The 61,396-nt window shown below is 39.4% G+C and overlaps 1 protein-coding gene across 2 annotated transcripts; it reads right to left on the bottom strand.

Moving 5' to 3' along the window:
* Positions 1-13,596: 13,596 nt before the first annotated feature.
* On the bottom strand, positions 13,597-41,658 carry minar1 (membrane integral NOTCH2 associated receptor 1). Of its 2 annotated transcripts, XM_053635048.1 has the most exons (4): positions 41,618-41,658; positions 38,872-41,149; positions 25,929-26,183; positions 13,597-13,973 (listed from the first exon to the last, which is right to left on the bottom strand). In XM_053635048.1, exons 2-4 carry the CDS (start codon positions 41,104-41,106, stop codon positions 13,776-13,778), a joined length of 2,688 nt encoding a protein of 895 aa, XP_053491023.1. In that variant the 5' UTR covers positions 41,107-41,149; positions 41,618-41,658; the 3' UTR covers positions 13,597-13,775. The 2 variants fall into 2 exon arrangements, with proteins under 2 accessions (XP_053491023.1, XP_053491024.1); XM_053635049.1 differs by lacking the exon at positions 41,618-41,658 and having other exon boundaries at positions 38,872-41,217.
* Positions 41,659-61,396: the final 19,738 nt, after the last annotated feature.

Consider the following 61,396-nt stretch of genomic DNA (forward strand, 5'->3'; position numbering starts at 1 on the left):
GGAAAAGGAGAAAATTGCATTCAAAAATAATAAAAACCTTTAAATGTGAACAAAGGCAACACTGCATTTACTGTTTAAAATCAACTTGTCTTATCAACTGAAGTAAAAGTTACTCATGAACATCATTGTTCTACATCGGTGGTAAAGTAATCACTGATTAATTTAATCAATATTGTTCTGTTGCGTAAAATTACCATAGGTCATTTTAATACATTGTCCTCTGTCACTTGCACAGAGTATGTACAGTTATTTACATTCATGATATTTGGCAGACACTCAAATCAGAGCAATTTACTTATTATCTCTTAAGACATGCTCTGCTGATGTACCAGAAGATTATGGACTTTGGGTGAGATTTTCCATTACTTGTTAGGTTCACGTCCTGGCCGTTTAACTACGTTTAAGTAGAAAAGTGTGTCCATTTTATTTTTATTGCTCAACCATACCTATTAAGGTTAGGTGACTACGTAGATCATTTCATTAGACACAGCCTTGTCTCCTTTCTGTCTAAATATCACTCACACAAGTTTGGGATTACTGGAAATTTAAAAAAAAAAAAAAATGTGTCCCTATACTTTTGGTTGGCAGTGTAATGAGCTGATTTGCATGCTGATATTACTGAGGCTGTACTGAAGCTGATCAGCTCTTCCTGCTGAACATGCTGTAGCATGTCGTTATAATTGGGTGGCCATTATAATGCAACACATAATGGTAATTAAGGTAATTAACTCCTGAATAATAAATATTTATGGGAGTTAAAAATGGTGAAGCATATTTACTGAGTCTGTTTAACAATGAACATTCAAAAATTGTTACTGTGATCCACAGCTAGAGTCAAAGCACATGCAGATATTTTGAAACTGAAGAGTTTCCATATCTGCGATGGACTGGCACCATGTCCAAGGTGTACCCCGCCTTGTGCCCGATGCTCCCTGGGATTGGCTCCAGGTTCCCCCGTGACCCTGAAGAAGGAGTAAGCGGTAGAAGATGGATGGATGGATGGAGTTTCCATATTTGTAATCTGGATGCACTATATACTGTATACAAACATTGCTTGATAGACGGAGTAATACTGGATTGGATAACAAACAGTATAAACAGGTCATGAATGAAATAAGGGTCAGGAACTCAGGTAGCGAGAGACTTCGCAAAACATGAGTGTATTTATGAAAGCGAGGCTTACCCTATGTTCACACTAGTAATCATCTGAGCAAATCCTTACGATTTGTCACTTGTCAATTATAATTTGTATAGAACTGAGCCTGCGAAATGTCACTTACGTTGCTGTCGCTTTGTTGCTTGTGCTATCGCTGAAATTGTGGCTCCCTGTCATACATATACAGTCCATTTTTGTCTGCCACTTTGTTGTTTGCTAGTGTGAACAAAGGGTCAAGGGTGATTAGGGGTGTATTCAAGGTTGGAGTTGGAACAGAAGAATATCAAGAATTAAACAGGAATTTTCTGTAACAATTCTAGACTTGTGCAGGTGTGGTAGGATGTAAGTGCTGAATCACAGTATGTGTATTATGTGAATTCCAATTATTTTAGTTATTTCAAGTGTGAGTCATGCAGTTGACTCGCAGACTGAGGGTCAATCCATACACATAAATCAGACTCACAAAAAGGAGCAGCAACCAGAAAAAACACAGGCAGTAAACCAGGCCACTAGAGGAAAACAGGACAAAAACCAGTGGCCTAGGATCAGGGAAAACACACAAGATATCACAAGAATTGATGGAAAACAAATAGCTTAAAGCTGCCTGATGTGGCTACTCAAGGCTGCAACTGGCTGAACACAGACACTCAGGAGGCAGTTTAGGTGCAAAAAGAAGGGGGGGGGGGGTTGTTATTTTAATATGTGAGGGAAGGGGAATGGTGAAGGTGTGAGGTCTCTGGGTGAAGGTGGCGAGTGGTGCAATCTTCCCAACATGGGGAGCGGTGATCTGGCTGGAGCTGGCTCGAGGCGGAACCCAGGGGGCATGGTGCTAGCAGGGGGTATTGGCCAAGAATGCAGCTGGGCCAGGGACCATCCTCATCAGCGCTGACATCTTCTCCATTGGCGTCTGCAAGGTAAATGGACAGAGGCATCAGTATTACCATACGCGGAGAAGTAGCTCACCTCTTTTTTATATCCTCCCGTCGTCTGCCGAACTGTGAGTTACTGCTGCTCCACTTATGGGCTGCCAGCCGTGTGTGTTCCTGCCTCCCCGCCCTGCAGCCATGTGTTTCCAAGCTGTACAAAACACTCACAGTGCTGAAGCGGAGCTGTCTGTTCAGCACCCAAGCGGCAGTCGTTCGAGGAGCGCGTTGGGTTTTGTTTTCGTGGGCTGTGACACGGCAGGTAGTACTTCCGCCTTAAGGCTCCAGGGTCCCCTATAAATTCCTGAGTTTGGGTTACTGTCTGTGCTATGTTTTGCATGTTCTCCCTGTGTCTGTTTGGGTTTCCTCTGGGTTCCTCCCACCTCCCAAAAATATGACAGTAAGTGAATTTGTCTACATTAAATTTCGCCTAGGTGTGAATGCTTGAGTGCATGGTGTATTCCCACCTCATGTCCATTTTCCTGGGATGGGCTCCAGATCACTACGACCCTAATCAAGATAAAGTGGTTACTGAAAGTGAATGATTGAAATAAATGCTAACAATCTAAGAATGTTGCTCTCTCTGGTAGAAAAAAATGATAATTGAAGCTGCTCATGGAAGAACATCTCATAATATGGGTTGTGCTATACCCTTCTCCATTATGAGTGAGTATTTAGTTGTTCATGAATACTTCGTCTCTACTAATAATGTACACTAGGAATGTGCATCACGGAACTCACATTCTTCAGCCTTCAGAAAACAAATGATTTTATTTTGGTCTCCACATGATTTTTTTTTTGTGTGTTCTTCTATTAAATTGAGGAATATTAAAATTTTGTCTATGTATTCGATGATGAATTTGCGTAGCATATCTCTATGGATGTCAATTAAACACAGAGGGCCTGAAACACAGAGGGGTTATTAAATATCTGTAGTGGCCAGAGGTACTGCTAAATGCCATTTTCCATTCCGTCTTATTTTGGGAATATGGTGGCTGAATTAATTTGCTCAAAGTTAAAGGAAACAAGGAACAATTGAAAACAATATTTACCAGTAATCTGACTGAGGCTGTGATACTCAGTACATGACTGAAGACCCCCTACCTTTTTCTGGACAAAAAAGATTCTGGCTGAAGCTGGTGATGCCGATGATCTAATATAGCCTTGTTTGAGAGACTCAGCTATATACTCCATATATGTTCTCACTGAAAATATGCTGGTTAATAACAGTCAACATTTACACTAAACACAACCTATTTTTTGAGGAAAAAAATCACTAGATCTGACACCTGCAGTACATTACCCACCTGACTAGAGAAGTGCAGTGTGTTACCAATTGGCTTGTTTTATGCTCCACTCATTCTGTTGGTGGAGTTTGTTTACAAACAAGTGGCTAGCTAAGCTTAACAAGCTACTTCAAGTGTTCGATAAGGTCATACAGTCAATAAACTGTTATGAAACTTAGCTAGTGTTAGCTACCTTGGTTTATGCCATCCCTTCTTTCACTCATGTTGGATTGATAGTTATAATATCAGTTCAACAATCTAGCTTAGACATCAAGAAAATGAGCAACCAACCAGAAAATCCCCCGGCTGAGATTCTGTTAGAAAAGTTTACAACAGAACAAGACATGGTTTTGCTACAGAATTATCAAGTGCATCAGGTGCATGTTGGAAATTGTTTGTGCATTCATGAAGCTTGCCTGTCATGTACAAACTTTTTATTTATCATCAAATAATTTCTATAAAACACATTTATCATAAGGAAAGTTATTGGGGGAGATATAGAGGTCAACTGAACTAGTAAAAATGAAAGAATGCTATTCTTGAAAATGAGTCCTATCTCACTGTATACAAGGGAATGGGCAGGGTTAAAGTTTGTACTGCAGCCAGTCACTAGAGGGGAATTAGAGAGGACACCTCACTATGCATGGCACTAGTGTATATGTGGTTGTGAACAGTTTGATGTGTAATGACCTCCCTCACCAACTGGCTTGCATGGATCGGCAGCTTCAGTGACTGAGTTGAAAATGGTGCGCTATATTCAGACAAATTTCCAGCCAGTGTAAGTAAGTGGTGAAAGATGAAACATAGTGTTCTAATGATGTATCATAACAAAACAGTGAGCACACTCACTGCACCAGAAGACCTTTTCTAGTAGCAGGTTGGACAGGGCACTACTGTATGTGATGCAGTATAACCTTTGCAGTAGAAACACAGACCCTTCTCCAGGTGTTTCTCAAGGGCTATTCAGATGGGACTGGTTTTATATGGGGAGATGGGGTAATGTAATAATTACCAGAGCTTCTCTGTAATTTTAATCCTGTGTGAAATGGTCATGTCAGTAATTTTTCTGGACTTTTCCAGACAGTGCGTTCCCAGTGAAGATTAAAGCATCTTTTACCTTCTATAAAACAGCCTGTAAAAATAAACCCAGGTTAAACTAATCCTGTGCGAATGCGCACTCTATATTTTTTTAGGTAGTCGATTGGTTCTCGACATTTAAGTCCAGTTGCCATTCTTCCTGAATGGTTCTCCCCAAACTGAAACTAAACATAAAGTTTCAGCTCTCGTCCAGTTGCGGCTTTTCTTTGCTTCGTCGCTGCCTTGTTGCATTATCAAACACTGAAGTGCAGCGCCATGATACGTATGACGCCCGGGACTGCTGTGATGGGCCGTCAGCACATAAACGATGAAGACATGCCCATCTCAGCAACTTCTACAGAAATCTCTATATCTCTTATATCACGAATTGGCAATAAATATCACAGCCGTCCATAGTAACAGTTACTTTAAAGTCATGTGTCCTAAAAACGAATCTTATCCGAATACGGCTTAAGATTCAACAGTTCTTAACTTGGAGTTTCTGATCTGTATGGGTTCAGGATTTGAATGTTTTATAGGAGCAAACTTTCTTCTCTCAGTGAGTATTTTATTGAGATGTATTGTTAAGTCAGTGACTGAATCCACAGGGAGATGACTCTCTTCAGGCTAATTTGGTAAAGAAACATACCGATTAAAGCCGGCTCATTCCAGCCACCACCTGCAGCCAGTGTTCTGAACTCCAAGGTGAAGGTGTCTGTTACTGTGTTGTCCTTATTTGAGAGTTAGTAAATGCTCTCCTGCTTCTTTGCCCTCTAATGAGGTGGTTGAAGATATTGTGAATTAAGTTCATGATCATGCAATCTCACTGCTAGTTGCCCATGAGCAATAAAAGATGCATGGATGTAGAATTATCATGCAGGAGATCGTTTGGCAAGAATTTCAGACACTGGAGCAAAAATCACTTGGGAATTGATGTATCTTGATTATAGTGTATATGTTGGCAGGGTGATGAGAGGTTCTCTATGTGAAGTAGATGTTAATCTACCTCAATCTGCTTCATCCATTGTTTCAGCAAAGTCAGCAAACAGGCATGAACAGGGCTAAACCAAACAGGCAAAGAACTTAACCAAGTTAAAGTCAAAACAATGGCTTAGTAAAGACACAGACAAACATGGTGGAGCAAGACTTCATAATGTCACTGTGAACTTGTATGTAAGAGGTATGTTATAATTTAAACTAGGTATGTGTGATTAGAAGTGGGGATAAGTTGTCTGTTAATCTTCTGATTGTTCACATGACTGGGTGTGGAGTTTGTCACCCTACACAGCTGTTGGTTGGGACTTGTGTGTAGTGTAGTTAAGTCTATGGAACTGGTATCATGAATGGGCAAAAGTGAGTGGTATCAAAATGGGTTATAAAAGGGGACAGTGAGAGGTCCAAATTTTAAGAAGCTCTCCAGGACTGTACACCTGTACATATTTAGCCAAATATGGCACAAACCTAGTGGATTATGAAACTAAAAGCTTTCTGAATGCTCTCACAATGGTTACTGGAGTAAAAGTACTCAGGTGGAATTCTTGTTTTTCTGTAAACCCTCTATGTGAAGGTTGAGATATGTCTGGCAGGGATGCATAACATATGCGCAACATTCAGCATTGCTTATGTAGCCTCTTCTAATCTGTCTGCCAGCTGCCTGCCAAACCGGTGCCTACTGCTTCTAAAGGTCACAGCATATAAAACAAAAATTTATGTCATGTATATTAAAAGGCCAGAAGTATATCTGAAATGTTAATTAAAAAATAAATAGCCCTGTCATGGAACTGTAAGTGTGTGCACACATCGTCATCCAAGGTGCACGATAAATCAGTCAGCAGTTTAGCATGCAATAAACCTGTCAGCAGCCAGTAGGGATTTATACAGTACAATACAAGTGAGGGAAGACATACATAATGCAGGCAGTCATTATGGGGTATGATAGCTCAGCAGTTACAATTCTGTGTTAGTAGCCAGAAGACTGTTAAAATCCTAGGACCACCAGAAATACTGTTGGGTCCATGAAAAAGCCCTTTAACCTCCAGTATCCAAAGATAATGGGTTCACATCAGCTTCCACCTACTTACAGGGGAGACTAGGGTGTTGTGGTCAGATGTGTGGGAATTTTAAATCTGAAATTTTAAATCATTCTCTTTTTTAAAATTAAATCTCAAAATAAGGGTTTATATTGTATTTCATTTCTCCATAATCAGGTTCCATCACTTATAATGTCAGGATGTCCCCTTGCGCAGAGTTCTGGAGCACACAGCTCTAAAGCCCGAGGATGTCCCCTTGCGCAGAGCTCTGGCGCACACAGCTCTGAAGCCCGCTTGCAGTTCCATGACAGTTCCACACAGCTCTGAAGCCCAAGGCACGACAGCGAAGCATATCCAGGTTCAGGGACATTGACTCTGTTTAACCTCTTACACGTGTATTTGTTATGGTTTATGTCCTGTCTCCACCCCTGTTATGTTATTGGATGTCTCCTTCACATGTTCTCATTAATCACAGCTGTTTTGTGTTTCACTCCGATTACGTTTGTTATTTAAAACAGACGTGTTTCTATGTTTAGGGCAAAGTATTACGTGCTTACCGTATGCCAAGCCGTGCGGTCCTTGTTCTGTGTTTTCATGGTTTTTGATCTGGTTCTCTTACTCATTGTTCTGTTCCTGTTCTAGCCTAGTTTATCCTGTCTGGTGTTCGCCTGACCTTTTGCCTGTTTTGACCATGGCAGTGTTTCACGTTTTGGATTTGTTTGCCTATCTCCTTTCAATAAAACCCTTAACTGTACTTACATCCATCCTGATGCGCATTACGTGACATATACAGTAAAATAATATATATTTACTCAATATCCCACTCATGTCGGTATAAGAGCAATCTTGATGGTTTTGGTTGTGATACACATCAATCATGTGGGCCCTTTTGTGCATTTGGATTTCATTGTTTAGTTAATTGTATAAAATGCACAGCATATGCCTTCACAATCTTTATTATACAGAGATAAACCACTTAGTAATGTGAAAAATGTGAAATAGTAAAATATGAACAATGAAATTTGTGCCAAAAGAACTGCAATAAAAATCTGCAATGCAGGCTCTTTGTTGTAGTGTTCATCATGTATGGTGCATTAGTTCAGAAAGAGCAGCTCCAGACGGAAGACTTGCTCGCGACTTTGCTCCCCAGCTGCTTTTTTTGACACTGCACTTTTCTAGTAGCCAAGAAAGTTCTCTCACAGTAACTAATTCCTGTGTTCTGGGGGGCAATAGAAAACAAAACACTAATTTTAATAGATGATGCATTTAATAACCCTAATGTATTTACTTATTTGTTTTTAGTGTTTGTAAATATAGTAGGTTTTATGCAATGGTATAAGAAAATCACATTTGTTTTTAACATATTCAGTTGTTCCTGAGTAATGCCAGCTCACTTTATACATTTTCTCATTTTATTGGCACTCCGTAACATAAGTTTAGCAAATAAAAAGAAATTAGAAGAAAAGAAATGAGAATTATTACACATTTTACATAACCAAATTATAACCACCAGGACTTTTACTGCATAAGTACACAAAAACAGCAAACCATAAGACAAGTATAGTACCATATCTATTTTATTTATTTAAAAAAAACAAAAACAACAACAACAACAACAACAACAACAAACACTGCTGCAGTGGTTTTATGGAAAGGAACATGGCTTGGGCTTTTTCAAAAATGTGCATTTATCTAATTACATACTTCTAATTAAATGTGCTTTATAAAACCAAAAATATCATCTTTGGAAGATATTAGAATTAAAATGTTCTTTTCACTGTGAACATTCTCTTCAAAGAAAGACGTTCTCATAACAGCTTGTCGGAATGTCATTTGTTCATTGTTTAATCAGGAAATTACCATTCACTGTTATAAAATAGTTCTTGTCATTTTTCAGTACAAAATATATTATAAATCCAACAGTCAACATTGTCCTCTTTAATAAGCTTCTAAATAGCAATAAGAATACACATCCATCCATCTATACATTTTCCATTTGGCTTATCCAACACAGGCTCTGTCGGGGGGGGGGTGTTCCATTTCCGCACTGCTTCACCTGCGGCCCCTGCGGGTGTGGAGCAACATACTCCTGTTAGACCCATTCCATCATGATTATTGGAGGATCATAGTGACTCACAGTTGTGTGTGGCCCTCCGACAGTGGACTTCACCAGCCTTTTTGACAGCAGGTGTTCCGTTGGGGATTGTTTCCTCTTGTTGGGAGGTGGTAACAACCAATGCATCCCTCAAGGGTTGGGGAGCAGTTTGGAATCACAGGGGTGTCAGTGGGGAATAGTGAAGGGGGTGGTCTATGGATCACATCAACCTACTGGAGATGCGTGCAGTTTTTCTGGTCCTGAGACAATTCTTCCCGGAGCTGACACACCGCCATGTGCTTGTGCACTTGAACAACACTTCAACGGTTTTCAATCTTAATCGACAAGGGGGCACGAGGTCAGAGAGCTTGCTATAGCTCACTCATGATTTCCTCACCTGGTCACTCCTGCAGTTTGCATCACTGAAGGCTGTTTATCTGCTGGGGATAGACAATCAGGCTGCAGATGCTCTGTCAGAAGTTGGCTTCATCTGGGTGAGTGGAGGCTCCACCTGGATGTAGTTCAGGACATTTGGCAGGAATTTGGTGTGGCCAAAGCGGATCTATTCACTTTGGAGAACACAACTCACTGCTCACTGTGGTTTGCCCAGATGGAAACATCCAGTCCACTTGTCCACATATGCTGTCATATGATTGCCTGAATTGTCTGCTGTATGCCTTTCCTCCAATTCCTCTGCTGTGGGAGACACTTCACAGAATTGCTCAAGATAGACACAGGGTGCTTCTGATTGCATCACGTTGGCTGTACAGACCATGGTTTCCATTGCTCCTAACCTTGCTGAGGGACAGACCGAGTCGGCTTCCCTTCAGGAGAGAACTATTGTCTCTACTGGACGGCGCATTTGGCATCTGAACCCGGCCCGCCTACAGTTATGGATCTGGCCTCTGGGGCCAACTCCCTCTTAGCAGACTGTGAGCCTTTGGTCATTCACACTGTTCTTGACACGAAGGCTGCTTCCACATGAGCACTTTACGCCTATCAATGGAAGTCTTTTTGTACGTGGTGCGATACTCGTGGGTTTGACCCTGTACGATGTGTGGTTTCAGTAGTTTTGGGTTTCCTACAAGGTCTTTTGGACAGTGGCAGGCCAGCCTCTACCTTAAAGGTTTATGTGGTGGCTATCTCTGTGTACCGTTCACCTGTGGACCACTCGATTTTGGGCTCACATAACCTGGCTTGCAGTTTCTTAAAGGGTGCGAGGTGCCTCAATCTGTCTCATACTCCTTGTTTTCCCTGTTCTCCGGTGTGGAGTTTACCTCTAGTTTTGGAATCCCTTTGCCAATCCCCCTTTGAACCATTGGAGGGGGCAGGTCTTAGGTGGAAGTCATTGAAGGTGGCTTTTCTTCTGGCTGTGGCATCTACGAAAAGGGTTGGTGAGCTTCACACGCTCTCCATGAGTCAGCATGAGAGGGAAACCGGAGATTACCAGTGATGTCCTCTGGCCCAATACAACTTTCCTTCCTAAGGTGCTCCTGCACCAATTCATTAATCAGTCCATTGAGCTGTGTTCCTTCCAGCCAATGGGCCTTAAGCAGCATTCTCTGCTCCTGTGCCGTGTACGGGCCTTGAGGTGCTATGTAGAGGCTACAGCACAGTTAAGACAGTCTGTTTATTTATTAAGGAAAGACACATCATACTTTTTTCCATTTATAGTTAATGAAAAACCACAACGCACAAATCTCTCTGTTCGGAAGACTTTCCCGTGGCAGAAAACTTAAAGTTATGATTTATGTCTGACAAATCCTGACATTGGAAGTTTTCTTCCAAAATGCTAAATAAATGTCCCTTTAGAGAAGAAAATTTTAGGTTTTAATTTTTTTATTTTAAATCAGCTTATGTGGAGGATCTGAAATTACAGGAAAATATTTTTGATTTTTTTTTTTAAACTAGCAAGGGGGTAGCATTGGAAATTTTATACTAGCAACTAACACCACTAAAGATAGTACTGCCCCACTATATTCACAGGTAGCTAGACATAAAGCGTTAACTTTATGTGGTATTAATTTTCAAGTTGATCCTGCAAGAATCCTGCATCTGGTTAGGCTTATACTGGGCTTGGTTTGATAGTCACAGCCATTTCAGTAAGCTTTTAAAGACCTTTTTTTGTTGTTGGGGGTGGGGGTGGGGGGGTGGGGGTTGGGGGGGCATTATACAATCTCCCCTGCTGTTGTGAAGTGTCGGCTGTCTTCAGTGACATCCTGGATTAGATCTGCTCTTGATCTCAGATTGGATTGGCCAATGCCAGTTCTAATTACGCATGCCTCCTGTAACTAAGCCAGTTGCACCAGTTTAAAGGCCAGAGTCCTTCCTGCTGAAGGAAGAACTAGACCTAATGTAGACTCACTTACAGCATTTGTCATAATTCATCACAGTTACGTTTTAAGGAATTGCTGGCAAGAGCAATTTGTAGAACAGAAACATTACCTTGTACTTTGTTGTGGACTTTTATATGCCTACTACCTTGTACTACTACCTATGCTACCTTCATTTGTGTGTTTCAAGCCATAAAGAACTTGAAAGTGATGTTCCACAAAATAAAGGAACCGTTAAAACCCTCATAAGTCAGCCATTTGAATGTCATTCAAGGGATCTGGGTCATTCCTTCAACAGTCAGAACAATAAGAGTTTTATTAGAATAATATTCCAGTTACAACTGTTTTACATTATGCACTTTGAACCTGAAGTTTATGTACAGGGTCTTACAGTGTACGAGGGCTCACAGTTCCTGTGGTGAAGGCAGAGTCACCCGACAGAGTATCTTCTATCAACTAAAAACCCACATTCAAACAACCGATTATTAAAGGAATGGTTTTGTGAAAAATCTACTTGATAGTTTTCAGTTAACTTCAGATGTAGTCAATCTGCCAACACGTTTAGTGTCTGGCATTGCCTTCTTTAGATTTCACTTTCAACTATGAGACTAACATAGCTAACAAGTAATGGTAATGGATCTCACTCAAAATAATTTCCATCAATACTTTTTCTTTGTAAATAATTGTACCTTTACCATGTAGTTGTATGTTGCAATGTTATGCAACAGCCATCCTGAATAATTATTTACTTCCGTAAAGGTGGTATTCTAAAGAAAAGCTGCATGCTATGTGGATTATAGTATAATTTGTAACAGCTAGGTCGACTGACTACATTTGATATGAGGGGAAAATTGTGTAAATTAACATTTCGCTGAACCAAACCTTTAATCAAGGTGTCTGGATATGGCACATTCAAATGACATTCAAAGAAAGAAAACCAAAAGCAGTTGGCCATGTGCAATTTCACAAGAAGGTTAAATTCCCATAAGTCTAGTTACATTAGTGAGAGATCATTTTTTATGAAACACTTCTCTCTCGCAGTGTCAACCCTACAGATATGTTACAAAGCAAACATGAATGAGCACAGCAAAACAACTCACTCTGTAATTTTTCATCTCAGCAGCAGTTGGATGTTTTCTTGATGACAATTTGATGAAAATCATAAATTGTCAAACTAAATTGGCCAAGCATGACTTGTTCCACTTGGGAAATTTAAAAGTAATATGTAGCTGGCAGTTTGCATTCAGTGGTCCTAAGGCCTCTATGAAGAGTAATAAATGGACTCTGCTACACCCCAGCAAAGACAGACATAGGGAACATCCCAAATGCTAGTTTCAAGTAGAATAATTATTGTAATTTCATTCTAATGGGTCAAAAATATGGATTGGGATATGAGTTGCAAGAAAAGAGGTCAACACTTTGTGCTATTGTAGCCTATCTACGTAGCTAGTTAAGGTAACCTGCTTTCTTATCTGCTAATTAGCAGTTGAGATAAGCCTTTAAGATGGCACAGATAGATGCACAGATGTAGACATACTGTACACATAACATTACCCTTGATTTCATTACATAATCATTTCAAGGGTAACCATCTTGCTGCTCACTGCCATTTCTCAGTAACAAAGCACTGATGTACATAATGCATTATGTGAATCCTATTACTATGGAGAGTACAACATATGAAAAATTAAAGTAATGACTTTTGGGACTTTTTAAAATAGATTCTATACATTTTAGCACTTAGGGCATTGCCTACAGTGTTTTACAAATGCTGCCCTCAAGGGCTATTAGAATTATCATGAGATTCATTTGGATACTGACATTTACTCTGGACTCAGAAGGTTTGAAGAACGTCAAGAAGATGCCAAATAACAATATCAATGCACTGGAATGTAAAAACATAATTATGAACTTGCAACTGGGAAAGAGAACATCCGATGAGTATGTGAAGGCAGCATAAGAACACTAATAAGATGAATCGTACAATTTGGGCCATAGATACAGATGAAGTTGACATTTCGTATATAGTCCAAATTCAAAAGTAAAACAATTGAACTGCTAAGCATGTAAAGAGAAGCTTCAAGTAAATCATTAGCATGAAATAACTAGGGGAATAATGCTTATCAAAAGTCATAGCATCGTTCCAGTATCCAATTGATTTCTGAATTAATTTTGAATTGTGTACTGAGTACTAAGAAATAACAAGTAAACATCAAGAGAGGAATCATTTTAGAATCCTCATACAATTAATACATACAATGACCATTCATACATTCACTTCTTCTGAAATGGTTTTCTTGAATATATAGTAATCTAGTCATCTATCATATCTAAATTGTCACTTAGGGAAAAGAAACATTGCACAAACCCAATAAAACATTCCTGATTTGTCAAAAAAGATAAACCTTGCTGTACAGCATCACATTCTGTCTGCAAATTTATTGAAAAATAATTCTCATAGAATCATAGTAAAATAAAAATATACTACGCTTCCTTCCTTGTAGTATCTATTGCAACAACATAAAGATTTCAGAATTGAAATATCTTAATTTAGTATGTTAAATACTAGCTATAAAACAAGAAAACATTATCTATGTTTCATAAAAGTCTATGTTAACAAATAATTTTTCTACTAGAAATAAAAAGGACAAACATCAAATGTTAATCCTCTGTAAGGAATTGTATTTGTAGTTAGACTCTAAAACCAGTTCTTTGTGCCTGGATTAAGCCAAAAACTGAACATAAGAGTTCTCTGAATGGATGTCTGCCATTAAAAGTTCTATCAAATTCACAATAAGGCTTAATCTAGGCACCAAAATTAACCCTACATCAGCAAAACAAGTTGTCTTGTGTTTATTGGCAAAACAAGAAGACCTCAAGACTTCATAGTGCAAATGGGCACAACGATGACCAATATCACAGTGCAGGCTGCTGCAGCGATCAGAGCACCAATCTTGCAAAATTTGGCCCTCCGAAACTCCGCCTCTTTGCGCTTGAGCAGTGAATCATAGCCCGGCGTGTAGATGTCCTCCATCCAGTACTCCAGATTATTGGGGTTGAGTGACTCCTGGGTCTGTTGGGAGATAAAGACACAGGATGAGTTGTTCTGACAGTTACAAATTGCTAGTATGGAGCTGACTTTAATATTATTGAGGGCCCTGGTGTGAAATGAAGCCTGGGGAAGACAAATGGGGCTTCTGTTTGCACATCAAACCAACAATATTCAATATTGCCTGTTTAATTGAATTAGGAATGATAGAGCAAGCACGAGGGAGGAACTGAAAGGTGGAACTGAGATGGAACAAAAGAGGACCAGAAGAGGAACAGAGGATATAGAGATGTGTCTAGAAGTGAAAAACAAATGATTGGTTTGGAAAGAATGACAGGAAAATGAAAAATTGCAAGGCTAAAACTGAGGTGGAGAGAGAAAGTACAGAGAAAGCTAAAGAAGTATGGATTCCCAAAACCCCGGAGTAAGTATAGATTCCCCAATGAGTAAAACATACAACTAAATGCATATACTTTTTTATTATTTCCTAAAATTTCAAACAGATAAAACTTTAAAACTCACTTTTTTATTTTATTTTATCGATTCCAGCACGTTTAGTCAGTTATCTACTTCCTAATATATAGCTAACAAAAATTAACAGTTATTTTTATCCTTTCAGTCAAATTGTGCACTGCAGACTATCAATGACAGCTTTAACTTGTCAATGCTGGATAATCCACAGCTAGGTGTGCATTACACGATTTTAATGCACTTCCCACAGGCAACCAGGTCCTCCACAACATGTACTAAAATTGTGTAACGCACACCTAGCCGTGGATTTTCCCTGACATATCTATTGTCTTCATGCAAAATCGGTAATGCAGCCAACTGGAATTGATTTTTGATTTGAATTAAAATAGGGTTTTTAAATTTTCAACCCACTCTATAATTAATATGTGTACTCTGTTATATTTGATACATTACATAGTCTAGGGTGTAGTGGTGGCCATGGTAGGTTGCTGTCTGTGCAGAGTTTCTGTGCATGTCTTCCCTGTCTCAGCATGGCTTTCCTTCCGGTTTTTCAGTTTCCTCCCACTTCCCAAAAACATGCCATTAAGTGTAATGACTAAGATATAATGCCCACAACATCCCAGCCACCTGAATCACAACCTGCTCACGCTACTTCCTTCTGGCAGACAACACTGCAGCATCATTACTCTCATGAACATATTCAGAGATGATACACAAGTGATAAGGCTGTTGAACAGCAGCACACTGTCATAGCCAGGCATTAAACTTCAACACACATACAGTACAGTATCTCTGAAATGAAATGCACATGCTGCATTTGAAACTTTACACAAAATTTACATGCACATACTTATTTTTCTACGCTATTCTCAGTGCAATAATTATATGTGTACTTTACTCAGACATTATATTCAGTGCAATACATGGTTAAAACTAGTTATATTTTATACTTTATACATTTATTTCACTCATCTTTTATACTTTTTATCCTGGATAAATGTTTAATCTGTGATGTGACAATAAAGTCTAAAGTCAAAGGGCCACCCCAATAGTCAGAGTTGTTGGATGTCTTTGATCAAAAGTGCTTGCAATTAGATTCCAATCATGCATCCACTTGCTAAACTTCACAGAAGAACATGTCAGTGGATAAATATGCATCTGAAACTTTGCAGCAAACCTACATCAGATCCCCCAATTCACTTACACCTGCAGGGTTCTACTGTAGCCTAAACCAAAACACAAAAAAATATATATACCCACCACTTACGGTACCATCAACAGGCCAGCCCAAAAAAGCCACCATCTTTTCCAAGGTCAGCCTTTAAAGTTCTTACAATCTAGTTCATATCATAGAGGGAGAGGAATGGAAGAAAGCCTTTAGTATGATGTCAGGACACTATGAGTATCTGCTATTGTCGGTCAATGCCTCCTCTATCTCCAGGCCTTTATCGATAATGTACTCAGAGTCATGCTCAGAAAATACATGATTGCACAGAAATTTGGCAAAATAACTATCTCAGCACATCCAACACATCACAACGCACACAAGAAAATCCCAATGGGCCATCATCTTCAGCAGATTCAATTTCATAATCTCATATTTTCCAGGCTCCAAAAATGACTTTTCAGAAGAAAACCAACCAACAAACTAAGGTTGGATCCTTCAAACTTTCAACAAAGAGTGGTCACGTTTTGCCTCATGGGCCGAATATCCAAAATACTCTCTGCATCATACAACCACACAGCTTACACCATTCCGGTGTATACTGGGCCAACAACCACCTCTTTACTTAGAACACTACACCCACAGATGCACAAGTTTGAAGAGTGGTTTCAAGAAAGCAAGGGAGCAGGAGAAGAGGCACATCGACAGTGAAGCTAAGCAATTCAACAACAAGAGGAATTTGTGGACACTGTTCTGAGACTCCCACCTATGAACCAGGTGACCTCATATGTGTGTTGACCACAGACTTCGGACCATTTACGAATGGTAAACTGTAAACTACATAATACAACTCCCACGACCTCATCACAAGACCACCATTCAAGCTCCTATCCCCATTCAGTCACTATTACTTATGACACTCACCCTTTGTACAGTCATACTACTCTCTTTATATAACTCAGACTGACAAACACACTATGCGAAGTCTTGCTAGAGCATTGTGTTTGTGGTGATTCCAAGGTTACTCTGTGGATGTTTGATTAGTGTTTTGACCTTCTTAATGTTTACCTCTTTAGCCTTGTCAAGTTTATGCTCTTTGCTAATCACATGGTCATTTGCCTGTCTCATGTTTCTGAATTTTGCCTAACCCTTTTGTTTGTCTGACATATTGGTTTTAATAAATCCAGAGAACCTGGACATGCTTCAGTGTGTCTGCTTCTTGACAAACTTAATTTCAGTGTAATACAACTTGTAATTTATGGGCTTTGGTAAGGACTTTGTTTACACTGTTTGCAACAAACATATTTAATCACTTTACACTATTAGGATATGTATACACACCAATGTAGGCCCACACGCATACAACGTATTCCCTCAGCTGGGCTTTGTGTCTTAAGAGTATCGTTACCCATTAAAAAAAACAGCAGTCTATTCCATCCAAACAAAGCAGAGTCATCGTTTTAGATGTGAAACCTATGTGTGATTAATTTACCAGTCTAATTTTATCAATTCTAATTCATATGCATGATTGAACATATTTTAAACATAATGGTATAGATTTACAGTGCAGATCATGATAGGTAGTTGCAAATAATATGTAATCCTTCTCATATTACTAATGTGAATCAAATTTTAGTATTCAGCCTAATTCTGTGCCACACTTGTGGCCGCCCCCAAAAGTGGTCTGAACATGTAATTGGTTTAACCTACACATACAAACTGCTCCTAGTGGCTGCTAAACTGTGGTGCAGCATTTCTTCAGGTAGGAGAACAAGAAACAATTCAGCAGTAGTAAAGTGCACAAAACAAAACCCATGCTATACATCCACAGTTCCCAATCTAAACCTCATGGGACCCCAAGCACAGGCAATTTAATTAGTTTTCAGCTTTCAATGCCACTGCAGCTACCTGCACCATTCTGATTACCTGGCTCTGGTCCACCAGGATTTGGAATGAATCCGTAACATTTAGGAGCCAGAGGCAGTAGGATGTGCCTGCAAATATTTTTTATTCAGGCTTCTTTAATAGGCATGGGCAGAACATGTATCCCTGTGTAATACACAGGCAGATTCATTAATCAAGCAAATCCATATCAGCAATGAGAGGTTGCTCAGATAGCACATAAATGTTGGCACAATATGCATTGTTCATTGTTAATGTCTCTGCAACATAAGTTATGGGAAAGATGCCCCAAGTTCACATTTTCATTATCTGCTCCCCCTAGCCAAGCTTACAGTGATGCACTCACTACTCCTGTTGATCTTCAGGCAGTTTATTAAATTTCCACACCACTGCCAGGTGATGCATGGATTTATCTTGGTGTACCTTCATCTAGATATATCCTATTGTTTTAGGGCAGTTTATAGTATTTGGTAACATGACTAACTAGAGCAACTTTAGCAATTTATACATTTTCTATCTATTTTCTAGTTATCTAATTAAGCAAAAACAAAATATTAAGGACATACCCCTGAACATGAAATGTTAAACTGTCTATATGCATAATCTATGTAGAACTGTTTAATTTGCTTAAAATGTGTACATTTTGTATGTCCAACATACACTATATGGCCAAAAGTATGTGGACACCTGACAATCACACCCATATGTGGGCCTCCCCAAAACCACTGCCCCAAGTTGGAAGTACACAATTGTCTTGAATGACTCTGTGTGTTGTGGGATGCTTTGGGATAAACTGGAATGCCGACTGTGCGCCAGACTTTCTCAACCGACTTCACTAATGCTCTTGTGGCTGAGTGGGCACAAATGCCCGTATTATTTATAACTAATATAAGCTAACTAACTGCTAAGAGTAAACTAGCTTGCCTTTAACAGTTAGACATGAATAGGATTTCAGTTTCTAAGTTTGATTTGCATTTCCATATTCAGATGTATTCAATAATAGCCATAATTACCATCAGCTAGCTTAACATGAGTATTGCAGCAATGGTTTCTGGGTGCTGTGTTATCATATACCATACAATACAATGTGATTGGTCCAAAGGTACTAGGCTTTTTAAAAATTATTAAGTTTACTCATACCTAATGCTCCTACACTCAAGGTTTACTAAGAAAGTCTCTGGTTTAATTAGAAAAAAAAAGACTTTTAGTTAACAATCTTGACCCAAATGCGAGTCTAATCAGAACCCTTCATCCAACAGGAGTTAACTATTTCAACTAGTTCCAGGGCATTTTAAAGGTAATTGGCAAGTTTGCATGTTTGTGAGACACAGAAAAAAACAATAAAAGAGAGACAATGATGAAAAAAGGTTCACCACTGACTTAAACATCATGAATTAAAAGGCATTAAAAGGTTTGTGAAATTTTTTTATCTTGTTTTGATTTTTTGTAGTAATTTTCACAATTTCAATTAACAAAAAAACAACAACAACAGACTCGTCACATGGAAAAATTAGTACACCCTTACAATTATCAAACCTTCAAATTTGACCTGCATGGGAGGCATGCCAGGAAAAGTCTTTGCAAGACTACAGTTTGGCAGTGGGCATATAGGCAAAGACCAGACCTTTTGGCTCTGGACAGACAAATCAAGGATAGAGTTGTTTGGCTGCAGTAACAGCAGACATTGTTGGCGTAGATCAAGGACAACTTTTCAGTAGAAGCACCTCATACCAACTGTGAAGCACGGTGCAAATGTTATGGTTTGGTGTTGCTTTGCTGCCTCAGGGACTCGACAGCTTTCATTCATTGATTCAACTATGAATTCTGCATTATATCAAAGAGTGCTTGAAGATAATGTGAAGCCATCTGTCCGAAAGTTGAAGCTGAATCGAAAGTGGACCTTTCAACAGGATAAGGATCCTAAGCACACTAGCAAATCCACCAAGGAATGGCTCAAAAAGAAGAATTGGAGGGTTATGGAATGGCCTAGTCAAAGCCTGGATTTCAATCTCATTGAAATGTTGTGGGGGGATTTGAAATGGGCAGTACATGCAAGAAAACCCTCAAACATCTTGCAACTCAAACAATATTGCATAGAAGAGTGGTCAATAATTCCAGCAAACCTGGTGGACAATTATACAAAATGCCTACATGAAGTTCTCTGCCAAAGGGGGCAATACTAGCTTCTGAGGGCAAGGGTATACTTACTTTTTTTTCTATTGATATATCTGTTGAATAAATGATTGAAAAAGCTAATTTTCCTTGTGGTTTTGTTCAAGTATATCAACTTTATTAATAGGCATTGTTTCAAATATGATCAAATGTTTGCTTGTCCAAATATGTCAAAAAAGCCAACAATCTCAATGGGGTGTACTTATTTTTTTTTTTTCCACATGACTGTATTTCAACATATTTGATAAACTAAGGCTCTTTTCTCCTCCTCAGTCTCAGACATAATTAAAATGTCATATGACACCGAAATTTATGCCTAATTGCAACATTTTCACTGTTTCAGACCATTTCATGTACTCATATTTATTCCACTAGTCAAACGGAAACAAAAAAAATGTGAAATGTGGTAATATTGTAAATATTACCAATTTCATCATCTACATGGGCAAACATTTCGAAGCCTTTTTGCACAAAATCGTTTGAAGGAAAACAAAGTCATATTACTCCTTTTGCCTTTAACTGTGAAAATACACAGCCACCTGCACTGCTGGCAACTTGCAGGAAGAAAATGTTCACACTTCTAATTTCCAATTCCTTTCTTATCTTCAATTTACTGATGTTTGACCCTTAGTTCAAGAAAACAGCACAGCTATTCATTTCAAATTACTACATTCAATAGCGTGTGGTTTTCCATCCACCACTTTTTTGTGAGTTCTTATAATGTGAATATAAGACAAATATAGAAAAACTAAATAGAATAGTCCACAGTTTTATATCACAACTAATATCACAAAAATGTTTTTACACTGTCTTGTCTGAGGTTGAAAAGTTGCTCTACTGTTAAAGACATGATGTGAAAGACTATGGTGGAAATGGGTTTTTTGAATAAATGATGGTGTCAATTATGTTTTTTTATTTTTTTATCATGTTTCAGTCCTATATCCAGATCTAAACATAAGCATGGCCACAGAGGACACTCAAATGGTGTTTGAGAAGGCCAAGAAATGAAGGTTTTCCTTGATTTAATTAATGAAAGCAACATCAAATCATTGTAAAAAACGAAAAGAAAAAAAAAAAAAAAACAACCCTGTACCCCAGACGATGATAAAGAGATTACTAAAGCTATATCGATGAATAAATATCTAACTTGAAACTTGTCTCTTACACTGCTGTTTTGGCACGCTTGTCTTTCCATACACAGGTGAAAAAACTGCCATGCACTTTGGGTATTGTAGGCTCTCCCTAATCATTTTTATGTCATTTACAATGACAGTAGTTGACGCACATTCATTTGCAATTTTTTTGTTAGTAATTCATTTTTAAATTGCAAAACATTAAAATGGAAACCCTGCTACTGAAGAAATTACCCAGCTTAATTTCAAATGCCTGAACTATGACTAAGTAAATTGTCTTGACAGTTCTATTCCAGGATGCTAATAATGTGGCCACTATCTGTTTTCTTGTTTGGTTTAAAATAATGTATCGCATCTAGCTGCTGCTACTATGAAGGCACTTGGGCTAATAATCCTTCTCTCCCATGCCTCCAGACACACAGAGGGTATTAGCCTATTTGTCTCTAGTAAGCTTAGAGTTGTATCAACAGTGCAGTGAATGATAAGGAATAATCAGATTTGTTTCTATTAGAAAAACCCACCACAATTAATAGTTTGGAAGGTAATCAGTTTTTTTTTTGTTGTTGTTTGTTTTTTTTTGCCACAATGCAACATCATGGTGAACTAACAATCTCCTGGCAACCATATGAATGCAATCACATTATGAAGTCAGTCAAATTATATGCAGGATTTGTTAGGCATTTTTATTCCAGGATGAAAATCTATTATTTTAATAATAATTTCTCAGCAGTATGTTCATTCTAAGGATTTAGAGAACAAACACAGATGTTAATTGGGAAATAATACAGCTACAGGGTGAAAGCATCAACAACTGATGCATGTCTCCAAGATGCTTTATGTTTTGGCAATTATCACTGTTATGAGTCACCTTGCAAAATGAATAACAATAATTTTAAATACATACAGCTATACATCATTGATTTTGACACAACTACATGGCCTGGATTTAAACTGATATATTTTGCACCTATTCAATGCAGTGATGTCTGGCAGTCATGTCAAATAGGAGGTCTAAAATCTAACATCTATATACAGAATTGAGCAATGTATTTTATCATTGATAGCATAATAAGAATTATATAGGACAAACTATTACACCCAAACACACTTTGGCAACTATGTGTATTGCTTTCTAATGCCACACTAGGTTCATGCTGTTTCCTCCAAGTACCAAACATGTCAAGCAGAAAAGCTGTATCCCATTCATTTATTCAAAAAAACACTAAACATACAGTTCTGGCATCTGTTCCTGTTTTTTTTCTTCTTTGTTTGTTTGTTTGTTTTTACTTTGATTGGACAATATGTGTGAAATCTAGGGGGTGTTTGTCTCTGTCTAAGCACTTTACACAACTGTCACTGACAAGCTGCATGATTTTACAGTCTGGGCTGGAAAGAATTTTGAATTTATCTTTCATTCACACCACACACTGTCCTTTTCCAGCCATTGGTGGTGCTGTATTTGGTGCCACATATATCCAAAATAATCTGCTTTAATAAATTTCTTAAGTGCAAATAATCTGTTGTGGATGCCAAATATGAAACCTTCCAGTTATGGGGGTTTAGCCATGTTAGACCATGCATACTAGCCAGCCCTTATTCAATAAGCAGCACTCATGAACAAACAATGAAAGAGTAGATTCAGCAAACTGTCCTTGGGGCATACACCAAATGAGTGTAGATATGTGCACCCATTCAAGGTGATCTGCCCTTTATCTTCATCACTTAATGCATTTTGAATGTAATCCTATTCTGTAGTGCAAAGCTTAAGGCGTGGTCTGAGTATGCTTTTTAATTTACTTAAGGATGCCATGGTGTGCTGAGCAGAGCTGTGCCTGGCAATTTTTGTACAGTATCTCTCACAGGACAGCGTCAGAAATAGCAGCCTCTAAAGTAAATCCTTGCAATCAAGTGCAATACACACCAACTATGATGTTAGCTCACTTTCCAGCCCCCTAACAAGAGCACAGTGTAGTGGCTGAGGATGCATTTTCATTTCTCTCAGAATGAACTGGGAATTACAAGATCAGCAAGTTACTCTCCTGATCGCACCATTTTCAGGCTTTTTTTCTTTTCCATTTAAGCAGGACAAGTGCAGTTAATTTGATCATTGAAAGCCTTCACTGTTCTCAAATATTGAGCAGCAGTCAATATAGATGAGTATTAGAGTTTTGTAGTTTTCCACATACGTTGCATATCTTGATACCTGACCAATTATCCAGTATATGAGGGATAAAATGGATTCATAGAGCTGTTTTTGATACAATATAATACACATTGCCTTCACTGGGATTGAAAGGCACAGAGGACACGGCCACTTAACTAGGACTGACACTCACAAATCTGATCAGAAACAAATTTGATCAGATTTCTAAATAACACTACACTAGTCATAAAAGAAGCTGAGTATGTGTGGTATTGGACTTTATCTGACTAATACAAAGGCATCCAGAGCCATTAAATTAGCCTTGATGCACACCTCGATATTCACTGTTTTGAATTATGCATAGAACAATTTGAGATAGTACACCAATCCTAATTCTGATTCTTTGCACCATTCAGATTGACACTTTGATTTAAAAGAATCAAGAGGACTATCATGTCCTCTCAAGAGACAACACTGGAGACAACATTAAAGACAACACAATCACATGTATAGTGTGTGTGTGTGTGTGTGTGTGTGTGTGTGTGTGTGTGTGTGTGTGTGTGTGTGTGTGTGATTAACAAAGACAAGATTTGGATGTGTCCCTGTACTAAAAAAAAAAAAACTTCAATCAGAACTCAATTATAATGGAAGTCTTAAGGCCATTGTAAAATTCTGTCAATAAACACTGATGTGAAACACATTTCAAACACATTTTTGTAGAAGTCTTTCATGAAGGCTTCAGTCAAAAGTAAATTTAGCTCTTAATCTGTAACATTCATCATTTTTTTTGTGAGTCTGATCTCACAACCACAAACAGTTTTGCACTGTTTGTACTGCATTTCAGTGTTGAATGTTGGATAAAGCTACCTAAGAGTACCTACCTACATTTTACATTTTATTAATTTAGCAGACACTTTTATCCAAACGCAAGTTACAAATGAGGAAAAACAAGCAAAGGGATATATCCAGTGGAGAACAATACAATTAGTGCTACCATGCAAGATTTTTAATTGAGTTCTAGAGAGGCAAAATGCACAGAGTACACTTGTAAGAGCAGGTGTAAATTCAGATTTTTTAATTTTTTTAAGTGGGTACAAGTTAGGGGTTAGTTAAATGTTCATGGAAGAGGTGGGTCTTTAGCCATTTTTTGAGGATAGTGATGGTATCTGCTGTCCAGATTGAGGTTGGAAATTCATTCCACCATTAAGGGACAATGAGTTTGAAGTTTCTGGGAAGGGACCTCATGCCCTGCTGAGTAGGCATTACCACGCATTGATCGTTAAATGATCGCAGGTTGTGTGAGGGAACATAAACCTCAAGGAGAGTGTTGAGGTAGGGGGTTGCTGTTCCAGACAATGTCTTGTATGTGTATATGTGTGTGTGTGTGTGTGTGTGTGTGTGTGTGTGTGTGTGTGTGTGTGTATGTCTTGTATGTGTACATCAAGGCCTTGAATTTGATACTGGCCACTACAGGAAGCCAGTGGAGGGAGATGAAGAGGGGTTCGACATGGGTTCTTTTGAGCTGGTTGAAAACAAGGCGTGCTGCTGCGTTCTGAATCATTGAAGGGGTTAGACAGAGCTGGGGGTTGGGGGGTAGTGCGTTGCAATAGTCCAGTTTTGAGATAACAAAAGCCTGGACTAGTAGCTGTGTAGCCTGTTCAGTGAGTTAGTGTCTGATTTTCTTGATGTTGCACAGAGTGAACCTACAGGATCATGCAGTTGTTGAAATGTGGTTTGTAAATAAAGTTGTCATTGAATCTAAAGACATTCATAGTTTTGAATTTGTGTTACATAGTTACATTTTAATTCTTTATTGATCGAATTCAACAATTTCCCTTAGTTTTGAGTTTTCCCTTACTTCCAGTTTTGAGTAAACAGGTTTTCAAATTCTTGTTAATCTAACATATGTGGCAGTTGGGGTTCTCAGACTTTTCTTATGCCAGGAACCTCTTTGACTACTGTTAAAAAAAGAAAAAAGAAATCCCTGAACTGCCTCAGCACACACTTATTTTACAAACATAATACAACAATATAGAAGAAGAAGCCTTTATTTGTCACATATACATTACACCACAGTGAAATTCCTTTCTTCACATAGCTTGTTAGGAAGTTGGTGTCAGAGTGCAGGGTCAGCTATGATAAAGCACCCCTGAGGCAGAGAGGGTTAAGGGCCTTGCTCAAGGGCCCAACAGTGGCAGCTTGGCAGTGCTGGGGCTTGAACCCCTGACCTTCCAGTCAGGGACCCAGCTCCTTAACCGTTGAGCCACCATGCCCACATATGTTCAATTCAAGTGACCAGTCAAACAGGCTAATAACTACAGGCACCTACTGTAATACTACATTGCTGTACATTTACATTACATTTATTCATTTCACAGACACTTTTATCCAAAGCGACATACAAATGAGGAAATACAAGCAAAATTATATTAGAGAACAATACAACTACTGCTACCATACAAGATTTTTAAAATTGACTGCTAGAGGAGCAAAATGCACAGAGTAGATTTGTAAGAGCATGTTAAATATAAACTTTGATAATGATGGTATGTGATTTAAAGCACTATAAAAAAAAAATCCAAGTACCATGGACTCCCTGGCTAACCGTCACAGACCTCTCTTTGAGAACCATGATACTACTGACACATTGGATCCAGATTAGGAAATCTACTGGACTATTTCATTAAAGCTCAAAATGTCTGTGCTCTGAACTGTAATTTGATGACACAAACCTGCCTACAGGATGACCTGTAATTCATATTTCAGATACAGATATTGATCAGCCCAACCTTCTATAGTAACCCCAGAAGGATCTCCAATGCCATTACAGTCTTCATCCTCCTGCGTCTTAACCTCTGAGGTCATTCCAATCATAGCAAAATGTAGCTAAACACCTACCACTGAGGACATATTGATTGGTTTAAACCAACCCGCCTGGCTAACAAGGTTTAAACAAAGTAGAAATGCCCCAAGGTCTGAATGGAAGGTCTCACCTGTAGGTCCAGCACACTGAGTTTGTTCTTGTCTCCTGAGTTGCGTTTGAATTCCTCTATGGTCCAGGAGGGTTGTGGACGTTTGCTGTCAGTCATACCAGTCAATCGCAGGTCTGTGTACAGAGGACTTCCCTTCATGTGTGACTTGACAGAGGGGGGGAAATGGTGGGGGCTGAACACTTGCTCCACCAGGTATGAGTCCTTTGGGACCTTGGATGACCGGTGTGCCTGGTGAGGGTCATACTGCCGATCTGTCTGTTGGGGATAAACAGGGAAAATATCAGAAAAAATGGACTTCAGCTGATCAGAAGTCATAATCCCATGAGAGAGAGATTGTAGTTTTTTTTTTTAACTGTGCCATTCTGAGTTAAAGGAATTAGGTTAGGGTGCCAGAATGATACTCTCTCTGAATTAATAATTGATCTTGCCCACATTACATTACACTTTGTAAAATAAGGATAATGAAGCAGTCTAAGGGTTTTCTTGACCTACAAGGTGTTCAATTAAGCAGTCTAATACAGCTGTTTCAGCTGTTCCTAAATTCCTTTTCTCACACGCACAGCAAGTGCTAAAGTCGCAGAATTTGGAATGGACAACAGCAACACAGCAAGATGGAAGAACAGCAGTGGTTGTAGGCAGTCTGCATCAGCTATAACACTAGCAAATGCAGCAAGAAAGTCTTTAGTTTTGTAGGTGTTCCACCTAGAGACATGACTCTAGTAATATCAGTGCTGTGTTTGCAGAAATTATTTATGTCCTGTTTATGGTGCAGAAATGATGTTTATTATCCCTTACAACCTCAACCATATATATTTTTAATATTTCTGCCACAATACATACGATACTGCAGCCCAGACTGGCTCCATGGCTTAATACCTTCAAGCCAAGATTAGCATTAAAGGTGACAATGACAATGCATAACATAATTACATCTTCTTTATTTATGGTTACTACCATGCCAGTAATTCAGAAATTGGATTGAATTGCACAGAAATTGGATTTCTGTGTGGCATGATGGCAAAACACTTACTTGTCAGCATTTCATTCTTAAAGAAGCAATACCTTGCTGATTGCTTTTCATCAATAAGGTAAAGAGATATAAGCGTAATGCAATAATCAGCCCATACAGGATTGTTTTGCAGTGATGTTTGTTGGTAAATTAGACCTTTTAGCTGTACTCATGTTTGACACACGTGAATCTAGAGGGCTTTGAATGTGCTTTGAATGCGCCTTTTGATGATGTCACACAATGCGTCTTGGTCCAAATCTGCAGAAAACCTGTGGTAATTTTCAAAAAATGCACGCTCCTCTGAATATTGCGGAGTTTGCTTGATTTTGACAGTTTAGCACTGCAGGCTAATGTTGCAAAAAAGTAAGTCTAGAAAACATTGTTTCCATAAATATGTCTCAATTCACATGTAGGTCTTTAGTAATGTCACACAGAATTGGCAGTGTAGTTTAGGACAATGACTAACGCATGAGCTACAGTATATTTCCACCCAAAAAGGCTTCCAATGCCTTTGGTGTGTCAGAATGAAAGAAATGTTATTGGCCAAGTAGTAGAGTCAAGCACTACATCCTTTACATATGTGTTCTTAACACATTGTTAACATGTATTTGAACTAACATATTTAAGGACTTTAACATTTAAGGACTTTGATTACCCTGTAACTAACATACTAAATACAACCCCAATTCCAAAAAAGTTGGGACGCTGAGTAAAAAGTAAATAAATGTAAATAAAAGCAGAATGCAATGATTTGCAAATCTCATAAACCCATATGTTATTCAATACAAAACATAGAAAATATATCAAATGTTAAAACTGAATAAATGTACCATTTTAAGAAAAAATAAGGTAATATTTAATTTGATGGCCACAACACATCTCAAAATTTGGGATTGGGCCACAAAAGGCTGGAAAAGTAAATGGTCTGCACTTATATAGCGCTTTTATCCAAAGCTCTTTACACTGTGTCTCATTCACCCATTCACACACACACCAATGGTAGCAGAGCTGCCATGCAAGGTGCTAACTTGCCATCGTGAGCAACATGGGGTTCAACGTCTTGCCCAAGGACACTTCAGCATGTGGAGTCAGGTGGGCCAGGAATCGAACCGCCACCCCTACGATTAGTGGACAACCTGCTCTACCATCTGAGCCACAGCCGCCCCAGTAAGTGTACTAAAAAGTAAGTGTTACTAAAAAAAACAGCTGGAGGTTAATTAGCAACAGGTCAGTAGCATGATTGGGTATAAAAAGAGTAGAGTCTTTCAGAAGTAAAGATGGGCAGAGGTTCACCAATCTGTGAAAAACTGCATGTACAATTTGTGGAACAATTTCAGAATGTTACTCAACGTAAAACTGCAAAGACTATGAATATCTCATCATCTACAGTGCATAATATCATCAAAAGTTTCAGAGAATCTAGAGAAATCTCTGTGCGCAAGGGACAAGGGTGAAAATCAATATTGCATGCCCGTGTTCTTCGGGCCCTCAGGCCTTAAAAGCAGGCATGATTCTGTAATGGATATCACTGCATGGGCTCAGAAACATCTCCAGAACTCATTCTTTGTGAACACAGTTTGCTGTGCCATCCGCAAATGCTGGTTAAAACTCCATCATGCAAAGAAGAGCCATATGTGAACATGATCCAGAAACGCTGCCGTCTTCTCTGGGCCAAAGCTCATTTAAAATGGACTGAGGCAAAGTGTAAAACTGTTCTGTGGTCAGACCAATCGAAATGTGAGATTCTTTTTGGAAACCATGGACATTAAGGACTGAACCATGGAAACCAGGCCTAAAGAGGAGAGGGACCATCCGGGTTTTTATGAGCACTCAGTACAAAAACCTGCATCTGTGATGGTATTTGTGTGCATTAGTACCTATGGAATGGACACCTTGCACATCTGGAAAGGCACCATCAATGCTGAAAGGTACAGGTTTTAGAGCAACATATGCTTTCATCCAGATTCCATCCCATCTTTACTTCTGAGAGACTCTGCCTCTCTAAGATACCCTTTTTATACCCAATCATGTTACTGACCTGTTGCCAATTAACCTAATTAGTTGCAAAATGTTCATCCAGCTGTTTCTTTTTAGTAACACTTACTTTTTGAGCCCGCGGCCATGAAATTCAAAATGACCTTATTTTTTCATTAAAATGGTACATTTTCACAGTTTAAACATTTGATATGTTTTCTATGTTCTATTGTGAATAACATATGGTTTTATGAGACTTGCAAATCATTGCATTCCTGTTTTTATTTACATTTATTTACATTTTACACAGCGTCCCAACTTTTTTTTGGAATTGGGGTGTACAAAATAGGTTACCTACTGATACTGTAATCTTAGAGTCATAGAACCATTCTTCTTTAATAAAAAAAAGCCTTAAGACCCTCCTGCTCCTTCTGAAAGAGGGCTTTCCAAAGTTTGATATGGTGTGCCTCAGAAGGAGTTCTGACAGTGTATGAACCAGGGTTTAATCTGCATGACCATAGGAGGCAAGGAGGATCATATCGCTGGCATAAAATGCACCAGAATGTACAGTTGGGCTGCATTTGCCCCAATGCTGTAATACGAAACATGTATTAGAAATGGTTGGTTGCACTGGTCTAGAGTTAAAATGCCATAAAAAAAACTTCAATGTGTGTGAAAATTATTGGGAGTTTTTTGACCCACAATACTGTGCATATTGCCATAACTGACCCATATGTGCCAAACGTGATTTGACCTGAAGTTATCAGACGATGATGGCTGCTCATTCTGAGTTTCTCCTATGGTTTAGTCCTTCATCTACCTTTATTCTATGAGGTTTTTCCCTGCAATTGATGCTTGGCTTGTTCAGCAGGGGTTGAGGCACTGATTTCTGCAAAGCTGCTTTGAAACAGTCTGTACTGTTAAATGCGTTATGTTCTAAGTCCATATTATTTCTCAGTTACAACTTAACCACTTATCTATGAAGCATTATTGATTCATTCAACAGAATGTCACGGTATAAGAGCTAGCAGCACATAAGACTCATAAGCTTTGGCTTGTGGGGCTGAGGGTTATGTAGGGAGCTTTGGACAAGTGCTTAAGGGAAGTGATGTTTCAGAGGTTAAAGTTTTGGGCTGTTGAGAAGATGGTTGAAAAATAAAGTCTCTGCATTTTCAAGCTGCCACAGTTAAGTAAGGCCCTTAAACAGCTTCCAGGGGTGCATATCCAACTTCCAAGCTGAGAAATTAGAAGAAAAGCAATTAGTCACACTGTGATGCAATTAGTTAAGCAAGTAATTATACATATCACACATTTATATGTATCATGACAATAAAAGGTTGATTCCTTTTATGTCTTTCTCTCTGTTCTGCTTTAAGACAATGGATGTGATGTCCAGTTGGTCCTTGGGCTTGAGAAACACTAGCTTCTTGGTTAAATGGTGAAAGCCACTATCTTGATGAGTGTGGATGAATTGTTAGCTTGTTAGCTAGCATGCCAGACATGATGGGTTACACATGATGAAGATAAAAATGATGGATGTTGCAAAAGAGCAGAACACAAATTACAAAGTAGACAGCAAACAGCGGCTGGCTTCATCCCACAAAGATAGGACACAAATTATGACATGCACTGTAGAGGACAATGACAAGCAGATGGTTTTAAATGGATGCAAAAAATTGGCTTGCTTTACTGAAGATCAGCTCAATAGTTTCTAGTAGAAACTAATGTAAAGTAAGACACAAAGGGGAGTAAAAGCCTTAGAGCAGTGCCTCAGCCTAAGTATTAATAATAAGTTGTTGTTGAGTGGATGTCTGGAATAAGTAAAGAATAAAACATCACTTATATGTAATATAATGGAATATGGAATTTATGATATTTATGATAAAGGTTAAATGGTAGGACCTTTACCTTTTGGGGTTTTTTTTTTACTTCTTCTCATTTTGTTGCGGAACTGCCACCTAAAATAATGCACTACATATAAATGAGTACTGATGGACTTAGAAACAAATATTGAGTGATTTTTAGTAGGTAAATACCTGACAGTATTTTACACGTATACCTATATAAGAGACTCTATGGACCTGACAGACTGATTGGCATCTAATCTTATTATGTTTAACCACTAATTGGTTATAAATGACAGCTTGTGTCATGGAACAAGAATGAAGAATGCCAAAACTTTCACTCAATGTAGTGTGTCAAGAAAAAAGAAGCACAAGGACATGTATTTACTGAGTGGGTAGATGGCAGCATTGTAATTATCTTACATTCTGTGATGCTGGGCCTTGTAGAAGGTAATGGCTTCAAGGACACGCATACAAGAACTCAATGCAGGAGGACATGAGAAAGACTTTGCCACCCACTAACCACTCTCTCTTTCCTCTGCCTGATAAAGACCCCAGGTGCTGGCTACTGAGGATGCCATTCCAGCGTACGGCTGCAGGGACACATCAAGCATGAACCACACAATGCTGAGATAGATTCCTCCACATTCACTTTATTTTCATGCAGGCAGCATGCCTAAAGCAGCCTTGAGGGATTTATTAAATTCTGTGCCAGGAGTGTTTGTGTTTATGCTTGACTTTCCCTGCTGCAGCATCACAGCTTACATTAACATTTTATCATAATGCTTTCTTTTTAATTTAAGTGGAAAATGTGTTCACTATTACAGTATTGCATCTCTGTATATAAAACTGAAGCAGTGTCTCTATGATATAACATTATGAAAGGTCAGTTTTGGCTGACTCGTTCTTTGTTTAAAGCTCCTGCAAGGTTTCAAAATGACATGCTAGGCCTCGCCTTGCTTGTGAAATAAAAAAAACAGCATGACGCACTACAGATAGTTTGGCAACAGAGAGTCAAGCAGACTGCAGAGTGGGCATATTGAAAATGTCAGGTAGTGGAGTTGTGCAAAGAGGTTGTTTAGAGGTCAGGGGTTTTGCAGGGCAGATTTGCCTTGAGGGCATGCATATTTAAGATTTTGGATGTTTTGAGACAGATAAAAAATGTTCACCTCCTGTAAAAACTCATAAGGTTGAAAGATAGTGAAGACTGGCGAGTTAATGTTGAATTATGGCTGTAAATGTAAATCTGTAATTTACTTTTAGTCAGTTAGGATATGCTAAAAGATTCCCAGTGGCTTGGGAAGTGAACACACAGTGAGTTTCATTATGCTTTGCACATAGGCCTGGTGATCACTCACAATTTACAGGATATAATTTGTATTTGTAATACAAAATAACTTTATGTGCGCGTCTGCTCTTTTAAATTGTAGAGTAAATCTCAAAAATGAATATATGTAAAATCATGCTAATCACAAATAAAATTACCACAGTATCCTGGTATTAATTTAAATATAGAAAGTATGTACAGGTATGTATGTATGTATGTATGTATGTATGCATTTGTTTTGAGGCAGGGTGGGTCTGGGTTGCCACTATAACATATAAGCATACTGGTCAAGATAAATGGTGTCATCTTTCCCTCTCAAGTTGCCACAAATACTGCCATAGCACTAAGGTTCACAGGTAGCTCTTATTCACAAACAGTCAGCTCCTTCAATCTTCTCAAAAACTGAGATATTTGTCTTAACTTGTTCTCATCAACAGTAAATTTGCGTTCACTTTACTGTTCTAACCTTTTATTTTAAGTACTGTCATCTGTTGATCCTGCATGGATACACTGTGGTGAAGTGAACATCCATGTACTGTATACACATATGGTGGACCAACTGGATCTGACATCGATGGCTAGGTGACAAAACAGCAAAATTGGCCATGATCTCTGGGTGGAAGGAATGATCTCCTCTCTCTCTGTCAATCACAGTGACCCTAATCAATTGTGAGCATTATACAGTGCTTTCTTCCAAGTATGTTACACTGCCCACTGACATAGCATAATTAAAAAAATTAATAAAATAAATAAAAATAAGTGGTTGGCTGGCTTCACATGTTTCAGAGGATCTACATGCTAGCCTTCACCCTTCTTTATAGAGGAGCGCTGGGTTGGAATTTCCAAGTGACCAAATTGGGGAAAAATTGAAATGGGAAAAAAAAATCACTTCACAGCAGGTAGTGTTGCTGCTTCACAGCTCTAGGGTACCTGGTGCAATCCTGAGCTCAGGTTACAGTCTGTGTGGAGTTATATCCTCATATCCTCCATGTCCATGTGCATTTCCTCTGAGTTCTCCAATTTCCTCCCACATGTTAGAAGGCAAATTGGCTAAGCTAAATTGCCCTTACAGTAGGTCTGAATGAGCGTGCACATGGGCACCCAGGGTGTACTGTGTTCCCACTTGGCTCTAGATCCACTGTGATGCTGACCAGGATAAAGTGATTACTGAAGATAAATGAATGGATGAATGAAAAATGCTTCATTGATGGTTATGGAAATATGAACTAATAACTTTTCATAGCCAGTGGTTTCAAAGTATTATGGTTACAGTGAGAGCCTTGCTCATAATGAGACAGACTCTTATCTAGACCTAGTGCTGAGCAGTGAAAATTTTGGTTTAGCTCAAGGGTCCAACAACATCTCCCTTGGATAACAATCTTTTAGTCATTAACACAGTGCCTTCAAGACTACAATACTGCTGTCTTGATCATATCATGAAACATAATATCTCTTGCAGAACTAATAAAGTTAAAATAAGAAAAAGACAAAAAAAATTCTGAGTTGTGGTGAGTTCCTGTGTTGAGTGTTGTGGTGAGATCAAAGGTATCTCTCAGAGTATCTAGCTAACACTACATATGCAAAATACTATGTATGCCATATTTTTATCTTAATGTAATGTCATATAAAACAAGCAATGCTAGCCCACTGAAAATAATATCTTAAAGGACAGTATCTTGTGTTCTGATATCAAATCCTTCTCATGTGTACATCAGGGATATTCAACTAAAATTTGTAAAGGTCCAGTTGCAAAAAATTCTTTGCTCGTATAGGTCTGGATAAGCGAATTATATGACTGAGTGTTGACAACAGTTACCTATTAATGTTACCAATGAATGATTAGTTTATTGCTATAAATAAGACAAAGTCGTTATGTATTTTATTTTGTAGTGGCGCTTCATGTTACCACTTTTGACTAGCACCATTAACTGATGAGACACTTCTATTTTGATTTGGATGCTGTGAGAATAAACGAATAAACACATATTTCTCTGTCCATTCATCTTTAAGCATTAGGTTTGTTACAGATGCTGTGTTGGTTCATTTTTTTTAAATCTGCTCGGCTATAGATTTTTTTTTAAGTCCTCTGTTCAGTCCAAAGAAATACTCTGCTAGGTCTGAGTATTTAGATATATAACTAGATGATATAGTGAATAGATTAATTTCCTATCTTGTATCCTTAATCTATTGTATCTATTATCCTACTAACATTCTTTTTCAGATCCAGCTTTGCCTGCACTAAAAGGCTGTATGCCTGTCAAGCATATCACACCGCTGAGCACAAGGAACAGTTTGTGTTTTGGTTTTAGCTCAGTAAGGAATGAATGTTTTGTTCTGTCTGGAAATGACAGCTCCGTCATGGCTTCACACCTGCTGAGAGTTCATTTGCTCACAGGGACGGTTTGGTTCATCTGATGAGTGTGTTCATAGACTAGGCCCTTTATGAGTTTGTGTGTGTATGTGTGTGTATGTGTGTGTGTGTGTGTGTGTGTACCAGAGAGTGATAGCAATTTATCTTACGATTCTGAGGTTTTACAATATTACCATACTCCAAGATCAAAGCAGATACAAATTTAAATTTTTTTGTACTTTTAAGCAATGATTTGCTATAATATTTTTAACATATAATTAATAGATGATAATGATTTAAATAACACTCACACACACACACACACACACACACACATATATATATATATATATATACATATATATATACATATATATATATATATAATAACAGTAACATAACAAAAAACAGATGCTTGTCATTCCAATCTCTGAAATATATAAATATATTAATGTACGCATGAATATATTTATGAAAATTCTCATTACAATAGGTTATAATAGGAATATAACCAAATAAAAATACATTATTCTGATTGAAAAGATAATGTGTTCTAACAAATACAAATATAGATACAAAGTGTAGGTACAGTATTCATTTTTGTTTGTTTTTTAAGAATGCTTGCCAGAAAGGCTTACTGTTTGAGAGTAGAGGTGTGTGCACTGGGACTGGAATCCCGCAGGATGCAACAGAAAAGTCGCATGAGTACTCCATATATGTTCATATTTCATTCTTATTGTTTTCAACAGACAACAAAATGATATGAATTCAAAAATGATAGTAACACTTTACAGTACAGTTCAGCAATTGTGCAGCAACTAAGCAGAAATGAATGAGTAGTTATTCATTAACACCTTTTTTTTAAAAAAATGTTTGAAAGTATGTCATGAACTGTAGAATATATGCTCCCAATTGCTACATTACAGCCTTGTACCTTTGTAGGTTATTGTTGTTGATTTCTCTCATTAGACATCACAGAAACATCATGAGAAAAAATTCGGGTTTGAGATCAACAGATGAACATGAGAAGAGAGTTTAGAATTTCAGCTTTTATTTCCTGGTATTTACATGTAGATTTGTTAAACAACATAGAACATACCACATTTTGTATCAGACCACCCAATTTGAAGATGAGCAAAAAATATTGGAACATGTGACTGACAGGTGTTACCCAGGTTTGTCCTATTAGACTGACTGTTAAAAAAAATAGCGCTGAGCATCTACTCTTGGTTTTAGCCTTCATTTTCACTTGTGAAGACTGCATGTGTTTTTAAAAAGGATAAGCCAACATGAAGAACAGAGAGCTGTCTATGGGAGAAAATCAAACCATTTGGAAGCTGAGCAAAGCAGGAGAATCAATCAGAGGCACTGCACAAACATTGGGCATAGCCAATACAACAATTTGGAATGTCTTGAAAATGAAAGTAACAACTTGTGCACTGAGCAGTAGACACCGAACGGGTCAGCCAAGGAAAACAACAACAGCTGATGACAGAAACATTTTGAGAGCTGTGAGAAAAAAAACCCCCAAAACAACAGTTGGTGACATCACCAACAACCTCCACAGGGCAGGGGTGAACGTATCACAATCCACCATTCAAAGATGACTGCAGGAGCAGAAATAGAGAGGCCATACCAGGAAAAAAAATGCTGAAGTCCTAAACTCTCATCTTATATCCATTTTTGATCTCAAACCCAAATGTCTTTGGTGTATAGCAAAAACAAATGCATTGGCCTTGCCATTCCAACAGTATCGGAAGGGACTGTATGAGTTGCTAAATGGTATTGTAAAGTGTTACCAAAATGACTTCTTATTCCCATCAGTCCTCTTTTTTCAGTGTTTCAAGGGGCATAATGTGAGTGGGTTCACCTAAAAATCAAAATAAAAAAACTTCAGGTATGGACCATGCCCACCCTTGGTTTAAATCCAAATGCAGATAAAGATATGAATATTCTGAGCATTAAAGAAGTACAGACACAGATACAGATAATGGCATTATGTTACAACCTCATATGTATCCCTTTTTTCAGTGGCAATATATTAGATCTTTTATGATTGATTGATTGATTGATTTAATTAAATCATCTGGCAATGCTGTAATTTGATATGCTCATGCCATATACACCTATGGTAAATTAGTTATGTGCCAGTTCTTGGCTAGTGCATGAGATATAAGGTAGGCAGCATTTTTGAAAAGGGTCTGTGCTCACAAGAGAATGTGTGTTCCATTTGTAATGTACGATAGGACAAATATTTTCTAATATTATTCATTTAGAGATATGTAAAGGAGTATCATATTTCATAGAGAGTGTCAGAGAGAAATCCATCTTATAATTCTGTTTTACCAGACAAGCATGACAGGAAGGTTTAAGAAATGTGGAAACGTCACCCTAACTGAGGAGTATTTTATTACTTCAGTCATATGAAAATATCATGATATGTGATAAAAAGTTAGTCAATTACTGTGAAATGAAAATGTAATATTGGCATATGCCTTCTGTGTGTGTCTGTGTGAAAGAGAGACAGAGAATGATAGTAAGAGCATACGGCAGTTCTTGGACCCTTTCCTGTCTTCTGGGACATTCAGCTGCTTAACTAAATTATATCTGGACATAGCAATGTTGTCCTATGAATCCTGTGTATAACACTCTGCGTGTTGTAGCCTCAAGCCCCTGAACAAAACATCCCTTTTATTTTATAACAGGAACTAAACTGATTATTCTAGTATTACATAACCCCTGAAAAAGGGTAACAATAAAATGCTAAATATCCCAGTGCCCTCTTCGACTAAATCATTCATACAATATGGTGCCACAACACACACACACACACACACACACACACAGACTATTAGCTTCTCCCAGTTGCATTACTGTGTGCGAGTTTTGATTAAGTATCAGCTCCCTGAGGTGCCGTTCAGAAAGATGAATCCGGGGCTGAGGGACTCCTGAGATGGAATTTATGGCAGCGCTACATTCATCAGCTCCACAAAAGACGAGTGAGAGAAAAGAGAGGCACATGAACTGGCTACCCTCCAGACAGGCAAACAGAGGAGAAAGACAGAAAGAGAAAGATAGCAAAGAGAAGAAAATGTCTAAAAGATCAGCAGAATGTACATGCATCCACTAACTTACATAAACCAAATTATTTTCCAAATGATCAAAACCAGAGGAACATATCAGCAGTGTCCACGCATGGCTAAATGGCTCATCTGTTGTGGCTATTATACATTTGGCTCATAGCCTGCTAGTTGAGGATAGGTTCCAGCCAGAGATTAGTTCATGTTTCATTAGCTATGTTTACATGCAAAGAGCTTCACCAATTCATAAACTGTTCATATGTATCCCGAAATAGACACTCTGTAGACTTCATGTATAGGCATGGTATATGTTATCTGTTCAAAAGATATGCACATGAGTTGCACAAGTTTTAGTGTCAATGTTACCAACGGGATTCATGAGTTTATTATTTCTTTATCATCGTCATCCAAGAGCGATTATTAAATGGATAGCTTGAAGAAGAGTTTAAAAAAAAACATTTTTTTTTATTTCAGTCATATTAAAAACAGATTATTAGGCTGCACATAGATGTAGTCTTTCATTTAAAATACGAAGACATACAAGCATTAGATACACAATGCAGCTTATACTTCAGAAGTTTCAGAATGTCACAACTCAGGTCAAGACACTAATTCTACTAAGCCGCTCGGTGAGACGTCATTACAAAACACTTGACCTTAGCCCTAGCAAGGGACATAATAACAATTACCATAATTTTTCACCCATGCACCAGAAATCGTTTCTGTAGTCAGAAATGTGTAGTTCCCCTGTATTTTTTATTTTTTTTATCAGATGCGGTAGATCAGAGATTTGCAATGCGCTACTGCCCTTTGTTTAAGATGATGGATGTGTTAACTTAGGAGGCGGTAAAAGCTCTATTAAGAGCTCTGTAAGAGCTTTAGCTCTAAAGCTGTTCATCAACAATATGCCTAATAATCTGACTATATTTATCTTTCAGCTCACTGTACCCTTTAGAAAGTTCTCACTCATCTTTGAGCTCATAAAATGAGCAAGACTTTGCTTTTGTTCTGTAATTGGACAAACAAAGGAACATAGCAATGCCTCACTGTAGCATAAGGCATTTGCTTTACAGTGCAACACAGAAGTCAGCATACAGATAGTGCTGGACTTTCAGCCAATAAATAATCAGAAAAAATTCTGGGTTAGGATCATAATTTTAGGTAACCACAATATGCTTACTATACATTTTCTGCCATTCAGTAATCTTAGGTACTTCATATGCAATTAGCTATAAACTTACAGCATGTTATCATTTTTCTTTTTTCAGGGAATTGAATTTGCTTTGTTAGCAAAAAAAAAAAAATGCACTTCCAGACAAACCAATGACAAATACTAGAACAAGAACAGTTATTTATTACCTCTTTGCCTTTCCTATGTCTGTCCTTGCCTTCACCGTGCCTGTCCTTCTCTTTCACATCTTCTCCCGGATGGCTTGAATAAGAGACAGTTCTCCAGTCTCGAGGAGAATTGGTGATGCTAGCCACTTTGGACTCGGTAGCACTGTTCTCCTCTGTCAATGACCTGGAAGACCTGCGAGTGAACATGCTCTTCTTTAGCGCCTTCACCCTCAGGCTTTCACTTCCACTAGCATCTGAGCAGCACCAGTCTGTGTTTGTGTCCACTTTGACAGTGTGACCTGTGGTGTGGCACTGGAACATGTGTGGTGAAAGGTTCACATCCGTCTGAATCTGAGCCATGCCACCATCACTAGATTTCCCATTTGTTTCTGGCTCTTGGATCTTCTCATCCAACTTGGTGAGCTTGGACAGGACCTGTGAAATCTCTCCACGCACTCCTGAGAGGGATTCAAGCTTCTTCTCGATTTCACCAATCCTGAGGACCAGCTTGCATACGCTCGCTTTGAGCTCGTCATCAGTGTTCTCCAGAGAGTGGAATAGATGGTCTAGCTTGCTGGCAGACTTGCCTAGCTTGATCGTGTTGCGGTCAGGTGAGCTATCACCATCTGACTTTGTCACCTGAGAGAGCGAGCCATTACTGTTGTAACAGGATGACTGGGGTATCCCAATAGAGTCGCTTATGCTCATGTCATCCAGAAAGCGAAATATGTCACTAATGTCATCACTTACGAGCTCACACTCCTCGTCTGTTTGTTTAAACGGTGGCCTCTCTGCATACTTGCGCATACTGTAGTCTTTCAGCTTCCTCTGTTCTGACTGGTCAGTCTGAGTACCCACACTAAGACCGTTGTCTACGTTAGCAGTCTGGAGCGATGGACAGTTGATGCTCTTGTCTTTATATCTCTTTCCTCCTTCTCTCTTTTCAGAACTCGGACCACAACCAACAGAGGCCATCTCTTTTATCTTTGGACCGCTGGACTTCTTTGAGAAGCCTGACGGAGAGGCTGTGGGCTTCTCTTTGGCACACTGAAAGTGATGATCGTTGTCCATCATACTAATATGCCGATGATTGTCTACTGGCACCTTATGGTTTAAAAAAGATCTCTCAAAATCAGAGCCCTCATCTGCGTTCAGGCTTAAGCTCTTGACGGGCCAGGCAGGCTGCCTGCTCTGCTTCCCAAAAGTCCTCTTGGTGTTCACACACTCAGTGACCGTTGTTGGACCAAAATATGTGGATGCCTGCAAGTCATCTAGACTCTCGTGCTTCACTCGTCCTTTGCTTTGTAAAGGTGAGTTGACTGGTTCGAAATAAGGGTTGCTATATGGCAACTCAAAGCTGTGATTAAAGAAAGTTGGAGGCTTGTGCAATTCCCTCCTGTGGTAATCTCCACTGTCTCTGGCACTGGCTTTAGACTCCGCAGAGATCACACGGGGCGAAAAGGCAACAAGGTTGTGAAAGTCCTCCTTGAAAATATTCCGCTTTTGCATACACGAGTGCACGCTAAAAGACTCTGAGTTAGGCAGAAAAACGTCCTTGCCACCCGGGTTGATGTGCAGGGAGTCGTGGTCGGTAGTGGACTCACTATCGATGTCCATGGGAAAGTAGGTGCTCTGCATCTCACACGGCGGAGGACTGGCACTGGCATACTGAGGCAGATGCTGCAGCTTATCCAGTGATGCTGCTCTACATTTCAGATCCTTGTTGACTCCCAGGAGAAAATTAGGCTCTGAAGCTGGTATAAATGGCTGACAGCTGTTGCACTCAGATTTGGGGCAGGGTGAGTTCCGAGAAGCACGATGACCCCTTCTGTCTGTGTGACCATACACACTTTCACACTCGCTATATTTATACACATCTGTATCAGATCTGCAGGACTCAAAGGATTGATTTTTATGAAACTTGGGTTTCTGACTAACTGGCAACTTGTCTTTGGCCATCCCACCGTTCATCTGGATGAGGTTGAACATGGTCACAATGTCCGCAGCTACCATGAGCTTCTTAGACTGCTGATCTTCCACCGAACACCTCATTTTGTCCTTAAATAAGGTAGCGGGAAAACTAGGATCCAAACATGCTGTGTAAAATAGTAAGCTCCTCAGTTTTGCCAGATGTACCAGGTCAAAACGAGCACACAGAGACTTACACAGATCCTGATATGACACAGTGCTGTACTTGGTGTCTAGTTCCTCCAAAATCCTGACAAGGAAGATCGAGTATTCTGGCACTGCATCCATGATGGTGGCGATGTGAGTCTTACCTTAGAGAAGAGATGATAACCTGCATGGGGAGACAGTAGGGATTAGTGACTGCAGATCCTATCTGGCTGCCTGCAGAGTTTTACTGGAGCGCCCTATAACCCTTATCACAGCAGTCACACAAATTGAAAGATTTTTTTTTTAATTCAATAAATAGATAATAAAAATGCCAGCTGATTTCATTTCACTGGTGATGTTTTAAACATGTTATTGTACTAAACCACATAACAGCATTAGTAGACTTTAAAAAATAACAGAAAATGACTGTAAATATTGGAAATAATCTGCTTCTGCATATATGCAATATGCAATGGATCACACAAATCTTGCATACAGTGCAGTAGTAAGCTCATCAGATATAGAGGCTCAAATAAGATATCAACTCAATTGGACCATGGAATCAAAAAATCCAACTACTGAACGAATATATATATATTTATTTTTATTAATAAAATTCACAGTGAACTAAGAAAAAGAAGAAAGAATATACCTATTGCACGATCCCGTCTGCAGTCCTGTGCATGCAAAAAAAATATTGCTTATTATCCGGGTGCATTTCGGTCGCCGTTTCCTTCATGGTTGTGCATGCATGTGGAATGAAGTAGAGGATGCGAGCTGTGATATCGCTCCCATGCCTGCGCTCCGTTTGCAGACTTGCTCGCTTGGGCTTTGTTGTCTCTACAGTCCCGGGTTTGCGGCGCGATATGGAAAGCCAAACGGCTCAAAAACGTGGGAAAACGTAAACAAAAATTTGGGGGGGTACATTTCAAAAAGCCACAATTATCAGATTTTTACATAGGGGTGGCATCCTGCGTAAATCTTTCACATAGTCAAATTTAATTATATTCTATTTTATATAGTTCTGAAAACTACAACTACATCTCTTTTGCATGTATCTCAACCAGAAAAAAAAATGTATAGCATTTTAAAAATCCAGTTGCCCTCCTAAGTGAATCAAATTGAATTTAAAGATGTCATTCCAATTCCACTGAAAGACAGCCTGCCTACCTCAAAATTTATAACCTAATCTCATGGAAATTAGGAAAACGCAATATTACTACAATAGTTCAAAAATGATAAGTTTAAAATAGGAATAGCTGAATATCACTTTGATTATCAGCATCATCCACGTCAGTTACTGTCTCATCGTTTAAAGTCAGTCAGTGTGAGAGGAAAAATGAATATACAGTCATGTGAAAAAATAAGTATTCCCCATGGAAATTGTTGGCTTTTTCGACATATATGGAAAAGCAAACATGTGATCTTCTTTGAAACGGTGCCTATTAATAAAGTTAATAATAAAAAAAACACAAGGAAAATTAGCTTTTTCAATCATTTATTCAACAGAAATATCAATAGATGTGATATTCTTCTGTGGAAAACGTAAGTACACCCTTGGTCTCAGAAGCTCGTATTGCCCCCTTTAGCAGAAATAACTTCTTGTAGACATTTTGCATAATTGTCCACCAGGCTTGTTGGAATTTTTGACAGCTCTTCCATACAATATTTTTTCAGTTGCAAGATGTTTGAGGGTTTTCTTGCATGTACTGCCCGTCTCAAATCCCCCCCCAACATTTCAATGGGATTGAAATCCACGCTTTGACTAGGCCATTCCATAACCCTCCATTTCTTCTTTTTGAGCCATTCCTTGGTGGATTTGCTAGTGCTCTTAGGATCATTATCCTGTTGAAAGGTCCACTTTCGGTTCAACTTTCGGACAGATGGCCTCAGATTTTTTTGGTTTTTCAGAATTCAACTTTAGCGACTTCCAACTTATTTTTCCTGACTGCCTTACATATTAAAGAGAGCATATGATGTCATTGTGGCAATTTTAATGTGCTAAATAAAGATAGGTGTCAATAATATGGTACCTTAAACATATGCAAAATTTATGAAATTGATATTGATCAAAGTGTAGCATGAAAATCATGCATTTATTATACATATGGAAAACACTTTGAAATATTAACACTTTTTTGAGATGTCTTCAAAGTCTGTAGTTTTATGGCATAAAGTACTGCAGTTATATAATACTAATTTATTCCAACTTAAATAGTGAATATCATGTTTTTCCACATATGCACTGCAACTGGTCTTTTTGCTGTTTATTAACCGTATGGCTTTCCACACATCAGGAGTTCAATAAGCGAAGCCGTTATGTTTTTTACCTACCGTGACGTAAGTTACTCCCTTAAGATCTCAGGCAGGTGTTGGGGTGAAAATCAGATTAAATGATTTATGTGAAATTGCAGCCAATATATTGTGTATGAAAAAAAAGAAATCTACATTATGTAGCAGTACATAAACATGGAGAGGCATTCAGTTATAAAAACTGGCTACAATAATCTGAAGTGTATTATTGAGAAAATGTTATTGTACTCATTCTGAATATATAGAGCCTATATTGTTAGCCCTGTTATTAGCATGCAGATGATTATCACATCAAATTCCATTTAAATATGCTATTGGAATATTGGAACAAGAGAAATCGGTGTTGTTGTAATCATATTAATACAATGTATGGCAAAAGATTTGTGGATATCTCACTTCACACCCATATCTGAGCCTTCCCCAAACTGTTGCCACAATTTGGAATTGTGTAGAATGTCTTTGTAGGCTGGAGCATCCCTTGACAAGAACCAAGACAATAAGCCCAAAGATGTTCCAGCAGGACAATGCCATAATGAATGCCATAATGAAGACGTGATTTGCCAAGGTTAGGGCGGAAGAACTTGAGTGGCCTCCACAGAGCCTCGACCTCAACCCCACTGAACACCTTTGGGATGAACTGGAACATTGATTGTGTACCAGACCTCCTCACCCAACATCAGTGTCAAACCTCACTAATGCTCTTGTAGCTGAATGTGCACAAATCCCCGCAGCCACAACCCAAAATCTAGTGGAAAGCTTTCCCAGAAGAGTAGAGGTTATTATAACAGCAAAGGGAGACTAAATCTGGAATGGGATGTTCAAAAAGCATGAGTGTTATAGTTAGGGGTCCACAAACTTTTACCAATATACTGTACATGGGATGAAATAAGTCTCTAGAATTGTGTCTAACATAGAGGTGTGTGCAGGGCTGTTTTTTTGTTTGTTTGTTCTTAATCCTGCGACCACAGAAAGTTTGATAAATCCTGCCAGCTCCCACAGTCATTGGTTTTGTTTGTACCCTCCTGATATTTTATAACAAACGGCTTCTCCAACTCTTAATTTAAACTTCAGTGACCCTGACTGGGATAAAGCAGTTTTGAATATGAATATAAATGAAGGTGGTAAATGTGGAGCACAGCACTACCCAAGCAACCTACTGTTTGCTTGTATTTTCTCATTTTTGCTTGTATTTTCTCATTTGTAAGTCACTTTGGATAAAAGCATCTGCTAAATGAATAAATGTAAATGTAAATGTACTGTGTCCTATACACTTCCATATTCACGAATGAAGCCGTTCTTCATCCTTCACATCTTGATGTACACCTCTAGTGTAATTCATCCATCCATCAATTTTCTGTACTGCTTATAATACACAGGGTCGCGGGGAGCCTGTAGCCTATGCCAGGGCATTCGGGGCACAAGGCATGGGGTGCCAACCCATCACAGGGTACAATTACAATTACACACACACCCATTTATACACTACAGACAATTTAGAGATGCCAGTCAGTCTACATTGCATGTTTTTGGACTGGGGAGGAAACCGGAGTACCCAGAGACCCCCCCCCCCCCCCAAGCACGGGGAGAACATGGGTGGAGGTGGGAGTTGAACATCCAACCCCGGAAGTGCGAGGCAAATGTGCTAACCAAAGTGTAATCCACCAAAAAAAAAAAAAAAAAAAAACATGTACAGTACAGTACTATAATGTACAGGACAATTGAGGTAACTATGCAATAATATGCTACATAGAATAAGACAATGAACTACACTGACTTGTGTTGTACACCATTATAAATAGCAGTAGTATCATAGCATCAGGAAAGATATGTAATATGTCTCAGGACCAGGGTTGGGAAGGTTACTTTAAAAATGTATTCTGTTGCAGTTACAAATTACTTCATAAAAAGTGTAATCAGTAACGTAATCCAAGTATCACAATACGAAAGTAATGTAATCTGATTACATTCGGATTACTTCAAGGCCACATATGTAAATTAAGTCAAGAGAAAAACAATATGATCTAAAATACTTTTATTTAGAGCTTATTTATAGAGCTTAAAACATGTTCAATGTTTGGATTTGTTTTAATAAATGATCATTGTCCCTGATGCGGGTAACATTACATCACAACATCACAAAAGCTAGGGTGACCATATTCTGGTTCTCCAACCATATTCTGGTTCTCCTTTTTTTCTTTTCTTTTTTCATTATTTTTTTTTTTTGGGGGGGGGGGGGGGCAATAGTTGCTGCAAGCCTTTTATAATAGATCGATTGGTGTGCGAGAAGGTGGGAATTACAGAGAAGGGTTAAAGCAATGCAAACATGTGCATGCATGTTGCAGTATTAGGCCATAAGCACATCATAATCAAACTAAAGTCAAATCCTGGACATTTTCTCAAATTTAGATGCTTTTTTAAAGTTTGAAAAAGAGGACATGTCTGGGAACAAGAGGATGTATGGTCATCCTAAAAAAAGCATTTCAGAGAACAATTTGTGTTTATTTCTACCAAATTAACTTTGCGCAAAATTTATTTGCACATACACCAGGAAGTTGCTCATGTGAGGCACGACTTGCAAGAGAGAAGCAGAACTATAATAGCAGAACTATAATCAAGCAGCGGTCTATATTATTGTTATGTCAAAAGATTAAAATCTTTGGTTTTAAATGAAAACTATTTTTTTTTAAAAAATATGTACCTGTAATCTGATTACTTTGCTTTTTTTTTTGACGTAACTGTAACTGATTACAGTTACCAGTTTTTTTGTATCCTGATTATGTATTCTGTTACTCCCCAAGCCTGCTTAGGAGATGTCCAAACCTCTTGACATGACAAATTTATCTCTGAGCACCATCATCTGTTATCTCTTGACATTTGTTCCTTGTATTTATGTGATGTTCTGCTCATTCATTTCTGTTTACCCCATCACTTCAGCATCAGTTTTATTGAAGCGGTAAAATGTACCAAAAAGAGCAAACTTTTTTTATATATATAAAATCCTGAACCCCAAAAAATCAATATCATATGTTTGCCTGCTCAGCAGTTAGGATTTGGTTGGTGGCACACAGAGATGGATTTGGGGATTAGATGGAGGTAGATGTCACTCAGAGTAAAGTTCCAGACTTGAATATTTATGACAAACTTAGGTTCAATGCTGTTCTTAAGGTCTGCAGATAATTCCAGCAATTGTGAGAGATTTATAAGAAATCTGAAGGCACTAGTTTTTTTTCCCCTTTTGGACCAAATTATGAGAAGCATGAAGCAGCTGAGTCATGTGACATTTAACTTCAGAAATGCTGAGTCAACTGAGTCAGCAAGCCACACTGATGAGGACATCATGCTTCATAATCTTCAAGTGCCTGCGAAATATAGGTAAAAAATAAGTCAATCAAAATTCTGTCCAAAACAAAACAAGGGACTCAAAGGATATTTGTGAGCCATTGTGTGTACCATTGTGAAATATATTACTTGGAATAAACAGATAATATGTTCGGTGTGTGTGTGTGTGTGTGTGTGTGTGTGTGTATGTGTGTGTGTGTGTGTGTGTGTTTTAGAAAGCTGCCCATATAGGCTCACACAGCATTTGGCTGAGATTCGTGCTGAGCAAGGGACTAGGAATGGAACTAAAAAGTTACGCAATCAGGAGGTTTTTACTTTCACACCAGTGAGCAGTGAGATATGAAGCATGTGGGCATGAGCAGTTTGTTCCGTTATATAGTTCATAGGACAAAGAAAGGTCACATTTAATGAATGTGACCTTTCTTTGTCCTATGAACTACATGTTGGACCAGTCCGATATATAGTAGTGTGAACATGAGCTGCCAGATGCATTTACAATTCATTTGTTAGAAACAGCCTGATCAGGGTCACAGGAATTTAAATAAGGCTGCTAGTTTGTTTATATTTTGCGAAATAGAAAATACCATGGGCAGGTACAAACAAAAATGATAACTGTGTGAACAAGATTTTTAAAAATACACATCTCTAGTTGAGACCAGTTATGAACTTGAGTGATGTAGCTGAGGTTGAATAACTGTCACATTTCCAAGAGTTTTCCAGTGTTTCCAGGGGCAGAATAGTAGGGTTCATGTTTAATTTATTTTTATTTTGTTAAATAATTAACAAAATAAAAAAGGTTGAGTAAATAAGGTACCATACAGGTACAAACAATGTAAATGCTGCTCCAAAGGTACCACAGTAGTTACTAGAGACCAATTATGTTAAATTATTTCACTACATCCTTTTCCCTGTGTAATTAATAGAAAAAGGATACAGCCTTGAGGATCCCACCCCAGTCAAGCGTATTTAACCCCTGTGCGGTTTTTGGTAGTACAATCTCACTTCTAGACCATAGTAAATAGACATCTCTCATACCAACAGTATGTTTTAATTCATTGGATATAGTGGACAGGAACCTGATTATGATTGACCAGAGCTTGGCAAAGGTTTTGTGAAAACGCTGTGAGAAAGCCGATCCATGCTGGCGGATCTAAACTGAGGAAAGGTGTAATGTTTACAGATATCAATTTTACATTACTGTTTGAGTGTACATATGGTGGAGAAAAGCAACGAATTTCATCTGACAATCAAAGTACTGTTTTTGAGACTAATCTTCTAAAATAACACTCATCTGGTCAGGAGTTTTCTTCCAGGATTTTGTCTCACAGTCAGCTGAAATGTGTTGGAAATTGATTATGTATTGGTGGTAATGAAGAAATTGACATGCAAAGTGTTTTTGGTGCGCTTTTGCTAGAGGGCCCAAATAATCAGTCCAACAAACCTATATGCATTTTGAGTGTTCTCATTTGTAATGCATGAAGGCTGCTTTAATGAAGCAATTTTCCATCCTATCCATTCCTTCAAGCAGTGGAAGTAGAGATGAGTCTCTACCTTTTATCTACCTTTTATCAGGATTCTTTCATGCAAGCTAGTATTAAATGCAATAAAGGAAAATTAAGGGTGCAATTACTTTTAAACAACAGATTTTCATACTGCATTGTAGTAGTAGCAATGGTAAGAGTGATTGGCTAATATGTGTATCATGCTCTGAGAGAGAATCTACATGAGATTAAAGGGTGTAATTAATCTTCCCGAGTGATGTTCAGAGATAAGTGGGTCAAGTGGCCAAAATAAGAAGGAAAATATATGCACACCCACATGCGAGTGCACATCAAGGGATGACTGTGCAGATTTATTTCCTGACTCTTATTAATTGAAACAATGTTTTACACCTGTCAAACCAAATTCCTTATACATGGCCAATAGGACTGATTCTGATTGTGGAATGAGATACCGTAACTCCACCAAAGAGGTGGTTGTGCATTATCCGATTTATCATGGTAGCAAGTTATTTAGCAAGTCAGTAGACAGGAGAGTGTTTTGATCTTCATGCCCCACTTCTGCTTGGAACCTCGTTCACCTGAAAAATCACTCACCCTGCTGAGGATGGCCTAGCAAGGATAGCTTAAAGATCACCATGGGATTACTGTGGTTGGTCCTACAGGGACACCCTAAAGATGGCTATGGATGTTCTTCCTTGAAAAGCCTAAAGACAGCAATTGCTAAGAACAGTTTACACTCAAGTCTCAGTCCTTGAACAGTTGATAGCTTCAGTTTGATACGAAAGAACAAAAGATAAAACTTTAGTGATTTACATTTACGGCATTTGGCAGATGCCCTTATCCAGTGCGACTTACAGTCATCTCACTTATACAAATGAGCAGTTGAGGGTTAAGGGCCTTGCTCAAGGACCAGTTTCAAGGAGCAATGGTACTTAGGGACTTAGTACTTAGTACTTAGGGAAGTCATTCACCCAGAATCTACGCGAAGTATATGCTCAGTCACTCGTTTCTCTGCATTACCAAGCCGTTCTAGTTTGTTTGTTTTCTCGTGATCCTCGACCCTTGTTTCCGGTTTCGACTACGCTCTCTGCCTAACCCCGTTTGTGTTGTTCGCCCGATCGCTTGACCCTTGCCTGTCCTACGACTACGTTTCTTGAACTTCCTGATATGACGCTCTACACCTGCCGCCCGCTCCTGCTTCCGTGCCGATTCGAGGTTCGTGACAGAATACTTCGCCTTCCAATGGAAGCAGCGGGAGATCTCCGTTGGCCACAAGCCATCGAGGGACATGGCCGGATGATTAGTGACCATGATCACCGTCTCGCCAACCTGACTGAGCAGGTAGCTCGGCTAAACCAAGCCGCGCAGCTTTCTACGGCGCCAACCACACGCTTACCTCCCACTCCAACGCCGGAGAAGTATGATGGAGATCCGGCACGCTGTCGAGGTTTTTCACTACAGTGCTCCCTGTTTTTTTCCACATACCCAGACATGACGGAGAATCGGAAGATAATCCACTTCATGGAACTTTTAACCAGGAGAGCTCTCCTCTGGGCCACCGCGGAATGGGAACAGGAAGGGAACGGTATCAGCACATATGATCAGCTGACATCACGCTTCCGCACAGTATTCGATCATTCTCCAGACAACCGGGAGACTGGGGAGGAATTATTGTCCTTGACGCAGGGATCACGTTGTGTGGCGGATTACGCTCTCGAATTTCGTACTGTGGCCGCTAGGAGCGGATGGAATCAACCCGCTCTAAAGGCTATGTTTTGCCGGTGATTAAATGCCGACATCGTAACGGAGCTGGCGTGCCGCGATGATCAGCTGACTCTCGACTCACTCATCAACGTAGCTATACGCCTGGATCGTCTACTATGGAGCCGCCGCTCCATACGCAGCGAGGCGGAAGCACCAGCATCTGAGAGCCCTAGCGAACCCATGCAGCTGGGACAGACTCGGGTGAGCATGCAGGAGAGAGAACGACGGCGCCGTGAACATTGTTGTTTCTACTGCGGCGAGAAGGGCCACTTCGTGCAACAATGCCCTCTCAAACAGTGCTCTACCTGAGGGGAAACCAAAACTGCCAAACAACCTCAGCCAGGGGTGAGTTTAGAACCCATTGCCCAGTACTCAGTTCAGTCTGCGTTCGTATTACCCGTTATATTAGAATACTCAAGCGTTTCCTGTATTTTAGAGGCGCTGATCGACTCTGGAGCGGCGGGGAACTTCATTGACCAAGAGACCATACTCCAATATAACATCCCCGTTCGTCCTCTCAGCACCCCCCGCCGTGTCCAAACCATTGATGGAGCCCCCATTGGAGATGGCTTAATCACCCACTGCACCGAACCTATTAACCTCCGCACCAGTGCTCTTCATCAGGAGAAAATTATGTTCCATGTCATTGTGATGGCCCGGCATCCAGTGGTTCTCGGTCTTCCTTGGCTCGAACATCACAATCCACAAATTTCATGGAATCAAAGGGAGATCACTCGCTGGTCAGCTCACTGTATCAATCACTGTCTTCAAGTCCCTGTGATCTCCTTAGCATCCACATCCATTGAGAGCCCGGACAAGGCAGACAACGTTCTGATCCCCAGTGTTTACCACGACCTCATAGAAGTATTCAGTAAGAAGAAGGCTAGCGGACTACCTCCTCATCGAGATTACGACTGCGCAATTGATTTGCTCCCAGGCACTACACCACCACGAGGGAGAGTCTATCCGTTAACGGTAACTGAGCAAAAAGCCATGGAAGAGTACATTCAGGAAGCGTTGCACCAAGGTTATATACGACCATCTACTTCTCCAGCATCCGCTGGGTTTTTCTTCGTGGAGAAGAAGGGAGGAGGTTTACGACCATGCATCGACTACCGAGGACTAAACCAGTGTTGCGTCAAGTACCGTTACCCACTACCTCTAGTACCAGCCACTCTGGAACAATTACGCACTGCCACCATCTTCACGAAACTGGACTTACGCAGTGCATACAACTTGGTCCAGATTCGAGAGGGAGATGAATGGAAGACTGGGTTCAGCACAACTTCAGGCCACTATGAGTATCAGGTCATGCCGTATGGGCTTTCTAACGCTCCCTCGGTCTTCCAATGTCTAATTAACGATGTGTAACGTGACATGCTGGGACGCCATGTGATCGCCTACATCGACGACATTCTGATATATTCTGACTCCCGCGAGGAACATGTTCACCACATCCGCCAATTTCTACAACGACTGCTCTGTCATCAGTTATATGTTAAAGCTGAGAAATGCGAATTTCATAGAACCACCATTGCGTTTCTGGGATACGTCATCAGCCCCGAGGGGATCTCCATGGACCAAGTAAAGGTCCAGGCAGTAGTAAACTGGCCCACACCCACGACGATCAAGGAACTACAGAGGTTTCTGGGGTTTGAGAAGTTCTACAGAAGGTTTATCAGAAATTTCAGTGCCATCGCCAACCCCCTCACGTCCCTGCTAAAGGGGAAACCCAAACGTCTGTCATGGAATTCAACTGCCCAATCCGCCTTCAACAAGCTCAAGAAAGCCTTCACTACTGCACCCATCATCAAACATCCGGACCCATCCAGACCGTTTATAGTGGAGGTGGATGCGTCAGAGACCGGGGTAGGAACCATTCTATCCCAACGATTTGGAGAGAAGCCAAAGCTCCATCCGGTGGCGTTCTTCTCGCAAAAGCTTTCCCCCGCTGAGAGAAACTACGATGTGGGAAATCATGAACTCTTGGCAATTAAGTTAGCGCTGGAGGAGTGGAGACACTGGTTAGAGGGGGCTACACATCCCTTTGTCATCTTCACAGACCATAAGAACCTGGAGTACCTTCGCACTGCAAAGCGACTCACACCCCGCCAGGCCCGATGGGCCCTATTCTTCACCAGGTTTCACTTCACGTTATCCTACAGACCCGGGTCCAAGAACACAAAAGCTGATGCTCTGTCTCGTCTCGACCACACAGAACGTGTCAACGAGCATGAAGAGTACATCATCCATCCTTCATGTATTATCAATGCGCTAGAGTGGGATCTGGACCAGGAGCTAGAGCAGATTCCCCAGTCACAAGTACCCGTAAAGTGTCCTCCGAACAAACTATTTGTACCCGAAGAGTACCACCAAGAACTCATCATCTGGGCACACACGGTACTTGGCACAGGGCATCCAGGGGCACAGCGCACACACCATCTCCTAAAAGAGAAGTACTGGTGGTCCAATATGGAGGGAGATATACACAAGGTGGTGACGTCCTGTTCATCTTGTGCACAGAATAAGGTACCTCGGACCCTCCCAGCTGGGAGGCTCAAGCCCTTACCCATACCCGAACGCCCATGGTCACACATATCCGTAGACTTCATAACAGATTTGCCAAGATCCCAAGGAAATACCACAGTTCTAGTCACAGTGGACCGGTTTTCCAAGTCCATACGTTTAATTCCATTACCTGCTCTCCCCACCGCCTTCGTGACAGCCGAACTTCTATTCCAGCATGTGTTCAGATATTTCGGCATTCCGGAGGAGATTGTCAGTGACAGGGGCCCGCAGTTTACTTCCAGAGTGTGGTCCAGCTTCATGACCAAGATGGGAGTAACAGTGAATCTTACCTCCGGATATCACCCACAAGCCAATGGACAAGTTGAACGAATCAATCAGGAACTAGGGCGATTCCTCCGTACTTTCTGTGCCAATAACCCAGAGGATTGGAGCAAGTTTTTGCCATGGGCCGAGTACGCCCAGAACTCACTACGTCATTCGGCTACCAATCTCACTCCTTTCCAGTGCGTACTAGGTTACCAACCTCCACTGTTCCCATGGAACGCAACTCCCACCGCAGCTCCTCCCGTTGACCACTGGTTTGAACATAGCGAGCGTGTCTGGGCTGACACCCACCGACGCCTGAAAGAGACCACAGACATGTACAAGCGCAAAGCAGATCGCCGCCGCAAAGAACACCCTAATTACCAACCAGGCGATCGGGTGTGGTTGTCCACAAAGGACTTAAGACAAGCTCATAGCTGTAAAAAACTAACGCCAAGATACACCAGACCATTCAAGATCCTCAAGCGAGTCAATGAAGTCACCTACCGTCTGGAACTGCCACGACACAGCCGCATCTCCCCCTCATTCCACGTATCACGTCTCAAACCTGTTATCAACGGTCCATTAGCCACCGAAGTACCAGCTGAAACTCCTCCGACCCCTCTGGAAATTGATGGACAACCGGCTTACCGTGTCAAGAACATCCTCAAATCTAGACACAGGAGAGGCAAGCTGGAGTATTTGGTCGAGTGGGAGGGTTATGGACCTGAGGAACAATGCTGGGTTCCCAAGCAGGATATACTGGATCCACAGCTTACTAAAGACTTTCACGCAACTTATCCTTATCTCCCTGGTCCACGACCCCGGGGGAGGCCAAGAAAGAACTCGGCTCCCGGAGTGAGCCCTTTGGGGGGGGTTCTGTCACAGCTCAGTCCGATCAGAACTCAAATTCACAAGATGCAACACTCACTTCTCATGCACGCATGCGCTCACCATCCCCGGAGTTCTGATCAGACACACCTGGCACCAATCACAAACACACACTCTCACCGCTAGTACTTAGGGAAGTCATTCACCCAGAATCTACGCGAAGTATACGCTCAGTCACTCGTTTCTCTGCGTTACCAAGCCGTTCTAGTTTGTTTGTTTTCTCGTGATCCTCGACCCTTGTTTCCGATTTCGACTACGCTCTCTGCCTGACCCCGTTTGTGTTGTTCGCCCAATCGCTTGACCCTTGCCTGTCCTACGACTACGTTTCTTGAACTGCCCGATACGACGCTCTACACCTGCCGCCCGCTCCTGCTTCTGTGCCGATTCGAGGTTCGTGACAATACTCAAGTTCCTTTTACGACTCTTAGTACTGTTGAATTAATACAGTAATAGAAGATAAACATAAATCTCACTAGCCAATGAGAGTAAATTTGTTACTCTCCTCTCTGTTAAGCCCCACCCACACGAGAGGTTTGTGCTAGAATGGCAAACTTGATACCATAGCATAGTAGACCTCATACATATAATAATCTAAGGCATATTAGTACAGGATTGTACAACTCTTTTTAATGTGGTAACCATGATTAGCTTTTCCAAGTTCCTCAACACTGCCATGAATGACTGAAGCCTCACTCCTATTGGCTGATACAGTACACACACAGTACATGTCAGTGTACGCCCCACCAATGTTCAAGTCTACAAATGACGGACCATACTTTTTTTCACATCAGCATGGGGCTGGTGTGCATTGTCTGTCAGTGTAAATAAATGACAAACAACGCACACCAACCCCATGCTAAATAAAACAACATTTTCATGTAAATAAATGATAGTGGTGGGGTTTTTTTGATGTATACCAAAAATTAGTAGCAGTAGTAAATCAAGGTCACTGGATTTATGTTCTGAATATGTATAAACCTTACATGTAGCTCCTATATACTGTACATGTAACATGTATACAGTACCTCACAAAAGTGAGTACACCCCTCACATTTTTCTAAATATTTGATTATATCTTTTCATGCTCTGCTTCAGTATGTCACAGTACATGTTGGCATTCATGGTTCCCTCAATGAACTGTAGCTCCCCAGTGCCGGCAGCACTCATGCAGCCCCAGACCATGACACTCCCACCACCATGCTTGACTGTAGGCAAGACACACTTGTCTTTGTACTCCGCACCAGATTGCTGCCACACACGCTTGACACCATCTGAACCAAATAAGTTTATCTTGGTCTCATCAGACCACAGGACATGGTTCCAGTAATCCATGTCCTTAGTCTGCTTGTCTTCAGCAAACTGTTTGCAGGCTTTCTTGTGCATCATCTTTAGAAGAGGCTTCTTTCTGGGACAAACGCCATGCAGACCAATTTGATGCAGTGTGCGGCGTATGGTCTGAGCACTGATAAGCTCACCCACCACCCCTTCAACCTCTGCAGCAATGCTGGCAGCACTCAAACGTCTATTTCCTAAAGACAACCTCTGGATATGACGCTGAACACGTGCACTCAACTTCTTTGGTCAACCATGGTGAGGCCTGTTCTGAGTGGAACCTGGCCTGTTAAACCGCTGTATGGTCTTGGCCACCGTGCTGCAGCTCAGTGTCAGGGTCTTGGCAATCTTCTTATAACCGAGGCTATCTTAATGTAGAATAACAATTCTTTTTTTTCAGATCCTCAGAGAGTTCTTTGCCATGAGGTGCCATGTTGAACTTCCAGTGACCAGTATGAGGGAGTGTGAGAGCAATGACACCAAATTTAACACACCTGCTCCCCATTCACGCCTGAGACCTTGTAACACTAACAAGTCACATGACACCAGGGAGGGAAAATGGCTAATTGGGCCCAATTTGGACATTTTCACTTAGGGGTGTACTCACTTTTGTTGCTAGCGGTTTAGACATTAATGGCTGTGTGTTGAGTTATTTTGAGGGGACAGCAAATTTACACTATTATACAAGCTGTACACTCACTACTTTACATTGTAGCAAAGTGTCATTTCTTCAGTGTTGTCACATGAAAAGATATAATCAAATATTTACAAAAATGTGAGGGGTGTACTCACTTTTGTGAGATATTGTATACCCGTACATGGAGCTCCTCAGGTGATTAGCAAAACAGCTTTAAGATTAATTATAGTTGTCTGGATGATAAGTCAATATTTTGCTTAGCTTGTGAATTTGATCCAAACAACTAGCTCAGTTTGTTAATTAGTATCTTAGTAGTGTCAGCATAAAGCCGAGCATTCTTGATTTGCAATCAGCTTTTGTAATGACACTACAATTACGCGAGAACTTAAAGTTATGCAGGCCACACTAGCAAACACCTAGTTCATTTACTTTATTTACATTTTAAATTGCTTCAGGAGCTTAAGAGATGAGCCCTGTTTCTTTTTATTAAACTGAAGCATTGAAACAGCTCCCATTAGCTTTGATGAACACTTTTAAATGCTAGGTCTGAAAGAATCAATTAGCTCCAGGTCCTCCAGGACTACAACACACACACACACACACACACACATATACAGCACTGTGATTTTCAAGATAGCAGAGTCTGTGGTAAACCTTGAGATTGAATCAGCGAATGCCTTACAAGGCGTGAGCAGACAGAGCAGTTGCCGATAAAGGACACAGAGGAGTCCTGAGAAATGCTGATAAAGCTAAACCAATGCGAATCCAGTAAACCCAGTGTATTCTCTATAAATGCTGTAGTATGGTGGTATTTAGGGCTTGTTTTGTCTCTCTTTCTCCAGTGTCCAGCTGAGTATCCAGCTGAGGAGGATGATGATGAAGATGCTGCTGCTCTCAAAAAACTAGTCAAATGACAAACTGATCTACTAAGTAAGCAAGTAATTTCCACTACAAAGTACAAACACTATTACTATACAGAGAACCGCATCCAGAACGCTCTCCAAAATCCGCGACACTGAAGTCTCTACTTCCAGGTCAGGAAGCTGTCAATCTAAATCTCACTAGCCAATGAGAGTAAATCGCTGTTAAGCCTTGCCCACATGAGAGGTTTGGGACAGAATGGTGAGCGTAATACTTTTGGCACAAATTTAATTCCATAATTTTCCATAAAGACATTCAGAAGTTCTTCAATTTAACATGAGACAACAGACACATTATCTTATTTGTTTGCTAACATTAGCATAATCAGAACTGATTTATCCGCTACATGCAAGGTAAGAAATTCTTCTAGGTTTGAATGTTAACATTCAATAAATTTCATAGTAAATTCCAGAATTATAAGTTATATAATATTATGGTCGACAGGAGTTTATATCACAGTACTGTTGAATTCTCAATTCTGATTGGTCAGAAGGTATTGATTAATTTACTATAACAGACTTTAGTTTTGAACTACATAATCTAATGCTAATAATAAGCATATATCTTTTTTAAAAACTATTTTTATTTAACCAAGAAAATGTATAATCGGTAAAGCTGTCTGTAAGGAGATGTTTATTAACATTTATTGAAGGAGTCTCCAGGGTCATTGCTTTGTAACAAGAAAATCTTCAGGACAGAGGTTTCCAATTTCCCAGGAACATGACACACTATACTTTTTTAACCCCATGTTTCCCAATTTGTTCATTTTGCCAATTCCCACACACTAGCTAGCTCTATGATATGACAGCTACCAACTAGGGAAGATGAAGTCCAGCATTTGCTAGACTTGCTCCTGGACACATATGGCTGTGGCATCATCTGGATTAGAATTTTTTGTCTTATTCAATTAGAGAGAGAGAAAAAAAATGAGGGGCTGGTGAAGGAAAGACTGCCTATAGTTACTATAACATAAGTGATAACAGGAACTAACTTGTCTCATACACATTCCATAACATTAAATGTAACTATAAATGCTATGTATAATCTGTTGTTCCTTCATAATTTAAGAATTAATAAATTTCAGATTGTAAATGTTGGCAAATTGCTGTGCTTTGTAATCCACTTTGGGATGGTAAGGTTAACTCTGGTTCAACGGGGGCTACATCATACCACCCCATTGTTGATTATTTTCCTATAACAGCACACTCCATTATTATATTCCTTATATTACATACAATAAAATGAGTGCTATGTGCATTCTAAATTCCAATGTACAGTTGAAGATTTGTACAGTATATCGCTACATATGGTGGGTGTGTATGGACAGGGTTTGTTTGCGAGCATTACCACGGGAAATAAGTTTTTATCTAACACCTAATCCCACGATTCAAGGCTTTTACTCTGGAGTAGTAATTATCTTTAACACTATGACTCCAAACTCCATGTCTGTGTGGGTTTACTCTGGGTTCTTCAGTTTCCTCCCACTGGTCCAGAACATGCTGATTGATGGATTGGCTCCACTAAAGTGTGAATGGGTGTGAATATTAGTGTGGGCATCCCATAGGGCATATCCCTGCCTTGTGCTCAGTGTTCTGGGGATAGGCAATAGATCCACCACAAACCTAATCAGGATAAAGTTGTTACTGAAAATGAATGAATAAATGTACAAATCCACTCAGTCTTCATGATTTGTAATTAAAATCCAGCATTTATATATGCCTTGGTGCCAATTTTACACTTCATGCATTGCAATTTGACAGGTAGAGCTGATTACTCTTTGAGGACGTCTGTCTTAGAGTCATAAAAGTGAGGCAGGAGACACAGGAATAGTGATAATTTGTAATTGATCACTATTTATTAACATGTTGAGTAGTCCCTGAGCTCACAGAGCCATACCAAACAGTGTATTTAACAAGGTGCATCAAAGTAAATGTTCATCAGATGTCATAGAAGAATGATAATATGTAGATAAAGTCACAGAACATGAGAGAGACTGTGTGGCTTCATGCTGAGATACTCACAGCTGTTGTAAAAATGCCAATATTATTGTAGCTGTAATCTAGTAGGGTCTTTCACTTCACTTCCCTTTCATTTCATGCTACGATCTGAGATTTTCATTTTTGGTCCATGGTTACTTGCGTTTCAGTGTAAACCCAAAGTACACAGTGTGAAGCATGCAGTGCTTGATATTATTATTCATCATTCATTCCTTCATCACAGTGGATTTGGAGCCTGCAACAGATATACACCCTGGATGGGACGCCAGTACAATACACACACATTCACACATTAATTCAAACCTAGGAACAATTTAGCATAGCCAAACCACCGCTAGTGCCTCCAGAAAGTATAAGTCTAGATTTAAGTCTGGGCTTTAACTTAGCCAAAACACAAAACTTCTTTTTTTCCCCCAAACCATTTCTTTGTAGTTGTTGCTCTGCACTTTGGCTCATTGTTGGAACATACTGTATACTTTGCCCTAAATGTTTATGTCTGGCAGTCTGGAGCAGATTCTCCTCAACAATTTGCTTATATTTGGCTCTGTCACAGGCAACAAGCTTTCCAATTCCTCTTGCTGAAAAGCAATCCTAGCACACGATGCTACCACCAACCTGCACAGGAATGGTGTTACCTAGGTGTTGGGCTGTATTTGGTTTTCAGCAAACATTAGGCTTGGTTTTTTTCAACATTTGTCTCATCAGACCACAAAATCTTTTTCTAAGAGCTCTCTGAATTTCTAAAATGGTCTTTCGAGAAGTGGCTTCCTTCTGACCAATCTCCCATAGAGGCCAGATCTATGAAGCGCTAACATTACTGTTGATGTCTGCACAGGTTCTCCTATTTCAGTCAATGAGCTTTGTGTTGGAGTTGGACTCTTGGACACTTCTCTGCCAATTGCCATTGTTGTCAGAGTACTCAGAGTACTTTTTTCAGTTTCTGGATTGTGCCATATTTTTTCCACTTTGTTATAATGGATTTCACAGTGCTCCTAAGAAGTGTCAAAGCTTTGCTTTTTCTCTATCTTTTATCACCCTAAAAACATTGTCCTGAACCTTCAAATAGAGATCTTTGGTCCTCTTAACAACAGGACTAATCTGATCTGCCAATTTAGTGAGACCTCCCAAAGTCAGTCTTTTTTGTGTGCCACCATACAGTTGGACACAGTTGTAAAGATCTAACATTTAATTTGAGCTCTCAAAAATAAATACTAGTCCTAATTAACATTGTTTTTAAGCAGGGTGCATACTTATCAAGTAAGTATTATTATTATTATTATTATATTATTATTAAGTATTATTAATCAACCTCTAAATACTTTCTCTGTTGTATTTCTGTAGAGAACCACTTCAAAATGTGGTGGGGGGATAATTTCTAGAAGCACTGTGCATGAATGTTTTTAAGTAGTGGGGCCCTCCTAAAACAGACAGTAACCTGAGTTAAGGATCAAACCAAAGACCATGGAGCTATGAGGCGGCAACACATGGCAAAGATGTATTTTATTTGTTATAAGCGTTCTTCTTAGCATCACTACAATTAAAAAAGTGTATTTTAGTTTATTCAACAACTGACTGATTGGTACTTGTCACTTGATCTTAACAGAAATAGTACAGTAGATAAGCCATACAGTCAGACTTGATTAGCTGGTGTTTACAACTTCATATTGTAGTTCTGTTCCTCGCCTTCTGTTAGATGTGATAAACACATCTGGAGCAGCGCAGTGTGAAACCCGCTGATTCACACTGACAAAGTGTAATGAATAATAATATGCACAGCTTTGACAGACAGACACAAACCCAAACACTGATTAAGCACAGATTTGTACTGACTTTTCCTCTGCTCCAACTTCCACCATATCAGTGCTACAGTTAGTCTAAGCTAAAGAACAGTGAGAATTAGTGTGTACAGTTTAGGCCTGCCTGACTGCGACTGCTAACCAGGGTTTGGAAGGTTACTTAATAAAAAATATATTCCGTTACAGTTACAAATTATTTCATAAAAAATGTCATCAGTAACGTAATCCAAGTATCACAATATGAAAGTAATATAATCTGTTTATTTTTGGATTACATAGATCTTATTTTAGAGCTTAAAAATTTTCAAAGTTTGTATTTGTTTTTAATAAAAATAAATAAATAAAGACCACTGTCCCTGATGTGGGTAACATTAAATCACAAAAGCATTTCAAAGAACAATTTGTGTTCATTTCTACCAAATTTACTTTACACAAAATTTATTTGTGCATGCAGCAGGGGGTTGCTCACGTGAGTGACGACTGGCAAGAGAGAACCAGAACTATAATCAAGCAGCGGTCTATATTGTGTTACATCAAAAGATGAATTTCTTTGGTTTTAAATGAACAAAAAATATAATCCTGATAGTATTCCCATTTTTAAAAAAAATATACTTGTAATCTGATTACTTTGTTTTTTGATGTAACTGTAACGGATTACAGTTACCAGTTTTTTGATATCCTGTATTCCGTTACTCCCCAAGCCTGCTGGTAAATAATATTGTGAATGTCTTTTTTTTTTTTTTTTTTTGCATCCCTCTGTCTAAATTGCTTTTCACGCCACATTAGCCATTCTGGCTAACATGATGCACAGCAGTAAAGGTTTCCATGACTGTATAGAGAAGTGTGTGTGTGTGTGTGTGTGTGTGTGTGTGTGTGTGTGTGTGTGTCTGTGTGAGTGTTGCTCCTCATAGTTAAATAGAGTCAGAAGTAGTCTACGCCAAGAGATGTGCAAAGCAATGCTAACAAAAGCAATAATGCACAAGGCATCAATTATAACGGCCCAAGTTTACACGCTCTTTATTGTTTGTTCCAACAATAAAGCACTCCAGAAATAAACTGCCTGAAATATCCGGTTTATTATAAATAAATCAGATTTAGAAATGATTA

Source organism: Ictalurus furcatus, chromosome 10 (genome assembly GCF_023375685.1).
Source record: "Ictalurus furcatus strain D&B chromosome 10, Billie_1.0, whole genome shotgun sequence".
Taxonomy (NCBI): domain Eukaryota; kingdom Metazoa; phylum Chordata; class Actinopteri; order Siluriformes; family Ictaluridae; genus Ictalurus; species Ictalurus furcatus.

Coding starts and splice junctions, on each gene's coding strand:
- minar1 (XM_053635048.1), bottom strand. CDS start 41,106: ATGGATGCAGTGCCAGAATACTCGATCTTCCTTGTCAGGATTTTGGAG. Junction 26,184..38,871: donor GACATAGGAAAGGCAAAGAG/GTAATAAATAAC, acceptor TATCCCCAACAG/ACAGATCGGCAGTATGACCC. Junction 13,974..25,928: donor TCAGTGTGCTGGACCTACAG/GTGAGACCTTCC, acceptor ATCTCCCAACAG/ACCCAGGAGTCACTCAACCC.